The sequence below is a fragment of the Tiliqua scincoides genome, chromosome 1, assembly GCF_035046505.1.
Source record: "Tiliqua scincoides isolate rTilSci1 chromosome 1, rTilSci1.hap2, whole genome shotgun sequence".
Lineage (NCBI taxonomy): Eukaryota > Metazoa > Chordata > Lepidosauria > Squamata > Scincidae > Tiliqua > Tiliqua scincoides.
This window is the reverse complement of record NC_089821.1, coordinates 148,605,556-148,677,644: the sequence shown is the minus strand read 5'-3', so window position 1 is coordinate 148,677,644 and position 72,089 is coordinate 148,605,556. Positions and strand designations below refer to the sequence as shown.

Below are 72,089 nucleotides of genomic sequence, written 5' to 3'. Positions count from 1 at the left end.
AATGGAGCATGCATGGGGGGCGCAGACATGGGGGCCTCCTCAAGGTAACATTTGTTCCCTTATCTTGGGGCTACACTGCAGCTGCAATGGAAAGTTGTATAGAATTGGGCCCTAAGAGGACCTAGGCCTGGATATTCCCAGAGGGGGCACTTCCCAGGAATATATGCTGAGTTCAATTCCACAGTGGAAGAAATGTGGGATATGCACTGGCTCTCTGAGTTACAGACAGCTGCATTGGCTCTTTCGCACAGATCCAGTCCATCTTTTGTGGTGCTTCTGTGCAGGTGGAATAGCACTGAGCCAAGACCTGGCTGTCTCAACCTACATATGTTCCAACTTCTGGACATACCCCTAGAATGGAAGCGGTACGGATGTTGGGGATTTCATGTAAATGAAATGGGCAAAATAAACATAAGGCTACTCGAAGTTATTAATGGTTCTTCTAGACAAGAAAAGAGGCATGGGAATACATAATTTAATTACATGTTCCTGTCCTGGTTGCTATATAATGTTGTACTCAAGGTTATTTGAAGGGCTTCCACGCCAGAATGCTTGAGACAAATACAGTAACTGGGCTGTTTCAATGATGATGAAACTTATTAGTTTACAGAATTCAACAAAATGTGATTGAGTTGAGCATCTAGAAATGACAGTATATTAAAATGGTCTTTTTTATATTAAGCTTCCTATTAACTTGTACATGGAATAACAAACTATAAGATTTAATATCTAAGATTGAGAGAGTCCTCTTACAGATTGCAGGAAAAATGAATTTTTACATCTTTTATCAAGGAAACATGGAGAATTATATCTAGAAATGGCTATGTCCAGACTGTGAGCAGAAGATCACAAAAGATATGACCATTGCAGATTGGCAAGACAGTCCAGATCACAGTACCCTGGACAGCTCCAAGGGAACAAGTTGCTCTGCCTAAGGTCAGAGGTACACATCCCAGGCTAGACTCCAGAGATGGAGCAACAACTGACTGTATGTAATGGAATCCAACTTTCTTTTACTCAATTCATAAAATGAATAAACCATCACAATCAGATGTGTGTGATAATCTGAACTTTTTAATTACACTATTTAATATTAAGGAAAAGGATACACAGAAATTACTCTTTATCAAACTCATCTTTGCCGGGGAGTTTGGCAAGTCCTTCAGGACTGGGCTGGCTTGAGAGTGCAAATATTATCAACTGCCAGATTAAAAAAAATCACTGTTGTATTCACATACACATTGAGATCTTATGTATACATCACATGAAAGAATGAGAGCAAAATTTTGGCCTGTAACAACTGCAGGTGGTGAAGGAAAGTCATCTGTGAATGTTACCCTATGTACAAATGTAACTGCTTATAGTAAACTTCCATCAAGGAGAGGAAGACTAGACCTCAAATAAGAAATCTGTCTAAAAATAAATTTTAATTTTGCAAAACCGTTACAGTGTGAACCTCTCCAATTTCCTTTCTCAGAAACAGAATGCAATCTAAAAAATTACTATGACTCTTGCACAATACAGTAGCCAAAAGTAGTTTAAATTAGGCAAAGCAACAAACTGCCCTCAACTGCAACTGCTTGGATAATACTGAACAAGACGTGAAGCCTGTGAGGCCAACCCTCTTGCAAGCACATTTGATCCTCTTGCTCAAGCCATGTTTCGGTAATACACCTCAGGCAGGATGTGCTGTTAAATGATTCAGGCCAGGAGAGATTTGCAGCACTGGAAAAGTCAAGCTCATGTGTGCGTGAGAAAAAAAACATCACGGAAAAGAATTCACAGTGAAAACAGAATCCACTGTGTGAGTTACACCCTTAACCAAAGAATGGAAACTACAGCAGTAGCAGAGCAAGCAGCCCTGGGAGTGCTATTTGTAATTTGTCCCACTCCTAAATTATGTATCACAATATATATGGAAATTAAAGCCTCAAGTATGACATACAATAAATAATTGAGAAGGCTTCTTTCATCAAGTGTGAGCTGACTTCTAAGATATTGATCCTTCAATTTAGTTTAACATACAGGACTTTCACAGCCTGTCGCTGTGTGGAATTCCTCACCTGGGCAGGCACAGAAGCTGCTATATGCTCCTTAACGGTGTCCAGTTGTGTGGAATTGAGAAGGATGGTTTCCAAAGAGAAATTTTCACTTGAGGCCAGATTCAGACACCACAGGATTAGAACTAGTCAGCTTACCTCTTTGTTAAGTAGTTGGTCCAAGCCAAGGGCGATGTGCAAAAACAATGGTTTCTTCTTGGCAAATGTGAAACTGCTGTTTTATCTGCCTTGGCCAGTCATTCAGGTGAAAACTCCCCCACTGGGACCAGGCATCTGTAATGGTCGTCAAGTAGTATGTGCCTTCAGGCATCACATAAGAGGAAGAACACTAGGTGATGTAAATACTTTATAAGAGAAGGGAAATCAGAATCATGAAGCGACTTGCCTAGATTCAATCCTATTAATAGCAGGGGGGCAGGTGGTGATGGGTGACCCCTTCCATCCTCCAATGTGGAACTGGGCTCAGCAAATTGAGGAACTTTACTTCTCCCCCCCCCCCCCAAAAAAAAAGCCTCAAAACAATCAGAAAAAGAAAGCCTCAGTTTCGCTCTGAAAGGCAAGCAACCTGCTGTTATTGGTTCCTGTGAGAAGGGAAAGCCATCTTTAAGTTATTTCCTTGTCCCAAACTGGATTATTTCAAGGAAACCTATATGTCATCCTATATGTCAATATTCTGCATATTTTCATAGAACAGGTATCTAAAATGTCTGTAGTTCTCACACAGCAAACAAATCAAAGTTCAGTTAAAATCCACTGTAATTTGCCATCTCAAAGAGGAAAGAATTTCACAGAAAGGTATACTGTACAAAATAAGATAAATACACTTCATTCAGAAATTTATGTCAATCCAATAGTTTTCACCCTTTTGGGGGGAAATTCCCCTTCCAATCAACAATGCCCTGTTATACACACAAAGAGCAGAGATGTAACCATGTGGTTTTTTCCACTGCTAACACATTCAGTTACAAATTTAGGATCAAGTTATATTTCATTCTAATTATGTATCTTGTCCTGGTGGGTTGTTTGTTAGTTTTTAGTTTCTGTTTAAATTAGCTATTAGGGAGCATGAAACACAGCAGAACAATATAGCAGGAGAGGGCCTCGCCCCACTGTTGTGTCTCCAGCCCCCCTCCCACTATTTTAAAGAGTAAAAAACCTTCTACTGAAAGTCAGTAGAATATTTTCCCCCCATTTAAAGTAGTGCATGGAAGGAGGCATGATCAGGAGCTAAATAAGAACAGGAGCCAAGTTCTAAAGCAACCAACTACCCCAGCCATGGTTCTGCACTCTTCAACATGTGGCTAGTAGAAAAACAAAAAACAAAAAATCACCAGACCATGTTACACAATTATGGTAATGTGTAACTTGGCCAAGTTTGTTTATCAGTTGAGGCAGAGGTCCAGATGAGTAGTATGATCTCCTGCTGCGTGCTCACACACAATAACCTGCTTTGGAAGATAGCACTTTGAATTCAACATACCCACCTGTTCAATAGGCTGATATATGTTATTTGGCATTTTTTGTACTTATTGGTTTAATTGTTTTGTAATATGTTTGTGCCCTACACCTATATTATCACATAGCAATCCTATGCAAGTCTACTCAGAAGTCAGTCCCAGTTCAATGGGGTTTACTTCCAAGTAAGTATATTTAGGAATTCAGGCTCAATAGAACATTACAAAGAGTATAAATATTACAACTTGAACGCTCTCTAATTTAGGGAGAAAGTTGGGATAGAAATCCTATAAATAAAATAATAAATATATTGCACCAAGGCATCATGGCCATGCTGGCCACACATTAGATCACATATTTAAAACAAAAAATGCTGTAACAAGATATACTACTTGTCCTTAATGACAGGTGTTATAAGGAGTGTGACTGCTGAGTTACTTAACTATGGCATTACTTTCTTCCCTTCTATGTGACTTCACTGTCTTGATGGTACAAAATTTATTAAGGGTGATGCTGCCCTCAAAAAACCATCTCTCCCCATACTTGCACAGTTCAAAGAAACACCTGGCTTTGTGTATAATCACACTGGCCTTGTTCAAGACTGGGTTCTTTACAACCAATGGTAAAATAATTAGAACCTCATTACAATTTGGCTACATAGGGAAACAAACTGGTAGAGTAGCACATTTAGTTCAAACTGTCACACAAATAAAAGACTGATAATAACAATGTTTGACTTAGCCAAGAAATATTAGAGATGAAGCAAGGATCTGAGGTCTAAAAATGTGTAGATTATATTAGGTTAGGAAGCTTCTGCACTTGCTCCCGGTGTGGAAGGGATTGTCACTCTCGGATTGGCCTTTTCAGCCACACTAGACGCTGTGCCAGAACCACCTTTCAGAGCGCGATACCATAGTCTTTCGAGACTGAAGGTTGCCAATACAAGGAAGCTTTGCTAAAACCAACATGAATGGGAAAGTTACACAAACTGAATGGGAAAATCTCATCAATTGAACTTAGAGATGTCAAAAATATCAAGCCATGTATGCTAGGACAATTTTTTTTTTTTTATAAGTAACTGGGGGTTAAATACTTGGAAACATGGGACAAAGATATCTGAAAACTAGAGACTTACTAGGAGGTTCTGAACTGCTAATATGGGTACAGAGATAATAATTTCTTGGACACATTCAGATAAATGTTTGCACTAGGGATGGAAGACTCAGGTTGCAATCCTATCCACCCTTACCTTGAAGTAAGCCCCACTGACTACAAAGGAACTTACTTCTAAGTAGATATGCATAGGATTGGGCTCTTAGGCTGCAATCCTAACCACACTTTCCGAAGAGTAAGCCCCATTGAACAAAATAGGACTTATTTCTGAGTAGACCTGGTTAAGATCGTGCCCATACTCATACTCTTCTGCAAGACACTGGTGATGTCACATACAGAATGTTATATTCAGTTTGAGGTATCCATATTCAATGATGGTGAATTTGTAGTGGAACAAGATCAGAGACGGGCAACTAAATTACAGGAATGGCCAATTTAAACAGTAATTCCAAGAGTCCAGCCTGTGGACTTTAGAAGAGGAGGCTGAGAGGATAAAGTTGCACTCAATACATCAAGAAGAGAAGTTATTTACATTCAAGATGACTGTGTATACAGAAACTACTACAAACTGGACATTAACCAACCCACCTGTGTCTCCTTAGGGGACAGTTTACAAACTGAAAATGGAAATGTACACTGAGTTCACCAATGACATTACATTTTGGCTCACTGAAGCCATTTTGGCTTCAGTTTCTTGCTAAACACCAAAGAGAAGATGAGTGTGAGATGCTACGAACTGAAGTCTGAGAGCTAATTCCAAAGCAATGCTTGCTCTTTACACAATGATTCTTTGAATTGACTCTCTCAGAACATACACATAGTAAGATCAACACTAGAACAGCATATCAGTACAGCTTTTGTGAAGACAAATCTAGGATACTTCTCCCAAAAACCTTCCAACAATTTTTCCACATAAATCCACTCATTTCAAAGTCAACCCTCAATGTCAGATCAGTCCTGAAACAGCCAATTCAGTTGATCTACAATGCTTTTTTCCTTCAGTTTGCATTGGTATCTGAATACCCTGAGGCACGCTTTAATGGCTTTTAAGGAGTGCCTACCAGTCCTTCCCAGAGACTCACAATTCTCACTGTTAGATCTTATTAATAAAATAAAATCTAACCCAACTGCCATTTTAACAAGGGAGAAAGAAAGAGGGCCAGTGTGTATGTGTGTTTCTCTCTCACAGGTATATCAGTATAGGCCAGGGGTGTCCAAAGTTTTTGGCAGGAGGGCCACATCGTCTCTCTGACACTGTGTCAGGCGCCAGGGGGAAAAAAATTAATTTACATTTAAAATTTGAATAAATTTACATAAGTTTACATAAATGAATATATTAAAGATGAACTTATATGAATGAGTGAAGGCTGGCCTTTTCTTTGGTGCTGCTACTGCATCACAGACATGAAACAACAAGCAGTGGAGGGAGCCGTCATCCCACAGCTCATGCGAGAGGTCAAACAGTTGCCCTCACGCTGAGAGCAGTTGCATTGGGCCAGTGTGGGCTTCAACAAATCTCCGGAGGGCCAGAGGCTCATTGGAGGCTCCATGAGGGCTGCATTGAGAGGCCTTGAGGGCCGCAAGTGGCCCCAGGGCCAGAGTTTGGGCACCCCTGGTATACGCAGTTTGTGTCTGGGCTCTTCCAACTACAGGTGAGATCTCATATAACTGAATGTTCCTGCAGGTAAAAAAAATTCCTTCACACAGAAAAGTAGCACATCATGGAAAAGAGTGCTATCCTAGCATTCTCCTTGACATGCTAGGTTTCTCTGTGAAGGGAAGGTTGTTCCATTTGAAGTGACACAGTCCAAACCTGGGGACCCCCCCCCCCCCCATCAATAAGAATTTGGTTTTCAAAGAACAAAAGTTGCAAGAAGGAATAGAGAGAGCATTTACCTTGGTCATCATTCCTGCATTGCGATTGGCTGCAGAAATTGCTGGAAAATGAGATATCAAATTTCCAATGAGGGCAAAAGATGACAACAAACCTTTCATGGCAATGAGCTTTCCACAGCAATGTTTTCTTCAAGGTTTTTCTTAAGCTTCCATTGTCCTCTAGAGAAGAGCCTGTTCCACCTCCATGTAGACTTGCTAAGCAGCTTGCTTGCTCCCTGAAGCCTTCGGTTCTCCCACCTAGGTAGGGCCTGTGCCTTTGAGCACAATTAATACAATCAGGAAATCAAGTCATGAGGGGGAAAAAAACACAAAATGCCTCTCTTCCATCACCTTTTTTGTTAGCGGTTATAGACATGAAAAGTACAGAAGAGATACTTTATCAAAATTATTTTTTAAAACAGTTTATTCTTAAAAAGAAAAACAATACGTCCAGAATTATAACAGTACGCGCAGACTTGAGACTGCCAGTCTGGTGACTGCCATGGGGCCTCAGGATGCAGTGCTAACCACTTTGCTGCCACTGCACCCGGTGGCACTGCCTTTAGGATTGGGCTGTAAGTCCCACTGAACACAGATATAGGATTGTAGTACATATAAGAGAATACATGCAGAAGGACCAAGTTACATGACAGATCGACCACGATAATCAAAGCCATGATTATTTTCCATTCCTGTGAAGATTGAAGACCTGCCCTTAGTTTTCCTTCCCCAGCAAATAATAGGGAGACCTCTTACTAAATGTACTTGCATTATTTTAACAATGGAAATATTTATTACATGGGCATTTAGCCACTAATGATATTAATGATAGCCATTTAGCCATTGATGATATTTTAATCTAACCTGTCAACTATTCCCAAGGCAATTACCAATCAAACCATGACCAACAATTTAAATAAAATATCACAACAATCCACCATCATCCTAATACCCCAGCAAAAACCTGCATCACTATAGCAATCTTCATCAACAAGGTGCTGCATTAAATGTTTAGGAAAAAAATTAACCTGGAGTCTTGATGGCAGGCAGAAAAAGGCTTGGGGGATACAGATGCCATCCAGTCCACACCCCAACCCTGGTGTCCTAGCTATGCTGTTGATCTCACTCTGGGACCAGCAGCAGGTCTAGTGAAAACATTATTCTCTGTAAATCTGTTACTATGGTTGTCTCCTCTCACTCTATTGTGATGTCACAGAGCTCCACTGCTGACTCTCCTGGCAGCACCAAAGGGTTGGAATGGGAATGGAAGGTTTAAGTAGGAAAATGAAAGGTTGAGCTGAAACAATATAAACAAGGGTTATGAATGGGGGTGGGGGGGACTTATCAGAGAGGCCTAGTTTTCACTGAGATGCTCAACTTGTGTACAGGATTGCAGCCTAAGCAGTGGCGTTGCTAGGCAGGTGCAGGGGGTGTGGGCCGCACCGGGTGACGCACACGGGGGGGGTGACGTGCAACAACAACAGTATTTATATACCGCTTTTCAACAAAAAGTTCTCAAAGCGGTTTACAGAGAAAATCAAATATCAAATATCTAATGGCTCCCTGTCCCAAAAGGGCTCACAATCTAAAAAGATGCAACACCAGCAGACACCCACTAGAAAAGACACTGCTGGGGTGAGGTGGGCCAGTTACTCTCCCCCTGCTAAAAAAAAAAAAGAGGAGCACCCACTTGAAAAAGTGCCTCTTAACCAGTTAGCAGGGGTCACTGGGGGGTGACAGGCAAAAACTGCAGTGGTTAGGTGTAACACCATCATGTTTTATACCGTTGGATGTGGAATTTCCAGTGGAATGCAATGCAAAAAACCAGAGTGAAATACCTCCTTTCTATCAAATGTTATGGCCAAAAAACCAGAGAACAAAAAATGCGTGAAGCCCTATGGAAAGTAAAACTGAGCCGTATCTCGTGTTTACTCACGAGTAGGCGAACTTGCTTTAGTAGGCAAACTTGCTAATTTAATTATTTGTTTTACTTTAATTATTTACACTTATTTATTTTAATTTGCCTGATGATGTCACTTCCACCACGACCACTTCTGGTGGGTCTTGGACAGACTGTCTTTCTAAAAAGTGGGTCCCAGTGCTAAAGGTTTGAGTACTGCTGCAATAAGGTGTTAGTAAGTTGACACCCTGGCGGTATGTGTGTCTGTGGCACCACTAGTGACCAAAATCACTAAAATCACAGTTTGGAGGAATAATACTATCATGTTATATATCAATCAATGCATCATTTCATGCAGAATGCAATGAAACAAACCACATTGAAATATCTGTGTTCTATCAAAAGGTACAGCCAAAAAACCAGTGGGGGGCAGAGTGATGGCACATCACCACCCCCACCACCTGGGGTGTTGCTCCGCTCCCCACATGGGGAGTGACGCACTGACATCCCGCAGCGGGTGACGCGAACCCTAGTGACGCCACTGAACCTAAGCCATGCACCTACAGGAAGATTTAAAAGCAGGGTGACTGGGATGAATTATATGGCAGGTGAATCAAATAGTAATTTGTCACTAAACCACCATATCCATTGTGCATCTCAAAGAAATCACCTTTTTGAGGGAAATTAGCTGACACACAAGTGGAAAACATTTTGACAGACAAATTAAATCTAAGACTTCTCCTGCTGCTTTTAAGTCATGATTTTACTCATGTCATCTGTGAGTCACCAGCACTTTTATGCTCTGAATTTTCTGGCATCCTCCGCCTCTCCTAAGAGCAGGAGGTTCACATTTTCCAAAATGGTTGCCTAAAACACGAGGGTTTAAGGCTTTATTCAGATGGTGAATGTCGTTCAAAAGCTGTAAGTATCCAGCATCTCCTACTGTAATGGTTCTATCCATCTATACAGCAATCTCAGTAAGTCGATGCTTATACCCAGGGCCTAGGGGGGGGGGGTAAAGGGGGTAATTTGTACCCAGGCCCAGGGTCAGAGGGGGGTCCCAGGAGCCAAAGGAGGAGGCCCAGAAATTTCCTAGGATCTTAAGTTTTCCAATCTCACCCAGAATCTCTGCCCATGTGGGATGCTGGGGGCATTACTGTGGGCACATGGCAATGACTACTGCCACAAGCCATACACACCAGGCCCAGGAATGCATAAATTCTTTAACAGTGTCACATCTGGGAGGAAACTGACCTGCTACAGTAGTTCTTTGGCTTGGGATCTGCTAACCATGGAGTGTATAGGAGCTTAGTGACACAGCTGTGGGACTGCAGCTACTGCAGAAGTCAGTCTTGGTGTACACAGGACTTTTTTATATTCTAGTGTAAGCCTAAATGCAATGATGCTAATCTCTTGCAATGATTTTCTATATTTGAAATTTTTTCGAGGGACTTAGGAGTGAGTTTGGTTTTCCATATTACTGTATCTAGCTGCCAGTGCCAGGCAGGCAGGTAGACCTGAACTCTGCATTGGGAAGCCTAGTAGACCTGGGCTCCAAAGACTATTCAGTCTGTTGCCATTTTCCTCCTGCCTGTTTTGCCCCCATTCTGCCCACCCCCATTGCCACCCTCCTCCCATTCTGATTCACCCCCTCCCTCTTTGTGAAGGGGCCCAAAAGAAACTTTATACCCCCTGATAAAATTCCTCTTGGAGGACCTGCTTATACCAGTCTTCAGGCTCCTGAAAGCTCAGGAACTCTTCCAGGGAAAAAAGGTGATCAAACCCCTAGTCACTATTAACAACAAATGATTTATATCTGGAGGAGGATGTTATTAGTCTTCCTCACAGGGTGTGCGGTGTGTATGACAAATAAACAATATCTGCAACGTGGAAATAATTCCTCCAGTGTTATGCCTTAAAATTATCGATATTTTCAACAGAAGTTTTAAGTGCACCCTCAAATGTCTCCCCTTGGAATGAACAGATTTTTGGCTTGTTCAGACTAGAATTGTGATATTTAAATTGGGTGTGGGGGTAGCATGCAGGGAGGAGGGAGCAGGACATGAACACGCACATCCTTAATTGCATGTGGGTGGGGTGGGGCCAACTTTGGACATATTATCTGAACCAGCCCTGAGAAATGTTTAATTCAAATGACTTGTAAATTGCACCACATAATATCTACTTCAGTTGGTTCCACTTGTGGGAGATACTGTTCTTTTTCAAAAGGTGAAAGTAGCATCTGGCCACTTGGTTCTGACAACCAGGGAAGAACCAGCAATCAAGTGGCAAGTGGCTGGTGTCCTGGGTGACCACAAATTACAGAATTTGTGATTCTACAAGATGTACAAAGATAACTATCCATTCTTGAGAAGAAGACTGCAGCCAACACTCAGCATTATCCTTATCTGGGAGGGCTGCAATAACTAATATACTGGTGACATGTGTCACTTGTTACACCCATAAGGAGAGACAATGGTGAACCTGGGGAAAGGGGAACCTGGCTATTCACGAAACAGGGAAATGACTGTCTATGACTCGATAGGCTTACTCAGGAATTGTGAACCACTTAAAGAACAGGCTGAGTCAAAAGTAATCCTGACGAATTTGATCCAAGCTTGAAACTATGACCTGAAATTTAAAATGGACAGATGTAACATTCGCCATGTAGAAAAAGGATCTAGGAGATATAAAAGTGGGAATGGGGTGCAAAGAAATTCCACGGGAGGGGGAAGGCTCACAACAAGACTCAAAGATTCTTCAATTGTAAAAAAGTGGTGTATTTAAGAGTAGTAGCTGTTGCAATAGCTATTTATACTTTGTAACTATTACATGGTCTCTCTCTCTCTCTCTCTCTCTCTCTCTCTCACACACACACACACACACACACACACACACACACAAGTATATAGATATCCACACACCTTTTTAAACAAAAGGGTTTTTGTGCCTTAAAACCCATCAGCAACTGAATGGGTTCTAACAACAACCAATGTTTGGAACTTGTAAGGAATCGCATAGAGGTGCTTCAACTGAATTATCATATTGGGCCTGAAACATAAGAAAGGGCATTGACTCTCCCTCTGCCCTCTCCACAACATACTCCTAAACAACAACACAAGAAATGTGTGTTTGGCAGCAGCATTGTTAAAAAGGGTTTGCAGGGCTTGCTCATGAATGCAAACCTTAATTGGAGTAGATGGTGTGATACTGTCACAAAAAGGGTTAATATTCCTGCAACTTGCATAAAAAGATACATAAGGGTTGGGCATCCCTTAGCTGGATTTCCAAAATATGGAGTATCCCAAAATATGGAATTTTTTGACTGCCAACGTGACTTTTTGTTTACATTTTTGCCTAAAGAAATAAAATCACAAACTGCTTCATGCACAAACTTTGTTTCACGCACAAATATTTAAAATATTGTATAAAATTACCTTCAAGTGAAGGGGTATATGAAACATCAATGAATTTTGTGTTTAGATTTGGGCCCCATCCCTAAGATCTCTCATGGTATATGCAAGTATTCAAAAATATTGAAAAATCCAATATCCAAAATGCTTCTGGTCCCAAGCACTTCAGCTAGGGAAACCCAACCTGTACATTGTGTTTATGGCCCAGGAAATAGTAATGCTTCTACTCAGAATGTAAGAGATCATTCAGAGCCCAGTCCTGAGCCTGCACTGCTGGCACTCCACCGATGGTGAGTGTCGCAAATGTGCTGCAAAACACATTTGCGACCCTCAGCGCTGATGCTAGCTCAGAGCCAGCTGGCGCTGGGCTAATGCCAGTGGATCACTGGTGCTCTGCTGCTCAGCCATTGCCTAAACCGTGGGGAGGCAAAGAGGTAGGTGGAGTGCGGGGCGGGGGAAGCAGGGAGGAGGCATTCTGGGGTGGCGGGAAGGCAGGAAGGAGGTGTGCCAGGGGAGGGAGTGGGGTGGAAGGGAGGCAGAACCAGAGGAGCTCTGCTCCACTGCATCCAGCCCCTCTGCGCCACTGGCTTGACACGAATGCTCTTGATTCTGCGCCAGCTCAAGGGGTGCCACAGAATTGAATAGCCCCATTGCTTGCCTTACCCAGGGGAAGGGGACTTTCATCCCCTTCCCCCAAGGAGCCACCAGCAGCTGCCCTGTTGCGTGCAGGATGCTGAGGCAGTTCCAACGCAACGGGCAGCTCAGGATTGGCTGTGAGACCATTATACTACGTTTTGTGGCTCACAAAATTAAAAACATTAACACACAAAAAAGGGTACATAGAAGAGTTATGTGGGTGTCAAACAAATGAGAAAAGGATTAGGTATATTCAACCTGGAGTAGAGAAACTGAAATCAAACAAATGGTCAATTTCACCATTCCAGTTTATCAAGTTAAATTTGACCTCAAATATGAGTGCTTACTTGATCTTGGCAGGTGTCAAACATGATATCTGGAGCTGTCAACAGTCACATTGCAAGTCATCAAGTCATGCTCTCTCTTATTAAATATTGATCCTTAACGCAGTTGCATGTCAAATACCAATATATTGGTGAATACTTCAATATTCAGAAACTACCTGGGGAATACTAAATATCAAGGTTTACAGAACAGAATTTTAAGGGGAGTTTGGGGGGAACACAACTCTAGGGAGGACATGTGAACTACCTGGCAATGACACCTTAGGAGCAAGCAGTGGGCAGTCCAATCCTATACTTCCCAGAGCCTGCTGGAGAAGCAGTGCCAAAGTAGCTACTGCTGTATCCAGCCAGTGCCGGGAAGTTGCTGGGAGTCTCCTTCCCCTTCGTTTCCTTCCCCCGAGGAAAGTCCCGACCCGGCAATGTCCCGGAAAGCCAGACCCGACCTTGTGTCTGTCTGGCTATTTTGCCTATTTTGCAAGAGCCTCTGTGTTGGGCCAAAAGCCAGTGGAGCCCTGCTCCACTGGTCTGACCCCTTGTTCCGCCCTCTTTTGCCTCCCCCAGAGACCGCACCACTGCCTGGTGATTTCACTTACCCCGGCAGCAGCATGTTCTCCCCCGTCAGTGCTGGGCCCGGCACCTGACTAGCGCTGACCCAGCGCCAGTGCTCCTTACTCTCCAGGTGTGGTAACATGCTTTATGGCATGTTTACAGCATCCAGAACCGGTGCTAGGACTCCACACCAGCACTAGGAAATTAGAGGATTAGGCCTTAAGTTCATTAACAAAGGAAGTATGATAGCTTAAGTGGTTTGTGAATTGCATTACATAATACCTACATCTGCTCAATTTCCTGCTATTTCATGTGGACAAACCAGCAGTTTCACAGCTTGGAGGCACTCATTAAACACATTTAGCACACACCAGTATTTGCCAGGTAGTCTTGACTGACAGCAAACTTCCTGACCCCTAACCCTGTACTTCATAAAGCTGCCTTACTAACATATTACTTACACTTTTCTGCTATTACACCACTGTGTAGACTTTGACAAAATAGGAAAACAATATTCTAAATTGCTTTGCCACTAATTAAAAGGACTAATTAAGAGTTGCAGCCAGCAATCTAAAGGACACCCAAAAAGTGTAGTGCAAGAGGACTAATTAACCATGATAAGTAGATGTTGAAACAGTTTTGAATCTCCACCATTTCAGAATCTTTCGGGAAGTACTGAAATACCTATATCAGGTATTTAATGTAATCCAGGTTTAAATCAATAACAAAGGGGGTGGATTTTCTTTTCTTATATTCTTAATTTTACATTATGCTATTTGATTGACATGCTGATCTGCCAATGGTAGTTTTTCGCTTGCGGCAAATAGCAAGTATGGTGGGGGGGGGGGGTTCCAATTCCAGGCCTGGACTGTGCAAATGGCTAAATTTTCCCTCCTCCTATGCAATGGTGCCAATCTGAATGGGGCTCCATATGGCTATTTACATTCAAAAATCAGTTACATAAGACCGGGGTCAACCCTATCATAAAAAAGGTGACAGACTGTGGTTCAGTTTTGCGTCAGTGCAGCAAACCATCCAGCACCCCTTGCTATGGATAGCCTGCAAAAGAACAAAGGCGAAAAGACACCACACTACTTTTTCTCTTCCCTTTCCAACAGAAAAGGATGTAAGGGAGAGAGATTTGAAAGGAAAATGACTGGAGTGATTTTAGTTGAAAAAAGAGAAAGGAGATGGAATTGAGGGGGTACTGTTTGCATACTCCACTCCAAGCAAGAACATTTATATTAGCCGCCACTGTGCAGGAGGACAGCAGTGCAGAGGGGAACAGTGGGCCATGCTACAACGCTGCAGTGTAGCCCATCACACTCCATTCTTCTTCTCCACCCCCTCTTCCTTTTCCAACCAGGAAGTGGGAGGGGCAGAGGCCGACACACCACCAGGAAAGGTGGGGCAGCACTTGACATGCTGCCTCAGGTGTCAGGAGGTCTTGGGCTGGCCCTGAGATCATGGGACTGCCATGGCCTTTTGGTGCATCAGCTTTCAGCACACCATCACCACTAAAGCTGAGTGCCAGTGCTGCTTGGTGTGCGCTGCTGCAGCTGTCACTCAAAATGAGTGAGCGGAGTGGTGCAAGGCAGCCCTGTTTTGTATTTAAGATTTGTCCTGCACATATTACATTTTTGTGCCAATCCATGTGGATATATTATGTTTGGGATCCCAGCACTTGTGACATTTTAAAGTCAACTATGTATAAGTGTAACTTTGCATAGGTGACATCAAACATGACACAAGCATTTGAGCAGACAAGGACTCTATTGGTGCAGTAGCTCTTATGGGTCACTTACATAAAACAAATAGATTCAGGGCTGAATCAAGCAAATCCTGAGCACAAAGCCAGTAATCCCTGTTTTAACTCAATTCAGGCTCCTGACGTCTTTGTTGAGAGAAGGAGAGAGACACAAAGGAAAATATTTGGGGATCATTATTCTTCAGATGTAAATGTTTGCCAGAAATCTCCTCAGACCTGTAGAATATTAGGGCTAGGTAAGAGATGGGGGGGGGGGGGAAAGAAGGTCAGAAGTTAAAAAAAAATAGATGCAGATTTGTGGAATACAGCCCCCCCCATTTTTTGTACTTTTGACTTTATTCCCATATTTATATTGACCTTCTTTCCCTATTTATATTGTTTTTTGAATGTTTAAAGTGCTTAACCTGCATTATTTTGTAATTCTTACAACAACCCTGTAAGTCACTATTATCTCCATATTACAGATGCCAGACTGAGGGCCCAATCCTATCCAACTTTCCAGCATTGATGCAGCTATGTCAATGGGATGTGCACTGCATCCTGCAGTGGGGAGGCAGTCATAGAGACATCCTCAAGAGGCTGCATTGCGGTTGCATTGGTGGATGGAAAATTGGATAGGACTGGGCACTGAGAACGACAGACAGTGGCTTACCTAAGGTCACCTAATGAGTTCATGGGACAGGTGGGATTTGAACCTGAGACTTCCTGCTCTGCAGGCTTCTCAACTCTGCCACACCAACTCTATTCCAATGCTGAGAAACTTATATTCATGTTGTTGTTAATATGTCTGAATTCGCAGACCAATGCTCTGCCTCAAGATGCTGCTGCATTATGGAGATGGGAGTGAATTTACAAAGCCGAGTCCTGAGCAGATGAGAAATGAAACCTAAAAAACCAGCTCTAAACCACGGCTGAGCTCATTGTACATCTGAAAGCTCAAACCATGGTGTGGCTTCTAAATTATGGTTAGTACAAGTCATGATTTCACTTGACATCTGAACCCAGCTATAGTCACACTACAAATGTTATGGCTCAGGCAGTATTTGAGCCCAAGTCTCCATCCAATATCCTGACCATGACACTATGCTGGTCCTCTCATTTGGGTGTAAGTGTGCATCAAGTTTCTGTTTGTATATATTCACACATTTATGCTTCCTATCTTTAGGATACTAACAAGGAAAATATAAACCAGTCATGTACTTGGGGGAAGTGCAAGTTTCCACCCAATCCTAAGGCACTTCCCAGAATCAAATGATACAGGTTTTGCTGGACTGTTCTGCTTCTGAAATGGCACATTTGAATACTGCTCCCATGGAAAAACAACAGAAACAGAGTGTGCCAGGGAGAAGGATTCTCGTTTAGGCTAAAACTGGATATTACCACACAGACTCTTTTTGAGTCAGTGTGGTGGTTTGTATCTCATGGGAGAGAAATGGGTTCAAATCCCTCATCAGCCAAGATGCTGACTGGGTAACTTTGGGCCAACAGATCTCCCTCAGCCTAGCCTACCTCACAAAATTGTCGCAAGGATAAAATGAGAGAAGACCTGAGCTTCTGCGAGAAAGTGCCAATAAAAAATGGAACATAAATTAATAGGCAGTGACAACGTGTAAGAAGCAGTAATGTGTGCCAAGTCATGATGTCAATCACAGCGATGCACATCAAATCTCCAGCAAAGTTTTATTTGTTCTCAAAGAAGGGAGGAACAGAAAGGATCAATATGGGACTGTGGAAAATTATAAATTTGAAATACCAGTGATAAAATAAAGCAACAAGGGATCAATTCAGTGTTTCAACTGAGTGGAGAGATGTCCCAGGCCTCAGTAATCTCTCAAATTAGATCTCAGTCCTCCACAGATAAACATTGCTTTTAGGGGGCAGAGATGGCTTATGACCTCCAAGCACCAAATGCTGCTCCCCTCACCCATTGATGTGCCAGCCCCTTCCACTCCCTAGAACGGAAAAGGAAGAAGAGGCAGCGCAAAAGAGGAAGCATCAAGCAAAGGAGAATGGTGGGCTTGCGTGTTCTAGACTCTCTAGCCCAACACTTCCCTCCACAATTCATCTTCTGCTCCATACCTCTCCTCCTTTTCCAATCCAAGGAAGATGAGAAGGAACTGTGGAAGTGACTGGGAGGATGGAGGAGGGTATCCCTTGCCAATCTGCTTTCTGAGGTGACTGCCCCAGTTGACCATGTTAAGGGGCAATAACAAAACTGGAGGCATCTCTTATTATTCAGAAGAACTGATATATAGTAGATATCAGAAGAACAGCGTATAGAAGAGCTGAGAGATTCCTTGCAACTACTTTAGAGGAAAAATCAGATGTTTGAAAGAAGGCAAGCTGCTAAGATGCATGGGGAGGGGGGGGACTTCAGAAATTCAGATATTAGTAAAAGCAAGCTCAAGTAATCATAGCCTAAAGTCCACTGCCACCAATGCAAATCCTTGATGAGTTCCAAGGTGATATAAAAGATCTATGAACAGCTGGTGCCCAGCTGGAATGCTTTCTGCAATTACATGTTTCCTTCCTCAAATATCTAGCATAGATATATAAAACAGGAATGATGAGTTGTAAGCACAACTACAGACTTGTAAGTTTGCAAGTGCTCATTACAAAGGGAAGTTGGCAAACAGGCGTTCAGGAACAAGAATGCCCAGTGATGCAATGTTCTTCATCCTGAAACGGAGCACAGAAAACCTTTTCATAGTCTTTAAATCTGCAGCTACAATAAAGCCTTCATCCAGCCAATCTGCTTAAGCAGAACGTCATGCTTGCCTTTATTTTATTTTAATTGCAAAAGGCTATCCAGTTTCACTGCTAAAATATGCAGGTCTTAAGACAATGTGCGTAGCTTCATTAGCCTTCTTTTTTTCTTTACGTCAACATCTCTTCAATGGGGAAATGTAAGTGATCTATGATATAGGGCCAACACCTATGACTAACATTTTCCAGTTAATACATAATTTCAAAATCCCGCTTTTTCCTTGGTTCTGAGAGCTGCAGATAACATCCTTAGCAAAAGAGAGCTAAGGTGCCACTACAGTAGGTCCATTCATTCTTCCAGAGAAGAGACCCAACAGTTGTTGCAAGGGATAAATGAAGCAACGACATCTTCTGCCTTCTGGGATAAGATCCTTTACAAATGCACTTGTAATTCTGAAGCTCTGGTATGCAGCTGACTAGAATTGCTATTGTGCCCTGTGACCTTGGAATCACATTACAACAAGCAAATAGTGGCAACAGTGATTAAGGAAGGCCACTATAATCATGATCATTTATTTTTTTAAATAAACCACATATTAAGACTTAATTAAACTGGTTTTTGAGAAACTGGATAGATCATCTATGTTCTCCGATGCACCCTAGCAACCAAATCACCATTTCATACTGTAGAGCAATTGCTCCCAAACGTTTTTGACTGGCAGCTCCCTTGACCCACTGGGCCACTGGCCTTGGCTCCCCATTAGAGCTACAATCCTATAGGTTGTATAGGTCAGTAGGTTTTTTGCAAGGATTCCATGACTTCCTTGGCTGGTTTCTGTGGCTCTCATGAGTCGGGGAGCCATGGGTCATAGTTTGGGAACCACAGCTGTGGAGGCAAGTGCCATGTTCTTTTCAAAATCAGGCATTTTGGTTATGCACAAACATAAACAGAAAAGAGGATTTCTTTTTGACCAGTAGGGGATAACTTGTACTGGAGCCATTTTTGCATTAGTGAATGTGAAGCAAAACCGAAAATATTTTGATTTACACATTACAGATTGCTGTGAGGATGCTTCTCCTTAGAGCCAAAGTTGGATTACAGTTGTACATATATGCATGCATTTTTGTATTGTTTGTTGGTTGATCAGTTTTACCTTGTTGTTTTGTGATGATTATTGATTAAAATGAAGTAAACTTTAGAACATTAAACCTAAGAGGGGCAAAGGAGGACACTTAAGTTAGAACATAGTATTTCAGGCTGTATTGTAGGCTGTTACCTTAAGCTTATGTTTGGAAGTAAGGCTCTTTTAAGTCAGTGGAACGTGATTCAGTGTGAATTATTTTTGAATAAGTCTTGGCATTCTTGGCTCCACTGCTTATAATCGAGTGTAAACACCTAATGTAATCAGTCACAAACTTTAGTGTTCTAGCATGCCCAAGCGCTTGATTTGTTTCCGCCTTCAAGGGAGTAAATCAAAGGAAGAAATGAACAAAGGAAAAGGCTATCAGATGAGGAACTCTTACTACAGGTATTTTTATTATCACTGTGGTGTGCCCTTGTATTTGACACTTCAAAAACAGAACAATCAAATGGCAGAAACTTCAGGAAGAGTTGGGTTAAAGCTTGACGTAACTTGGGACAATTTGAGAGGCAGGATGCGATAATTCCTGTCTTCAACAGCCAGAACAGCAACCAAAATTCTCTAGTACAACATGATGCAGAAAAAGAAAAGAGCTATGTGGACAGTCATGATATCATGGGTCAGAGAAGACAATGCCTGCCCCTTGAACCTGTGGTTTTCAAACTCCCAGGAAGTTTGAGGACCACGGTAACTCCTTGCAGAGGAGGGGAGGGAGGCAGCGGGGGTGGGGGGAAGGCAGCGACGTGATCCCCAGGATTGCATCGCTAAGGGAGGCTGCAGGGACTGGGATGCACTAACCAGTCCCTGCAGCAGCCTGTCAGGGGTACGGGGAGCCCTGTGCGAGCGCCTACAAGGCTCCCAATCCTTCTAAAAGTGAAAGTGGAGCGACTGCGCTCCACTTCCGGTTTCGCAGAAGTGGAGCACGATCACTCCATTTTCACTTTTGGAACGTCAGGGAGCCCTCCAGATGCTCACGCTGGGCCAGGGGTGTCCAAAGTTTTTGGCAGGAGGGCCACATCATCTCTCTGACACTGTGTTGGGGGCCGGGGGGGGAAGAATTAATTTACATTTCAAATTTGAATAAATTTACATAAATTAATATACTAAAGGTGGAACTTATATGAGAAGGTCTTGCAATAGCTCAAGGCCTGTAAAAGGCTTTGCACAAAGCAAGGCCAACCTTTCCTTTGCTGCCACTGGTGCATCACAGACATGAAACAGCAAGCAATGGAGGAAGCCCTTGTCCCACAGCTCATGCGAGAGGTCAAACAGTTGCATTGGGCTACTGCAGGCTCCAACAAATCTCCGGAGGGCTAGAGGCTCATTGGAGACTGGGGTCTCCCTGTGGGCCACATTGGGAGTCCTCAAGGGCTGCAAGTGGCCCCAGGGTTGGGGTTTGTGCACCCCTATGCTGGACTGACGCAAGGCTCCGGTTTGGGCAGGAAGGGGGCAGGGAGGATTTGGGAAGGAGGCATTCCTGGGCAGGGGGAGGGCAGGCGGTGGGTGGTCCAAGGGGTGGGCAGGTGGGGAGTGGAAGGCAGGGCTGGAATCCAGTACTTATGCTGGATCCCAACCCCATTCCCGGGGCTTCAAGCCGCTCCACTCTCTTCGGACTTGTACCACCTCAGGAGGTGGCGCAAGTTTGAGGAGACCCATAGGGGCTAGTGTTCTTTACCTGGAGGTAAGGGGGAAATTTTCCCTTACCTCTGGCTGAGCCGCTTGGGCCCCATCCTGCGCTGGATACAGCGTAAGCCTCTTGGCTTGCCTGCTCCAGCACAGGGTAGGATTGCGCCCTAAGGAGGTTGCAAACGTTCCATAAGGCCTGTTTGCGTCTCCTCAGGAGTCGGCTAGGCCAGCGTGCAGATGTGCGGCGGACTGCGGAGGCTGACACAAGTCTCCGCACCGACGGAGGCACCGAGTCTTGTGTCAGCCCAGCTGGGCCAATGCAAGGCTCTGAGGTAGGTGGGGGCAGAAAGGAGGCAGGAGGGAGGCATTCCTGGTTGGGGGGACGGCAAGCATGGCCCCAGGGGCAGGCAGGAGGAGAGCGGGAGGCGGTGCTGGAATCCGGCAGTTATGCCAGATCCCAACCCCCATTCCTGGGGAGACTGGAGCGACTCGAAACTGCTCTGCTCTCCTTGGACTTGTGCCACCTCAAGAAGTTGTGCAAATCTGAGGAGACCCATAGGGGCAAGGGTACCTTGCCCAGGTGTAAGGGGAAACATTTCCCCTTGCCTCTGGCTGAGTCGCTTTGGGCCCCTATCCTGTGCCGGATACATTGCAAGCCTCCTGGCTTGTCTGTTCCAGTGCAGGGTAGGATTGTGCCCTAAGAAGCTTAACTGCATAAATATTGTCTAAATATTTGTGGAGGAAATAAGTTTGATTCCTTTAAGCAGTGATTTTATTTAATCATTGGGGACACGGATGTGATACTGAATTAAAATTTCTGCCCTAAGTTGCATATACGCAACAGGGCCCAAATGTGTACACCTGTGGGCCGGGCAAAAATGGGTTAATGAATGCTTTAAAGAACAATTGAGGGTGCACTCTATCCCTTTTCACTAACTCAATTTATAGATGTGATTTTTTTGTGTTGTTCCTTTCTCAGACAAATGCAACTGGAAATGCTCAATTTGCACTTGTAAATACAATATATTTTTGAACCGCTTCTATCTCTTATACAGGAAATTTGGAAAGGAAATACAGTTTTACACTGTTTCTGGTCATTTTCCCCCTTAGTTATGTCCTGCACAAAACAAGTACGACAGAACCCAGCTATGAACATTTGCATATGTCCAACAATTACTTGTTCTACTAAAAATTAAATCCATGCCATAAATATTTAAATCCGTCCTTAAATGAATACTGAACCAGTCCAACACGTTCCTTCTACCAATTCCATATGAAGACCAACCTTGCATCTTAAATCATTACCAACAGTCAAATGTATAAGCCATCTTTTCCAGTAGCTTACACACTTGGCTTCTGTTTTCATAAAACTGTTGTTGCTTTCTTATCTACCTTTTCCTTTCCTTCACAAGATCTTAGCATGAGCACCCAGTTCTTGCTTGGTGTTGCACAGAAAGGATTCAAGAGTGACATGCATCTTTCCCCACAGCTTCTAAACTTCTTTTGCAGAAAGAGCACACACATCTTTTGTGGAGGAATGCATGAACTGTGATCACATGATGTGTGCTCCCCCTTACACAGGACATACCAGAGTTCCTTCTTCACACAAGGCCCCTGAAGTGTGGGAAGGTGCATCTATCCTGTATTATTACTTCCGTCCATATGCCAAACAGCTCTTTGATGATGCAACCCAACTGCTACCTTCACTTATTACACTTATTACAATATAGTATTATGACCTGATCCTCATTTCCAAGCAGTGGGAAGTTCCAAGGATAGCACTATAGGGTTTCATTTCCTTGGACAGGAGAGCACCGGAAACTCAGGGTACTTTGTATAATGTACAGAGTATTGTGGAGGCAAACAAGCACTAGATCCCCAGAAAGGAACTTTTTCACTAGCCTGTCCCCTCCATCACAGGACAGCACTCTTGCCTGCAGCCACAAAACTCTCAGTTCTGTCTCTGTCATCTGCAGAGCACCAGAGTTGCATCCCAATAGCCTATTCAGAAGCCAAATACAGAATACGAAGAGGTTTTTCTTTCTTTCTTTTTGTGGGGGTACGGATGTCAAATCTTTGATTCCATCAGGTGTCTCTCCTATGTTGTAAGTTTACAGTTGTTGGCTCTCTTTGGAACTGCATAGATGACCCTGTCAGTGAGGCTTCGCTTGTTGGAAGGAAACCAGTGGATGCCAGTTCTCATATTACATGCAGGTGCATTTAGGGGTTAATATTCTCATAACAATTCTAAAATTTGATGAAGGGTAAGTAGAAACTAATAAGAATTGCCCCACTCCTACAAAGTATCAGAGCTTAGTGGTCAATATAGTAGAAATCAGCAGGGCCATCATGTTGTTAAAATCTGGTTTTGATTTTGTTTAACAAAGGAGTAATTTTCTGAGGCAGAGAAACATTTCTTTAATTGTAGAAAAGCTACAACTTAATGCCCAGAATTGCTTGCTCAGGACCAGTAGCAGTCAGTTGTCTACCATTTCCCACATTCTGTATACCCAATTGGTCCCCAAGAACAGGGAATGTTGCCAACTCTGACAGATGCTGTTCCTAGATTATTTTTTCCTCAGCGTGATGCAACGTTGGAAATTCCTAGAGGCTAAAATCTCCAGCATTGTTTTTGTTATAACTTGATACTGATTCCTGTAGGTGGCTGGTCAATTCAGGAGGGTTGGTGACATACTTCCTGCCCTGCTAGAACTATCTAGAGACAGATTGACCTGTATTGAAAATTAGAATCTGGATTAGATGGATTTTTTGTATGAGCCACCAGAGGTGGTCTTACGTATGTCCTTCAGTATTCATCACAATGTCTTTATTTCGATTCTACCATCTAATTAAGGCAAAACTTTATTGGCAGGCATATTGGTGAAGGTTGATCAGATTGTACTTCATCTGCTACCATGCTAAGGAAAATATCTCATCATTTCATTGATTGTTCTCTTTTTCTGCTAGTTTTTCCGTTGGATGGTGACATTCTGATTATGGTGGGTTGTGAGTTGTTGTTTTTTAAGTATTGTTAGCTATTTTGAATTTTCTTTCGGAAAACAAAAGCAGGGTACATTTTTATAAGAAAATACAGTACATGAAGCCTACAGACCTGAGGAGTGGGGGGGGGGGGAGAATTGTTAGATACCATATGTGAGTGCTAGTAATGTACTGGTACATAAGAACAGCCCCACTGGATCAGGCCATAGACCCATCTAGTCCAGCTTCCTGTATCTCACAGCGGCCCATGCTTGAAATGTGCAACTATGCAAACAGAACCAGGGACATTCAAAAGCAACTTATAATAGCCACATCTACCAACATGCAATTCCTATCCACAAGGAGGAGCATCCATCAAGCAATGAGTTACTGAACCTAAGCTTAACACCTTTACCACCCTCTCAGATGACAAACGACTCAATCCTATGGGCCTTACTGCTGGCAGCATGCATGTACCACCAGCTCTGGGTGACGTGAACATGCCGTAAAGCATATTCGCGGCACCCGGGGAGTAAGGAGCACCAGCACTGGGCCTCAGCCCTAGGAGGACAATGGCATGGAGCGGCCAGCAGTAAGTATTACCACCAGCTGGCGGAGTGCTTTTTCGGCATGGGAGAGGGAGGGAAAAGGCGGAACTGGGCAGGAGGTGGAGATGGAGGTAGCCTTGGCTGCCATATCCTGTACTCCCTCCATGCCTGGAAAACCTGACACGGGCCTCCTTGGTTCGGTGCCTGCTCAATAGTGGGTACAGATCCAAGGGGACCCACTGCCGCAGGCTGTGTTCTACCTGGGATAAAGAAGAAAATGCTCCCTTACCCCAAGGAGACTTAGTGCCCATAGGATACAGCAGTGGCCATTTGGCTGCTGCTGTTCCTCTGGGTGCCTGGGCAGTTAGAATTGGGCTGGCCATCTCCCATCATATGCTGCAACACACTCCGTCGAGGATCTCTGGTCACCTGTTTCCTTCTCATCTCTGTATCGTCAGTTGCTTTTCACTCATACAGAAGCAGACAACCAAAAAAGCTAGTGTAGATAAATACAAATGTCTGTTCACTTCCTGCACCTATACCCCATCTACAACTCTGTATCCCAGCTCACCAAGCTCAAGCCTATAATTTGGTATAAACAGCAAGTTCATCTGCATCTCTCAGTACCTAAAGATCAAGAACTACTTAGAAGATCCAGTAGCCACAGCAAAGGACAGGGTGACAAGAACTATGAATACACAGCAAATCATGGTTTTATGTTATTTTTTTAAGATGATGCCTTTCAGAAGGGGAGATCAAACTGCAAAAGTTCAGAGGCACACTATAGTAAAGTGTTTCTGAAACTGTGGGTAGGGAGTCATGGGCCATGACTAAATGGGCCATAAGTCAATTTCAGATGGGTCCCAACTCATTTCAAAGTGTATTTTATTGTTAAAATATTAGACTTGATGCTACCATGCTATGTGACTGCATTTGGGAAAATGTTACAGATCTGTACTGTTAACAGGCGACTATGTACAGGTGTGTGCCCCTTAGCGATATTCCGGCTAACACCAGGTCACGTGATTGTCGGGGTGCACACCCCCAACCTCCGAATGTGAGGGGAGCTTGGCTCCCCTCACCTCCGGAGGGTTGTCTGAGCCTCCCAGAGGCAGTGCACGTCAGAGCGCTGTCTCTGTGAGGCTCGGACGGAGGGAAATTGCATCTCTTGCACGATTTCCAGCTTCCTCAGTGAAACTGGAAGTCGCGGGAGAGACATGATTTCCCTCAGTCTGAGCCTCGCAGAGGCAGCGCTCTGCCGTGCGCTGCTTCTGGGAGGCTCTGACAACCCTCCGGAGGGGAGGGGAGAAGAGCAGAGCATCCCCTTCCCTGTGGAGGATTCAGATATCATCAAGCACTGCTTGATGATGGGGATTGCTACCTGATCCCCGTTGTTAAGTGTTGCAGGACTGCATACGCTTTTAACAGTGATAGTCAATAGGGCTTACTCCCAGGTCACTGTGGATAGGACTGCAGCCTTTGGGATGTTTGTGGATTTTTTTTTTTAAGTAGACCAGCAACTGCTTGGGAGGGTTAGGAGGGTTCTTCTTTATTTTAAATATATTTAAAACTTATTGTAAACTTTTAATTTTCTGACTTACTTAGGGCTGAATCTTATTCATTTCCAGTGCTAGTGCAGCCATGCCAGTCGGGTGTGCACTGCATCCTGTGGTGGGCAGGCAGTCACAGAGGCCTCCTCAACTTACCTTGGTACTGCAGTGTGGTTGCACCGGTGCTGAAAAGTTGGATAGGATCACTTCTGGTCATGACATCACTTCCAGGGTTATCCATTTCTGCCCAGTCCATAGGTGTACATATTTGACCCCTGTTGCATATATGCAATGTTGGGCAGAAATGGCTTAATGACATCTGTTCTAGTGGGTCCCAATGGTGCCAAAAAGTTTGAAAACCGCTGCAAAAAAAAACTACTTATCAGAAAATAAAGAGTGCACTACACATACTCAGACGCACTTTTCCCTTAGGTTCCTTTTAAAAAAAACCTTTTTCCTTAGGTTCCTTTCCCCTTAGGTTCCTCTGCTCCACTCAGTAAAAAGATATTCTGCAATATGCCCTAAGACACTCTTTTGGAGGTGTGTGAATTTTGAAAACAAAAGGTGACTAATCATTAGAATGAATGATACTTTTCTGGGTAATAATTGTTAAGATTTATCTGTTTTACTTTTGCCTGAATATTTCATTTTCTCATAACTGTGAGATTGCAGATGATTCCTGCATGCCTTATAAATCAACAGTGGAGAAGCCATGATCCTGATAGTCTAAATTTATTAGTACTTCTGCAGAATGGCAGATATGTTTACCATAACTATGTAGAACTGAGTTGAGTGGTTTTTAACTAAAGTAACAAGACTGAAATTGACCTATTGTCAATTCACATGGTTGTTTTTCCCTCCACAGTATAATGTACTTTTCAGAATAATCAGATGGGGCAGATTGGAAATGGTGGAGATGGGCAAGTAATGGGCATATGTGTACTATTGCCTGAATCTACATATGCGTAACATTGCCTGAAGGTTTGAAGGTGCTTTCCCAGATGAAAGAAATCCAGGAGTAAATGGAAAAATTCCTCATTCTTGAGATCTACTGTTTGCCTTAGGCCAGTCACTCTCATTTAGCATAACCTGTTGTGAGGATAAAATGGGATGACTGCATTTATATCTTCCTAAACTCCTTGGGGGAAAGCTGAGGTGCAAATGGGTGAAACAAATTGCCCCCATCTAGAGAAAGTTAGTCATTTGAAGTCCCAATGAAATCAATAGTAAAAAAGTTGTGACTAACTCAAATACTACTACCTTCAGTATATGTTGGTAAGAGCCCAATCCTTTCCAACTTTCCAGCACTGATGCAGCCCTGCCAATGGGGTGTGTGCTGCATCCTGCAGTGGGGGAGATGAGACATGGTAGTCTCCTCAAGGTAAGGGAACGTTTATTCTCTTACCTTGGGACTGCATTGGCGCTTGAAAGTTGGATAGGATTGGGCCTTAATAGTTTCTGGGGTTGGAACCACTACAGCTAGCTCTAATAGTGCGCTAGAGACTTTACAGAACTCCACCCAGTGAAAAGTTTTTATGACATAAACAATACTTGGATTTATTTTTAAAGTCAGACAGGAAGTACAAAAAAAAAATACAGCAATCTCTGGACATGTTAAATAAGAGGTTTTTCCAGGCCTTGTATGCATAACAATGGCTGCATTTTTCTTTAATAAGACTTATCATCCCAATATAGCCATCTACCCTCTGTGCAGATAAAAGCAGCAAGATATTTGATATCGTCTATGCACCCGGCATGGGTATCAGATGTTAAGGCAAGAACGACTTTTTTTCCTGGCATCGTCCAAGGTAAAAGGTGCTGCAGTGGCAGTTAGACACTGAAGTGTCTAATGCCAGTGATGTGTAAACTCGATGGTCATTGTTATTTTAGTCATGATTTACATCACTGGCATGCCCACTGCATGCACTTGAAATTCACTCCAGATAAATGAGGCAGTCAAAAAAGTAACAGAATGCTGACACACTCCAAAAACAGAACACAGTCACAAAATGAATTCCACAGAGCTATGGGACTATGGACACATATAACAAGCCACACAGGACATCCATGGGACCTCTTCAAGGCCAGCCTGGAGCAAAAAGTGATTCGTAAAGCCAGCTACTTTGTGAGGAGGTTTCAATGACTTGAATTCTAGATTGTAGAAAGTTGCTTTCAGGTGACTCAGACAGCTGATCCATGTTGTCAGTATTGTCAGTACCGATTGGCAGTGGCTCTCCACAATTTTAAGCAGAGGTTTTTCCCAGTCCTTACTGGATATATTAGGGATTGAACCTGGGATCCTCTGCATGCAAAGCATGTACTCTGAGCATGTACACTGAGCTGCAGCCCCAACTGAAAGACCCTGGAGACTGATTGAGAGCACACACTGCAGGGTTAGATGGTCCAAGCAGAAATTTGTCTCTCATCTTGGTTCTGCCTGAGATTTTACTCCTTCCCCTGCAGACCCTGAGAAGGATGTTAAAACCTGGCAACCTGGCCTAGTCAGAGAGGAAAAGCTGAATTCTGAAGATACCTCCTGAAGTCCAGAGAGCTAAAGCTGTGGTGACATACAGTCAATCCTATCCACACTCTCCTGGAAGTAAGCCCCATTGACTCTAATGGGACTTACTTTTGAGTAGACATGCATAGGATTGGGCTGTGTGGACCCAATCCTATCTAACGTTCAACGTTCAAGCCCCGTGCAATGCAGCCCCTAGGCAAGGGAACAAATGTTCCCTTACCCTGTGGAGGTCTCCATAACTACCTTCCCATCACAGGATGCACCACAAACCGTATTGGCACAGTTACACAGGGCTGGAAAGTTGGATAGGATTTGGCCCTTATTCTTGAGTTTCAGATGCATTATAACAGGGGTGTCCAAAGTTTTCGGCAAGAAGGCCACATCATCTCTCTGACACTGTGTCGGGGGCCGGGGAAACAAATAATTAATTTACATTTAAAATTTGAATAAAATTACACAAGTTTACATAAATTAACTTACTAGAGGTGGAACTTATATGAATGAATGAATGAAGGTCTTGCTCAAGGCCTATAAAAGGCCTTGCATGAAGCAAGGTTGACCTTTTCTATGCTGCCACTACTTCATCACAGACATGAAACAGCAAGTAGTGGAGGAAGCCCTCATCCCTCAGCTAATTCAAGAGGTCAAACAGTCACCCTCATGCCGAGAGCAGTTGCATCGGGCCAGCTCGGGCTGCAGCAAGTTTCCAGAGGGCCAGAGGCTCATTGGAGACTGGGGTGTCCCTGAGGGCCACATTGGAAGTCCTCGAGGGCCGCAAGTGGCCCCAGGGCCGGAGTTTGGGCACCCCTGCATTATAAGAAGGCTACAATAATCTTAGTACAACAGTAGCAATAACAGAAACAAATATTGTCTCTGTATTTCTCATAGCTTCTACCCCCTATGAGAAAGCATGTATGAGGTGAGGGGTAATTTCCAAGACCAGTCCCACTTATTTCAGTGCATCTTATTTACAAGTAACTTATTCAGAAGGCCATGAAAATCTAAAATTGGGACCATATCATTAGATGGAGTAACCAAATTGTGTCCATTTTGCACAGCATGGTTGTTTGGAAATGGTTACAGAATAGCTGCAAAAGTTCCAAACAGGAGTATCTTATACTCACAAAATTTAAAACCATGATAACTGGAATTATTATTTTGTGTGTATCCATGAGACAAAAGACAGCAGGAAGCACATCATCACACTGAATGGTCCCCAAACACATCTAATCGGAATTTTCATTTCCAAGGATGTGTTTTGATGCATTTCCACCACAGGGGGGCAGCCATTTCCAAATAAATAAATAAATATATAAATGCCTATGCACCAGAAGCCACTCAGAACTATGGGCGATATGCAGAAACAGAAGCAAACTTCAGAACTTTGCCAGTTTTCATTTTGGGTGAGGCAGAAAGAATACTTTCCCAGCAGTAGCTGCTATTTATATATTTTTGGTGGGGGGCACATAGACATCAATGAAATACATTTTTTTCCATCCACACCTGTATAATTATTACCCCACACTAGCAGCTGTTCACAAACTACCAGGGAGATCGTGAGGGTACTTGTCCTACAAGCTGCAAAGGTTTCCCCACTGACTGATTTTCATTCACTGTTGTTGTAACAAAAATAAATCCAAGTAGTACAAAAACTTGACTTGAACTGCAGAAAATAGTTTTGGATGCAGAGGCTTTTATCTCAAACAATTATATTAAGGGTGCTTAGCTATGATCTAAAACATACACTGAGTCTTTTCCCAGAGCAAGTTCAATGGGTTTCAGTGGGAGGAGAATTTTTTTTTTTTAAATCCAGAAGTGAAGCAATGGTCAGTCACATAAATCTGTTCTGAGGCTGAAACCTAGTTAGTTTGAATCTTCCATGGGTCAGTCTTAAGCCTTTTCTATACAGAAACAGACTTCTAATACTGTAACCACTTAAAAACCTACAATCTGTTTTGACTGTGGTGAATATACCATGCTGCCCGGGAGATGGTAATGCGGGGCACGATCCAGATCACACTAAAGTAAAAGGATTTTGCTTTGCACTCTCTTGCAGTAGTTAGCAAGCACTGATGTTAACTGTGGTGAAACTGCACTGCACAAGTGTGACATTTGCACATGGTGCAGGGATACAAGGTGAGGGTATAACAGATGTTAAGAGTATGAACTAAACTGAGAACAAGTCGTTTACAGCAGGGCCTAGGAGAGGGAAGTAAAGGGGGTAATTTATACCCAGGCCCAGGGTCAGAAAGAGGGCCCAGGAGCCAAAGGAGGGGGCCCAGAAAGTTCCTGGGATCTGACATTTTCCTATCTCACTTGAACTCACTGCCTGCGCATGATGCTCAGGCACAACCAGGTACAGTGCATGCAGTATTAACTGCTGCTACAAGCCATGCACACCAGACCCAGTAATGCATCCATGACCCTCCTTAACACAGTGTCAAATCTGGGAGGAAACTGGCCTCCTATAGTAGCTCTCTGGCTTGTAAATCCGATAACCATGAAGGAGTGTGTAGAGGCTCAGGGACCCAGCTGCGGGGTTACAGCTGCTGCAGAAGTTCATTTTGGTCCATTCTAGTGTGAGCCTAAATACAATGGTGCTAATTTTCTGCAATGGATTTTTGTATATTTCAAAGATTTTAGAGAGACTTAGGAGTGTGTTTGGTTTTCCATATTACTTTATGGAATATGGAATATGCAGCCAGTGCTGCATGGTCAGGTAGACCTGGGCTCTGCATCAAGAAGCCTCATAGACCTGGGCTCCAAATACTATTGTGGCTGTCAGCACCCTCCCCCACCCTATTTTGCCCTCCATCCTATCTGTTCCCCTTTGAGAAGGGGCCCAAAAGAAACTCTGTACCCCCCAATAAAATTCCTCTCATAGGCCCTGGTTTACAGAACTACTCTTCAGCCTTGTTACTTATCCACTGGATGATAGGTTTTATCAATTCAAACTGTCTCAGTTCACAAAATGTAAAATGATGATAATCTTAGCCAGATCAAATGAGGGTGATACATTACCTATTAATATGCCATAACTGATTATTAGTATTAAGTAGAGCTATTTCTATCTTCTCTGCATTTCAAGTTCCTTCCAACTCCCTTTATTCTTGTTTATTCTTATTTTATTTTATACATTTTTATACCACCTTTCCTCCAAGGAGCTTAGAATGGTATACATAGTTAATTCCCTCCTTTTGTCCTCACAACAACTCTGTGAAATTGGTGAGGCTGAGAGAGACTGGCCCAAGGTCACCCAGGAAGCTTCATGGCTGAGGAGGGTTTTGAATCTGGATTTTCCAGGTCTATGTCCAACTCCCAAACCACTACCATTATGGCTGTCTTTGTACCATGAAAATCATTCGGACAGACTGCAGGTTTTCCAGAACAAAATGATGGGACACCCACAATGGGTGGATTCAAATCAGTTTTCTCAACTCTGTGTGTACTTTTTTGTGTCACATATGTGAGAATTCATCATGTGCAGCCTGGCTTCTAAAGGAGTTCAACTCATGATTGATGTCCATTAACTGATATTCACTGGACAAAGCTTCAGACAGCCCAGTCAGTGTAGGGTAGGTGCATTTAGAAGAGGGGTGCTTGGGTGCAAGTTGCCACACAGTCATGATGTTTAGCTTTTGGCAAGTGACTCATTCTCAACCCACCTCACAGAGTTGTGAGAGGAGAGAACCTGTGCATTGAGGGAAAACTGGGCATCTAAAGCCATTCTAATGTAAAACTTGGCGCTAACATGGCGTCCTGGGGTGTAAAGAAAATAAAACATTCCTAGTTTGGGAGGGTTTTCTTAAGAAAAAGTCTGCATTTTGTATAAATGAAGATCCCAGTCTTTTGTTGGACATCCTACCCAATATCATTGGGTTTGTGCACTATGGTTTTTTGCATCTTTCAAAATACTCAGATTTTCCTCCTTCAACCTTCACATCCTCAAAGTTAGTAAATCCCACCACAGGAAGCTAATCCGATTTGCAGAGGCAGAACCTGTGAATTACTTTACTTCTCTTCCCTTACAGACAAAAGGCTATACTATATAATAGATCATTGTTCAGGATTCGTCTGAGTTGCCCTTGCCTGTCCAACTTCTCCTGGGCCTTGGTTCGTGTTATTTGAGGGACAGCTCTTTCAGGCCTTCCTGAGAACTGAAGAAATGGGAATCACTTCTGGATCTCCCCCAAACTTCAGCAGAAAAACTCCCAGAAACAATCACCTTATCATCTAGAATAGCAAGGCAGGCCTGGGCATGTCTACTCAGAAGTAAGTCCCAGTGATACTGGGGCTGCAATTCTATAAGACTTCTCTGGGAGTAAGCCCCATTGAGATCAATGGGACTGCTGAGGGGACATGCATAGGATTGGGTTGTCAGGCTGCGATCCCATCCACACTTTCCTGGGAGTCAGCCCCATTGAACTCAGTGGGGTTGACTTCTGAGTAGACACGCATAGGCTTGGGTTGTTATTCCCAGGCAAGTATGAAGTTAACATTGAACCAATGTTATATATGGAGAGGTAGGAGCCCCAAAGCCACTGATTGCTTTCAGTGGGTTTAATGGGTTTAACCACATAAGATTGAATTGCCTAATCCCAGTAGAGCAGCCGGGGAAGATTCAGAAACACCGATCGGAGTCTGGAGTCGTGCTTCAAGTGCCAGGCTTGCCATGAAACTCGCTTGCAAGTTCCCAGGAGTCGCGCTGGACCTCCCCATAGTTGCCACACGGAGGAGAATTTCAGACCTCAGCTTTGGCAACTGAGAGCCCAGTCCTAGGCATGTCTCCTCAGAAGTAAGTCCCATTAAGAGTCAATGGAGCTTACTCCTAGGAAAGTGTGGAGAGAATGGCAGCCTCAGAGCCCCAGCCTCTGCCTGTCTACTCAGAAGCAAGTCCCATTAGAGTCAATGGGGCTTCCTCCCAGGTAAGTGTGGATCGGGTGGCAGCCTGAAAGTTACTCTATTTCAGATGGGGGGGGGGATCAAATGAAATCAAGTGTTCTCCTCTTCTCAGGAGAAGCCAGATGCCCCTTGGAACAGTTTCCACCCTTGGGCTATGTGACCACTGCGAAGAAGCAGAAAGTGTCCCGCTTCTCGCTGGCCAGAGAGCGGCGTGTACTTGAAAATGCACGTCCAGTGTCGTGAGTTGGAGCTCGGGCAGCAGCACAGGAAGCCGCGGCGGCGGCGGCGGCGGCAGCTCCTCCTCTCCCTCCCCGTCTCCCTGCCAGCGCTACTGATCGTCCTGCGGAAAGTTTACAGCGGAGAGAGAGACGAGCGCGCTAAATGCCCCTCGGAAGCTCGGCCGGGGGAGGGGGGGCGAGAGGTAAAAGGGGGCGGCGTTCCCTTTAAAAGCCGCCCGCCCCGTCGTGCCTCCCAGCAGCAGCAGCAGCCACAGAGCCTGGCAGTCTCCCGGTTCCCACACAGGCCGCCTGTGATTGGCGCGCGAGCCTCAAGCCCCCGGGGTCGTGACATCAGCAGCAGCGAGCAACAAAAAGCACAGGGGGAGGCAGCGCAGCCACTGCACCTCCAGCCCATTCGCAGCTCAGGGCGCACCGCGGCGCGCGCAGACGCGGACCGGCCAAGCAGCAGCAGCAGCAGCAGCAGGCGGTGTGTGTTGCAGCAGAAGGACTCGCTGCCTGCCCGGCGCCTCCTCGCAGCCGCCGCCAGGGAAGGGGAAGCGCTCCGCTCGGCGCTGCTGGCGGGAGCTGGCCCGGAGTCCACCCCGCTGGTGCCAAGAGGAGGAAGACCTGCATCTCTCGTCCCGGCGGTCGGGGGGACGCGACAGCCCCTTGCCCGCTTCTTTCCGGCTTCTCCCCAGCCCGGAGCATGTCTCCGAGGCGGACCAGGTCCCGGAGTGGACCGCCGGCCGCGCGCGCTCTCCCTCCCAGCTCTGGATCGGGGCAGCGCCCTTGCAGCCGGGACTGATGCGGGAGCCTGCCCCCCGCGCAGCAGCAGCAGGTCCCGGCCGCCGCTTCGTCCTCCGTGGGGCGCGCACGTTCGACCCCGTCGGGATGTTTTCTGCCCCCCAGAAGAGATCGCGGGCTGCAGCGAAGGAGGACCGAGGGCGGGCAGCTTGGGAGGACCGCGTCTGAGCAGGGCTCTCGCCCACCGCCGTCCCCGGCTGCCTGAAACTTTCTTCGGGAGGCAGAAACTGTCCCAAGGACTCTCCCCTGGCATCTCTCGTCCTGCTCCTCCTCCCCGCTCCGCGGTGAGAGCAAGGGGAAGGGAAGGCTCTCCTCCTCCTCGCACCATCCACTTGGCACCCTCTTGGTCGGGCAGACTGGTTCCATGTGGAGGCTGACTCAATGGACGTGTCCCAGTGCGCTGCTGCTGCTTCTTAGGCGATCCGCTGGATCCTAAAGGTACCCACAGGTGGTGGGGCTCAGGAGGAGGAGGGTGGAATAGAGGGCTCCTGTCCTGTTGGACTCGGCACATGTCAACACCTGTCCAGAAGTTTCATGTGGGGGGGCTCCCCACGCAGACTCACCCTACACGCACCTCTTCCCTCCCACCCTCTGTAAAATCAGTGACATTTCTTGCTTCACATGAGTTTCCCTGAGAGCCTTTCATGATCATAACTGACTGTGTTCAAGAGAACAGAGGGGAATCCACAAGTGTCCTGCCCAGTGTGCTTCCATCCTAATGCCTACATCATGCTGCCCATTAGTAATGTTGCATTTTTCTCCACTCCATGACAAGATCTGAGGCAACCACCACTTTGCTGCGGCAAATCATGGTTTTATGAGCCTGGAGAAGAGGTCCCTTGCAATATCACAGGCAGCAAAGGGTGTAACCAGCCAGATTCTGGGTGGGCTGCACACAATCCATGTGGTGCCCCAGTGACCTCTGTGATACTGCAACAGGACCTGGTTGGGACGCAGTTATCTGATTGCATTCTGTCTGTGTCATTGGCACCCCTGAAGTACTGCCACTTTCAACTGGTGCTGTATATGCAGCTAGACTGGCTCTAGCACTAACTAAAGCTGGCTGTATCTACACTTACAACTGCACACTGATTCCCCTCTCCCTTTACACATTACTTTGTTACTACCAAGATATTACTGTCCTGAGATGGAACATCTATTTTCCTCTTCGTGGATATTTCTGATTTTTTGTGTGTGTTTTTCTTCCTCTGTGTGTGTGTTTCCTCTTTCATGCATTTGAAATCTGAGGCCTTTTTCAGCACGTAACAGTGCTGTAGGATACATTTCTCTCCCCCCTCTGCAAATCCGGTGAACAATGTGTAACCCCTCCTTCGTACCACTGAATAGAACATAAACAATTCTATAGGATCAATTACCTCAGCTGAATAAATATAAAGTGCATAAAAAAGGAAGCAAAGTTTTTAACTCCAACTTACTAGAGAAACAATAACTTATTTTTTTTAGAAAATGCATTCTGGAATATCTGCTGTTTAAAATGAAGCAAGCAGTTACACACACACACACACACACACACAGGGTCTCTCAAGGCTCTTGTGTGCAAGAAATTCCAGCAAAAGACTTAGCAGTTTTTTACATGTGGCCCAAGTGATGCCTCTGCTTATATTGGATTCAGAAACTATTAAAATGGGGAGGGCGTGGAAAAGGGCAGGAGTGACAGGAAGGAGATGAAATGAGGCTTCCGTTAATCTAGCACAAGTGTATACCTAGAGTGTGAGGGCAGGAAGTTGAGAGTAAGGCTTGTACACATTTCACTATCTGAAGAAGCTGTTTCAGGTCACAGTCCAGCCCACAGCGCCACTTGATTTTAATAGTTTTCTGCAAGCCTAATTCTGTGTTGGATTGTAGCATTGTAATTGTCTGTTCTAATCCGGCAGTAACTCAGAAGATTGTGTGATTGTTTTCAGTGGTATTATTAATGAGCACTTGGTCACTGCAAAACTAAATCCATTGCCCCACAGGCCAAAAGTGCTGAAACTTCCTCAAGCTTCTACTTATGCTTACATATGCTGGGGGAGGGGTTGCTGGCTTACTGGCCTCAATTTGGAGAAGGTGTCTGCCTGCCTTCCTAGTTATACTTCTTAAAGAGTCATCTTTGAATTATACCTTCATTATAATTATGAAGGAATTATGTTTCCTTCATTGCTTTTCCTGCCCGCTGTTTTTTTCCCCTACCTTTCCACATATAACTCTTCTTTCCTCTACTGTTCTACCAAGACAACACAGTCATATCTCTCCTTACAGCAGGCCAGTAAGCAGCTTTCAAGGCACTTCCATGCCACCACATCTTCCCACCCCCCTACCCCAATTCCCCAATCCCTTGCCCTGCTGCCTTCCCCCCCATACCTTTTTTACCTTGGTACCAGCATGCTTGGGGATTCTTCCTCTAATGATGCTTTTTTCTTTTCTGGAGCAAACAGGTGCACCTGAATGACCAAAAATCACAAAGTGAGTTTGTGAATGGTGTTTGGCGTGCCCTGACCCTTTCCCACTTGTGGTATCTTGCTGCAGAAGCCACTGCAGCTTTATTGTTTGTTTATATATAGAAACAGATCCATGAAATGTCTTTGTTTAGGAGCTTTCAGCTTTCAACTAGAAATTATCTCCCCTTTGCCTTGTGCTTTCCCTTGTCCTTGCTTCTGGCAAATTGAATTACCTCAGCTGCTTTCATGATTTATTCTATTTCATTTTTATCTCGACTTTTTTCCCTACCATGGAATTCAAAATGGCTTACATGAGATTCCCAGACAATAATCCATCCAGTTGCTGACCAGGTTTAGACCTGTTAATGTTCAGCAAGATGGCTGAATCATATACCCTCAAAGTATGCCCTGGCATGGTAACTACCCACTCTGGGAATCACAGCCATTTGAGACAAAAAGTAGCCTCACTCAGTTCAAGTAAAAAACAAAAGTTTCTATTGGAATTACTATTCCTTTTACAATAAAATTGACCTTTAGGGTTTTGGGGAAAGGGACAGGGAAAGTCTATGGAGCTCTCTGTGAACCTTGAACCTACAGAAACTTGTTCATGGGGTTTTTGTCTTATTGCATATATTTTTCCTGTGATTCTGGTGCTAACTCACCCTTCTAACTTTGCCTTGTGCGTGCAGGTTGATGAACATGGTGGCCAGGACCTGCTCTCTACTAGCGCTGCTGCTTTTTCACGTGTTGCTGGGTGGCTCAGCCAGCCTTATCTCAGAGATGGGCAACCAGCGAAGGTTCAATGGTGAAATGGGCCGGGGTGCCCCACTGCAGCTCTCTGAAGGGATCCTGCGAGAATTTGAGCTTCGCCTGCTCAATATGTTTGGACTTAAGCGGCGGCCCACACCAAGCAAGAATGCCATTATCCCTCCCTATATGTTGGAGCTCTACCACGTGCACACTAGTCAGAAGTCAACCAGCATGGACTATCGCCTGGAAAGAGCCACCAGTAGGGCCAATACTGTCAGGAGCTTTCACCATGAAGGTAAGGAGGGGATGGTTATGCTCTTCCTTTCGCCACCCAACCCAATTAAACAAAAAACTGAACAGACTTGAAAATTTGCAAGGTGCAAATTGGAATTCAGAGTTTATCAAGATGTTTGGCAGTTGGTTATTTGCAAACTTGTAATTCACTCATTTGGAATTCATGATGCATTGCTTGCTACTTAAATATTTGCAAATTCCTTGCTCTGCAACTTGCCTCGCTCCCAGTTGGTTGACTGATACAATACATATGCAGCATTGCAGTGGAGATTGTGCCTGCCCTGACAAACACGATCAAAGCTGTAACACTTCAACTTCAAACGTGTAGTTCAAATGGGGCATTCAGTTTGAGAAGTACAATTTAAATTAAGCCATCTAGCATTTGAGCTCAGGGAGTATAAGATTACTAAAATGTTAATATAAAGTGCAGTTGCTCCTTGTCTTTTCTGCCCATGCTTCAACTATGCATAATCTTTACTCAACACTTTAAAATGAATTGGGACTCAAAAACTAATGCTACTAACTTACCATATTTACTTCATAATGGGCAGTCTAGCCTCCCCCCCACACCCATATGTAGACTTTTCTTGTGAAATACCATTTTGATTGGATGAGGTGCAGGAGGAAACATTCAAATACGCAGTGCTGCAAAATATGAGGTGGTGTAGTCATATATGAACATTGTATTATGTCAGTTTCCATACATGTTAATTGGCTCGCGGATCCTAAAATGAAACTCTTGGTGCTGCAGGGATTTCAAACTGCAAAATTTCATGATTGCACTCAAGTGTCCCTATTGGAAATCTTGTAAAATGTAGTACAGGATTTAATGCCTGTAAAATTCTATGCTTCCTTTATCCAAGCAACTAGTCATCCTGATGATGAGGGATGACTTGAAAATGTGATTGCAGCATGTGCAATCTTGATGCTATGAAAACTCTAAAATATTGATTTTATTTTCAAAACTTAACTTCCTGAAATCTGAGCATGGCACTGCCAATGTGGTGATGGAAGGAACATTTTCTAAAGGGTCATGACTCTATTTTGTGTGTATGCTTATATAGTATTTTGAGTGGTAAGTTCACCTAGAGATGTGTACGTGATCACTTTTGCTTGAGGGGAAGAGCGTACAGCTTGTATAAAACAACCTGTAGCAAAAATGGGGAGGAGTACAAGGAATGTCAAGTTTTTTTCTCTCTAAATAGCTAGTAACTTTGGTTGCTGCTAAAATTGTTTCATTAACCATTTAGAGCAGGGGTGTCGAACTCATTTCATACAGAGGGCCGAATAGCATTCATGATGCCTGCTGAGGGCCAAAGGTGATGTCATTAGGCAGGAAGTGATGTCATTAAACAGTTCATGACCAAAAATAAACATTTTATCTCACTTAGGAACTTGTTAGCTGCAAATGACAGAAGAGAAAATATACATATCTTGATCATATTCAAGATATGGGAGAGCTCAATTTTCAAGTGGGTTGCCCTTTCAACAGTAACACCTAAGCATGGCTCAGCAGCTGAGAACCTGAGGGCCGGGCCACATCCAGTCCCCGGGCCTTATGTCTGACACCCCTGTTTTAGAGAATGGTAGGAGAGTATTTCTAATTCTCAAGGCCCTGAATGAAATACTCTATAACATACACAAGGTAAATAATCTATACCTTGTGTATGGTTTTTTAAATGACTTTGATTGACGCACACACACATACATACAGAGAGAGAGAGATTCTGTCCAAATTATGAGTTCCCACCACTAACTTTCATTTTTGAAGGCTAAATACCAAGAAAAGCCTCTCTAATTTACAGTTGGATATAGGGTCGCTTGGAAGGTTTTCTAATCCCTATGTAATCCCCGTGAGAGATCGATTTAACAATCAACTGTATTGTCTCCACCATGACTTTGCCTTCTGTTTAAATCTAGATTTAGTATAGACCTAAGGTAAGCCCTTCAGAAAGCAAGACTGATAAATTTTGGAGCAGCTGTCCATTGGATTTCATGGGCACTTGGGGCTTGAGGTCACTCAGATTAAAAGCAACTGGCAAATATGTACTTAATAGGGACAGGAATTGTAAATTAACATAGCACTCTGTTCAGATACACTCTGTTACTACTTATCCTTTATTTTAGAACAAGACCATTTTACTAAGTTAAAGGCATGTTGCCTGAAATTTTTAATGAAGCACTCCTATCAGAGTGCCTCAAACATGAACAAACTTGTTCTGAGGACTTCAAGCAAAGTGCTTGAAGCTTGCATTTGTAAATGCTGGTTTTCCTACCTATATTAGTTTCACATACATCCCAAAACTTACACAACAGTGGTCCTTACATTTGTGATCCTAAGCACAATTTTGCAGTAGTAAACCACTGAAACTGCTGTGTTTTCTAAGCAGTTTGTGTAGGATCTGGGTTGGACTGCCTTGTGAAAGGAAAGGGTTAACTGCTTATGATTTATGGGCTCCTTACTCAGTTTATATCCCATATACATACAGCTCCTCTAATACAACACAGATAAGCCTGCAGCTTTGTTCTTCTGCAAAAAGTTCTCTACTACCATAAAACTTCCAGCTGGTTCATTTTCATTAATGGCATGTTGAGAGTGCACTGTATTGTAAAAGTCAGGAACAGCAGACTGTGCAGGCTATAGCACAAAGATAGGACGCAAAGGAAAAACAAATATGTATTTGAGGTTTAATTAAGTTTGTGTACAAGTGACATGGTCTAAGTAGTGATTATGCTAACTAATAGCATGTCTTAATGAGGCAAGAGATTAATGTGTAATTTAGCCTTGTAGTGTGGTTTAGGCTGCTTTGTGTGTAAATACAAATCTAATGAATGGGAGAAAACACAGTGCATAGTTCACTTGTGTCAAAATACATACATGACTGGGTGAAAGGAAGGGGGCTTAGAAGTATTTTAGGCAGTATGATTGCTGCAACCAAAGAAATCCTATGCCTATGCCAACAAAATAACTTCTTAGCATACTATTATGATGCACTTCATTATTCATAAAATGCCTAGAATTCTTAAAAATTAAACATTTACGTGAATAATACTGTTACCATCTTGTCTTTCATTTTGTCAATACAGATTTATTTCACAAGATTTCTCCATGCTCAATGGGAGCTATGCCTGTGTAGACTCTTAGCCATACTGCCATAATAAGACTGCACACTGAAGCTGTGCACTAAAGGTGTGATGGGTTGGCTTTTGACCCCCTCCAAGTCACATCAAATATTTGTCTCACATTATCATTTTGTAATCCACCATTCCTCCAAATAGCTCAGGGTGACCTGCATGAGGCTATTCCATGTAATCCTGGTGAGATAGGTCAGGCTGAGATGTAGTGAATTGCATCCAGTGAACTTAAGCCATTTCTGCCCAAAGTTGCATATACGCAACAGGGATCAAATGTGTACACCTGTGGGCTGGGCAGAAATAGATTAATGGGGCAGGGTGGAATTTGAATTCCAGTCTCCCTTGTCCAACATCTTATCTGCTACTCTTTACTGGTTCTTCAGTATCGGCTTTAAATGTGGGAGCTACTTAATCTATGGCAGTGTTTCTCATGCCATGGGTCAGGACCCAGTAGGTGGGTTGTGAGCCAATTTCAGGTGGGTCCCCATTCAATTCAATATGTATTTTATTTTTATTGTATTAGACTTGATGCTGCCATAGTATGTGACTGCATTTGGGGAAATGTGATGGATCTGTACTTTTAACAGGCTACTATGGATATACTTTGAACAATGATAATTAATGGGCTTACTCCTAGGTAAATGTGGCTAGGCTTTGGGATGATTGGGGAATTTTTTTAAACAGATCAGCAACTGCTTGGGAGGGTTAGAAGGGTTCTTTTTTATTTTAAATAAATTTTTAAACATTTATTGTAAACTTTTAATTTACTTACTTGATTGATTTTTTTGTTGTATGGGGGTGTTAAATTTTCCTGCTTGGTGATGTCACTTCTGGCCATGACATCACTTCCGGCGGGCCCCAACAGGTTGTCATTCTAAAAAAATGGGTCCTGGTCCTAAGAGTTTGAGAATCACTGATCTATGGTGTGGGAGAAGTTGGGTCATCCCGACTTGCTGGCAGTTGGGGTAAGAAATTGTAACCTCTTTGTATTTCTTCGGTTTCTGACATTTAAATTACCTGAGCTGAATACTTTTAACTCTGCACTTAACGGAGTGTTTTATCATCTAATTACATAAGGTAACCCTCGCCTCAGTCATATATATCTCAAATAAGTCTTGTCAACTGCTATTTATTTTGAATAAGCAAGCCAGTATTTTAGGATGAGGTTCCATTGTTGTGCCAGGGTTACCATGGTAACCCTGAACATCACCTAGTCACAGCGATGAGAATGGTGTGCTTAGGTTAGCTACAGTTCCCCCATTAAATAGAATAGTAGTCATGTTCTTCAAATGCATCGATTGTATGATGCCAACCTGGGCAGAGGGAGTTTGAGCAGAAATTGATGTGCACTGAGGGGACACCCTCTTCCCACTAGAGTGAAACAGGAAAGCTTTAAAAGCGTTTGACAAAATTTCTTTCATATTAAAAAATTAATTTCTTTCAAATTAAAAAATAAGACCATAAATTACAAAGATAAATATTTAAGGGCCCAATACTATCCAATTTTCCAGTGCTGGTGTAGCTGTACCAATGGGGTGTGCATTGCATTCTGTGGTGGGAAGGCAGTTACAGAGGCCTCCTCAAAAGTATGGGAACATTTGTTCCCTTACCTGGGGGCTGCATTGCAGCTACACCAGTGCTGGAAAGTTGGATAGGATTGAGCCCTAAGTCACTGCCATCTTTCCAACTTTATCACATTACCACACTCTGGGGCGGGGTGCTTTGTTGAAGGCCACTAACCGTGGCCCTAGAGAGATATGCAGTGTTAAATCACAGACCACGTAGATAGGCCAGGACCCAAAAACCAGCCAAATGTGAGGTAAACACAGCCTGGTTAATGCTTGTCTTTCTACTGAACCCTCTTTAGCCATTGGGTGAGCAACTCTGGTGTCACAACAGCTGGGGGAGGCAGGGTAGGAATGGGAAAGCAGAACATGTTGGGGCTTGGACTGAAAAAAAATAGGGCAAAGGTCCAAATAATGGCAAGAAATTATTCTTTTTTAGAATATTTATTTAGCATATTTATATACCACTTTTCCACACAAATGTTCACAAACAGGTTTACATAGCAAAGGAAATGGGGGGGAATAGTTCCCTCTTCCTGAAGGACACAATTTTAAAGATATGAGAGAAGGAGGAAGACAGTGGAAAAGGTGCTAAATTGGGATGAATGAGGACAGTTATCATTCCTCTGCTAAATATAACAGAGCCACCACTTTAAGAAGGTGCCTCTTTGCTCTGTAAACATAGGTCAGGGGTGTCAAAGATAAGGCCCAAGGGCCAGATGCGGCCCACAGAAGCTTTTTATCTGGCCCTCAGGCTCTCAGCAGCTGAGCAGTGCTGAGATGTTACTGCTGTAAGGGCAGCCCACATGAAAATTGGCTCTCCCATATCTTGAATGACATCACTTTCTGCCTAATGACATCACTTCCGGCCCTCAGCAGGCATCATGAATGCCATTCGGCCCTTGGTATGAAACAAGTTTGACATCCCTGATATAGGTAGTTGCTCTGAATGTCACAGATGTTGGGACAAAGGAACACCTGAAAGAAGAATACAGAGGGAAAAACCACTAGCATTTCCTTCAAAAAGGAGAAGCAGGGGCTAGTGAAGTGGGGTTCAAAGGGAAGAAATAGTGGCTAGAAAAAATGGAAAATGATTGAATTGCCATTCGACCTTCATAATCCTGCTTACTTCTAGGTACTTAAATGCAGATTTCTATTTACATTGTCCTGGAATGAACAAAGTAAAAACATATACTGTATAGATAAAAGTTGTAGGTCCTTCAGACATGGGAGAAGTTGGATTCTCTTTCCAAAACTATTGTATAAATTTTGTAATCCCAAACATATTCACTTGGAAGCTAATTCAATTAAATTCAGCAAGACTTCCAAGTAAATATGTCGGGGGTGCCCAAACCCCGGCCCTGGGGCCTCTTGCGGCCCTCGAGGACTCCCGGTGCAGCCCTCAGGGAGTCCTAGTTGGTCCTCCTGCCAAAAACTTTGGACACCCCTGAAATATGTGAATGGATCAGTGTGGTACTGCAAAAAAAAAAAAAAAAAAAAAAAAGGCAGAATGTCTGTACTTACCTGCAGTTGTGACAATTTGTACATGATTAAAAATATGTGGTGTCTTGTATAACCAGCTAAATGGTCTGGGTCTCTCTCTCACTGTCAATCTAATGTAGTGGTTTTATGAGTGGTGTATCTCATACAGAACTCTTGGAATGAGGCAAGGAAAAATGTGATTTCTCTAATGCTTTTCCTGAATCTTTCGTATGTGTATATTATTTCTAAGTCCAAGGGATATAACTGAACTTGTTGGCAGTACTTGGGCAGATGCTATGAATGTTTTATGGAGCTGTTGATGCTATATAAATGTTAAATTGTAAAAGTAAATTTATTCAAAATGTCACTTGAAATAAATAACCCACACTTCAAATATCTGAAAATGAGGCTGAGAATGTGGGCTATACTATACTGTTCAAGAATTAGGGCTCTCCTTGAACCCAAACTTGTCACTCTCAATTTTTTACTATTTAATTTTTTCCTTCCATCCCCTTCCTTTGTCTCCATGCTCTTCCTCAAGCTTTCTGCTTTTCCTTCTTTCCCACCATTCATCTCAAACAGAATAATAATAAAGAAGCCAAAATAGAGCTGTGCTCCAGTACAGTCCACCTTCAATTGGCTTCCAGACCCCTAGACCATTGATTATCGCTTTCTGATGAGGATGGCATCTCTGCTTCAACATGACACCTGGTTTAAATTATTGAGTTAAAGCATATGGTGCAGTTTGAACACACAAATGTTATATTAGTGGTAGAAATAGTACATTTCTGGAGAAAAGCAGACTAGGCACAACCTGCAAAGCATCCTTAACCACTATTTGGCCATCAGAGCCTGCATTCCCATGGATGTCACTTTTGCAATTAACTAATCATAATGTGGGCACTACTGATGGGCAGCACTCTGTGACATCCCTCACTTTCCAAATGCAGCTATGATTCTGCATTCCCAGGACATTCCATTTCCATATATCTGTAGGTAGAATTGGGCTCTCAGTCATGATGGGTGCCCCCCATAGGTTTTGGTGAACAACTTGGACTACCCCAGTACTTTTTGTTGACAGGTCCTCTTGAGTCAAATGACAGAGTATACTGTGCAAATTGATCTATATATTTTAGAACTTGGTTTTGGGCAGTAAGGCTTGTTGATCATGAAACGTACGGTATAGTGCTGTGGTACAGATTTTTGAGACTGGCATGAAGCTGTGTGTGTGTGTGTTTAAGAAATGCAATTCACTTGGTTGATCCTCAGTCACTTTTTAATTACTCTCACTGGGCCCTGCTAACCCTAGTGTTAAGTTTTTCTCAAATGCCCTTGAATTCCAATGTGATGCCTCATGTTCTTTCCTCATTATTATGACCACCTGGAATTCATGATATACTCCTATTGAATCCAAACGCATGACAGTGAATGAAGCTTTATAAGATGTCTCGGTGCTTGCTTAAATAAACAGAAAGACAAGAGCAACATAAAAATAATCTTCAAATCCCTAATGTTAACATGTGTTTGCTTACACTAGTGTTATTTGAAAGTTTCCAGTAGTACGGTAGTTCAAGTCTTTCATTGCTTACGTCAGTTACTGATTGTCCTTTTGCTTTTTTCCCAAATCAGAAACTCTGGAAGAGCTTCCAAAAAGAACTGGGAAAACATCCCGGCGTTTCTTCTTTAACTTAACTTCTATCCCTACTGGGGAGTTTATCACTTCAGCTGAGCTTCAGGTTTTTCGGGAGCAGATCCATGATGCCTTTGAAAAGAATAGCAGCTCTTACCATCGCATTAATATTTATGACATTATAAAACCAGAGAGAGAGGCCTCCAAGGACCCTGCCACAAGACTCTTGGACACACGCTTGGTGCATCATAATGCCAGCAAATGGGAAACTTTTGATGTAACCCCAGCTATAATGAGGTGGATTGCACACGGACAACCCAATCACGGGTTTGTGGTAGAAGTGGTTCACTTGGACAACGAGAACAGTGTCTCCAAGAGGCACGTCAGGATCAGCAGATCTTTACATCAGGATGATACTAGCTGGTCTCAGATCAGGCCGTTACTAGTGACATTTGGGCATGATGGAAAGGGACACCCTCTCCATCAGCGAGAGAAGCGTCAGGCAAAACATAAACAACGCAAACGCCATAAATCCAATTGTAAAAGGCACCCTTTGTATGTGGACTTCAATGATGTGGGGTGGAATGACTGGATAGTGGCCCCACCAGGTTATAGTGCCTATTACTGCCAGGGAGACTGCCCTTTTCCATTGGCAGATCATCTGAACTCCACCAACCATGCCATTGTTCAGACTCTGGTCAATTCAGTGAACCCCAAAATCCCCAAAGCTTGCTGTGTGCCGACAGAACTGAGTGCGATCTCCATGCTCTACCTTGATGAGAATGAAAAGGTGGTACTAAAGAACTATCAAGACATGGTTGTGGAGGGCTGCGGGTGCCGCTGATGGAGCAGCAGCAGAATAAAATGGACAAATGCAAAAGAAAAAAAAACTTGACACTTTAATATTTCCCAATGAAGACTTTATTTATGTTATGAAATGGAAAATTAAACACTACTATTTTGAAAATCTATTTATGTCTACAGAAAGTGAGGAAAAATATTTTAATCAGAGAATTATTCCTTTTAAAGATTTTAAACATATTTTAGTTGTACATTTTATATGGGTTTAACCCTCCCTCCCCCCTCAGCACATGAAGTATAAAGGTCAGATTCTTATTTTGTATTTATTTACTATTATAACCACTTTTTAGAAGAATAGCTAATTTGTATTTATATGTATAATCAAAAAAAGAAGAAAAATATAGGGTTTGTACATAATTTAAAACAAATGGTAGCTGTTTCAGTTGTGTGTATTTAAGTAAGTTGAAATGTGTACATGGAAGGGTTACTATGGCAAAGGTGCATAATGCATTTTGCTTTCTGCAGGTCTACTGTTAAGGTCACAAGTGCAAGCCCAATGAAAAGTGGCTAATCCACCCTGCTGACTCAAGATTATATTGTACAATTCTCAGGAATGCTGCAGGGTGGGCTGCCCAGTCCATGAGAACCTGGCATCCTCTTGATGTGGAGCGTTTGGATAAGAACCAGACGTTGCTGAGCAAGTAGAAATATAACTGCTGTTCCTCGTGAAGGTGTGATGTGACCACCAACTGGGCTGATAGAAATGTCTCTCTTCCCCTTCCCCCTTTTTTCTCACACCGACAGAAAAGCAAAATGTTTATGCTGTTTCTCCCCCTCCCCCTGTTTAAGTAGTTCACCCATTGGAATCCTTGTCCTGGCCAAATATTAAATAAAATACCAGATTTCTTCAGTTTTTTAAAAGCTTATTTTTATTCACCTTTCCAAGCTGTTACTAAGCAACACTTTTTTTAACACCAGCAGTTTACTAGCTGTGGTACCAAATGCATAAATAACACAATCTTTACTCAGACCCTTACAAGCTGCATTAACTCAGCAAAGGGGAGGTGACTTCTGGGAAGTGAACCAACCTAATCTGGCCTTCCTATTAACACTGCACAGATGCAAGAGAGTAAAAGGAGTTACTACAACACCATATCTAATACCTATACGTAAGATTTCTAGGCGCAACAATTCACACATGACAATGCTCATTTCCCCTATTCATAAATGAACCAGTGTTAGCTTCAAGGGGGCAGGACTTTAGTCAAGAGCAAGCCCTGCCAGGTTACCCAGAAGGTCCATCTAGTCCAGCATCCTCTTTCCAAGTTGGTTAGTCAGATGGTTCTGGCAAGTCCACAAGCTGGACATAAAGGCTACTCATCCTCCAAGCAACTAGCATTCAGGGATATTCTGCCTCTGAACCTGGAAGTTCTATTCTGCTAATGTGTTCCATAGCTGTGTAAAGAGTCAACTTGAATGGGTCATGAAGCACAGCTCTTACTTACACATGACTATTTTGTGGATGATGTCTATTCACATATGCTATTACAGTGGTTCTCAAACGTTTTAGCACTAGGACCCACATTTGAGAATGACACTCAACAGCTCCACCAAAAATGATGTCATTAACCTGGAAGTAATAAGTCAGGGCCAGAACTGACACTGTCAAGAAAGAAAATTTTCAACACCCCCATGTGACAAAATCACTTAAGTAAATTAAAAGTTTCTTTAAAATAAAGACCCCTCCTAATCCTCCCAAGCAAACCCCATTGACTACTATCATTATTAAAAGCATATACTACTATGCCTGTTAAACGTACAGATTTGTAACATTTCCCCAAATGCAGTCATGTACCATGATGGCATCAAATTTTTTTTTAATGCATTGAATGAATGATGACCCACCTAAATTTGTCTTGTAACACACCTAGTGGGTCTTGACCCACAGTCTGAGAAACACTGTGCTATTACAATGTTTGTGTAGATGCTGGAAAAGCATCACAGTACACATGCAGTAGAGAGTTCAAGTGCCTTCCTTTCTAGGATAGACTAAGCTTGGCACTACACTTATGGACCACCAATCTCCTGCAATCTGTGCATGCTAGTTGAGACCCGTCTATGACTACACTACTTAATGTCCACTGGCTGACACAGATGTGAAGGTCACTTCATGCGACACAAACCCAGTTTTTGCCAGGTCTGAGCTTGCTCAAATTACCATAACAATTCACATACAGACTCACAAGTAGCTTCTTATAAGCAAATTTCTCTATGCCCACATATGTAAAAAGTACTGCATAAACCAACACAATTAGGGACAAGCAGAATGGCCCATCTCCTTACAAGCTTGGAGGTCCTTGCAAATGTTAAAATAAAAAAGTTGGAAGAAAATGGGCTACTTACAGAAATAGCAGCGATGTGAACAGAAGTCTAAAGCAGAAGCAGATCTTGTCTGCTTGCAATAATGTCATTCATAACAATCCTGCAATTATGCGCTAAGGAATAATTTCACTTAAGTGGTTTGAGAGCTGATAATTAGGTGTCCGCTGGACCATATGTTTATTTTAAATTAAATCAACACCCCTGGAGACATTTCAGCTTGGCTTCTCCAAAGTCAAACCATTGTGCAGCACATCCCTATTCATGTTCACCCAGGAATCCTACTGTTGTAGCAGGGATTGCAACACAGTCTATAAGGATTGCAGTGTTCATTTTATCTGCTAATACAGACTAGTATGTATACTGCAAACTTGGTATGTGTACTAGTATGTATACCACAAACTTGGCACAGTCCTGCAAGTTCTACTGGCATTGTGTGCAAGATTCCCACTTACTTACTTCCCTGACAGTTTTTCAACAGCACCAAAGTAAGCCACAAATCCTTGCTTGAAATCTTTTTGTCAAATATTGTTAGAAAAGTTGTAAATATTAATTTATGATTATTTTAGTTTACCCAAAAGAAGGAAACAAAGTGGGGGTATTATGATCTGCTGACCTGAAATTTTGAATGCTTTTCCTCATAACTGAACAGATGCTTATTTTGGTCATGAAAAATCCTATGTATTGGTCTGGCAAACCTTTATTCTGTCTAGGAGGGCTCAAGTAAAACAAACAACAAGTTTCATTGCTAAAATGCATCTCCCCAAATCAACTGTTGGACAATTATTAGACAAATCAATTGTCCAATAACTGGAAATCAATCAAACTTGCAGCACTTAAAGATGTGCAAATTCCATAAGGGATAAGACAGTGAGTTTCAAAGTTTTGTTTTAAAAATACTACTCTTTCCAAATTACTTGTCCCTGTGCTCTACCAAAAATGTAACACTGCCAAAGCAAACGCATTAACGAGCTTTAAACACGCTACACAACGCAATCCGTTTATCTGTAGCCAGATTGACATTGGGTGTGCACATGACTCAGGCTCCATTAAGATACAGTGCATAGATTGGCTGGAACTGCACTAAGCTGAGGGACTGACCAAGACACCTCCAAGGCCCTCCCCCCGCCCCCGCCACTTCTAACATTTTGTGATTCTGTGGCAACAATACCAATTAACAATTGCAGCAATTGGCTACTGTGCTTATTCCTCATTTCATGGCAGCTTAACAATTTAGGGCTGCAAATAAGTGTTTCTTAGTTCCGAACAATACAAATCCAGAAGAGCCTTTCTCCTTTAATTTCCTTTGCTAAATCTGTTTGATGAAGACTACATCTTACATACGCAAGAGACAGCAGTATCTCTTTATATCTAAATATTAATCTACATCTTTGCTTGATACTAGAGGTTCTTGTCAATTTATAGAAACTAAATTATTGTGTGATCAAAGGCCCTCTCCATGCATGGCTGATACGGTTTTCAAGCAATTTATGCAGACTTCCTGCCACTTACTAAGTGGTTGGGTCACGCATACTACCAATAGGTATATTTTTCATGCTTCTTGAAACAGTCTTATGGTGTCTTATAAACCAGGCTGCAATCCTAACTAACTTTCCAACACTGACATAAGGGCAATGCAACTCCAAGGTAAGGGAATGAACATTGCCTTACCTTGAAGAGGCTTCTGTGACTACCCCCTAACTGGAGGATGCAGTGCATGCCCCACTGGCACAGCTATACCAGTGCTGGAAAGTTGGTTAGGATTGTGCCCTGAATTACAAATTATGGTGACTTGCAGAAGTTAAATCATGCTGGATTCTACATTTGATGTCAACATTCAAACAAGTGTCAGTGCATGGCCCCTTCAGCTGGAAGTCAATACAGAACACTGATGGTGATGCTGGCGAACAGAGTCTATGCATATGCTTGGCTGGCTCTATTTCCACAATGAGCTGATGCTGCACCTTATTTAAAAGTAAAGGCTTTTCCTACTTGGCATTTATGAGGTGTGTGTACAACCACTGATGTTTACTTTCAGCCATCCTGCTCTGCCACCCAATTTCATTGCATGCCTTTACATTATAAAGTCATTATTTCGGGAGCCTAGATATGAGATCTGCTTGCTTATTACCTTTGTTGCAAAGGAAGCTGATCCGGTTACTTATTCTCAAAACACTAAAGAACAACAACACTACAGATCAGTGATAAATTCTGAATTGTTAAGGGGCAGCTAATTGCTCCTATTTAACATTTATCCTTCAGTTTCTTGTCCTTGTGCTGCTGTTAAACTTTGTTCCACAATTTTCATTATGAAAAAGTTTTGTATCACATCACTGCGTTTCAAGAACTCTTTTATACTTCAACATAGTGTAGGTCTGGCCTAATGGTTTGTTTTCTAGTGCTTAAGAGTGTAAACCTTTCCTCAGTCAATGTGTGGAAAGTCTAATCTCATTACCATTTCCTGCACTATATATGCCTCATTCACTGCCTTTTCTATGGACCAATGAAGCACCTTTACTTCAGCTATGCAAAAGCACTAATTTACAGGATCAATTATTATTAGGAATACAGTACTTATATACTGCTTTTCAACAAGAGTAATTGATGATTTACATAGTAAACTTAATCAGTGAATCCCAAAATCAATGACCCTAAGAAGCATCTATCTGCTCTATATCATTTTCCTGTGTTTGGAATGGTCTCCAAGCTGCTAATCTAATTGAGGCTTGCTTGCTTTCCAGTAGTGTTTTTCTGCAGTATTTCTGCAATAAAAGTACACATATTTTATTTATATACTACAATTATATATTATTATTATTGTTATTATTAACAGTATTTATATACCGCTTTTCAACGGAAAGTTCACAAAGCGGTTTACAGAGAAAATCAAATGAACAACTAATGGCTCCCTGTCCCAAAAGGGCTCACAATCTAAAAGGATGCAAAAGAACACCAGCAGACAGCCAGGAGAAAAGACAATGCTGGAGTGAGGAGGGCCAGTTCCTCTCCCCCTGCTAAATAAAAGAAGAGCATCCACTTAAAAAGTGCCTCTTACCCAGTTAGCAGGGGTTGGCAGGGTTATAATCCGACATTGCTGATTCTAAGTGCTGCTTCAAGGTGATACGTACCAAACAGCATTGTCATGATTTTTGTGAAGCAACAGACAGTTGTAATAACAGCCCCAACCACAGCCAACCTAAGACCTCCCCCCCCCCCGGTGCTGGGGGCAGTGAGTATGGACATGTGGACCCATACATGTGGACCCATGGACCTGTGGGTGAACAAGTAGGAGCACCCCCATTCACCCTTCTCTTTATTTATCGGAGCACAGCTAGCAGCCTTCCCTCTGATGTGCTGCTTCTGTGTGATATGAAAGGAAGTGGTGTTTGTATCAAACATAAGCAATGCACAGCATAGAGGCTACATGCCATGCTCTTGGTAAATAAACCAAAGTGGGGGGGGGATGGCAATAGGTTCCAAATCACCTAGGTGATTCTTCATAAGCACCAAGTAGATGGGGAAGAGGTGATCTGGAGAATGGTACCTCCCCCCATCTTTTTCCAGCAACACTGGAGGGAGTAGAGGGGGAAATGAGGTGCTTCCCTCCTTACCACATTCCATCCTCACAAGCAGTTTCACATTTAAAGGGAATACATTAAGGGATGTGAGTGAGTACACCATGTGAGTACAGGGGGAGAGGAGGGGGTAACAAAGCACTCTGTTCTCATACAGCCTTTAAAGGGATGCATTTATTTTAACCCATTTTTGCCCAACCCACAGGTCCCTGTTGCATATATGCAACATTGGGCAGAAATGGCTTTTAAACTGTAATCCCCATGTGAGAACTGAGCGTAGGGAGGGAAAGGGATGATCTGATCCCAGTTTGCATTTAGCCAGCAAGGCCAATCAGTGCAGCTTGTCTCTGCAGTGCACTGGAGGAAAGTCGTTGCAAACATAAATCAAAGCCACCCCAAATCTGCTCATCACCTGTCCTGATACAAGCTGCATCATCTCACTTCCTGGCTGGGCCAGCTATGGCACCACCAAGTGTATATGGCACACCCAAAATACTTCATATATGTTATCTCAGTTAAGGTTTATATAGATTCTCTTGGTAACTTATCACCTAAAACACATCAGTATTATTATCTTCATACTGCAGGTGAGGAGCTAATATTTCACTCGAGATGTCAATTCACCTTGTTTCCCCCATTGGTAATATCTGCAAACAGGGATATTAAGGAAGGTGGTAACAAAGGAAAGACTGCAGAAAGCTGTTTTCAGGCCTCACATTCAGAGCTGCAAGAGCACTCAGATTCAGAAAGTTCAGTTTCCCACAACAGCTGAAACATGGCAGATTTTCAGTTTAATGAAGCTGTTAATCCCATTAGAGATTAAATTAAAAAAAGACTTTCTGGGAGATCACCAGAATGCCTTGAATGCTGTACTGCAGCAATTCCAAACATCTTGGCAGGGGCAGAAGACAAGGTTGACATGTGTGTCTTTAAAATACACAATAACCAGTCCTTTCGCATATTTCATTAAAACAGAAAGCATTTGGCTCTTGCAGCAGTACCTAAAAAAACAAAAGAGCACTTTGATTCTGAAAGCCACATGAAGATAAGAGTTTTAAAATATAACACTAAACCTTAACTGGTGCAAACTGGCCTAAGTCACACTAATGTAGGGCCCAACCTTGTCCGGCTAAACCCAACCCCTACACAGCCAGAGGGAAAGACTAGATGCTGCTATAGGTGTAACAAAGTGACTAAGAGCCTGAGCTATGACTCATAAAGTCCTTGGTTCAAACCTCACCTTTGCCACTAATTTACTAGGTAACCTGAGGCAAGCCACGCCCTCTCAGCCCCCCAGCTGCAATATGGGAATAATAAAATTCACTTATCTTGCAGTGTTCTTGGAAGGATGAAAAAATAATACTTGTGAAGTGCTCTGAACACTGGAGAGCTCTACTAAATAATATTATGAACCATGCGCAGAACAGAATCCCTTTGTTTCAATTTCAGCTTTTGCATATTTCCCTTGAATTCATGACGCTACGACACATGTGAGTGTTTTGACCCCCTCTCCGCACACCACACAATCTGTGGAACAAAACAAACTGAGGAATCTTTACAAGTACAGTTATGTTTCCTGCATATCTAGCAGGCTCAGTGTCACCACTGGGGAAAGAGGACAGGGCAAGTTTGCAGTGGTGCTAAAGCAGTTGCATTTTATTTTATTTGTTAAACGCTTAACACATAAACCGTTTATGACAATTACAAAGCTAATTACAATCATCATTAGGACTACAATGGTAATTACATCTTTATAATTGCATGTAAACAACAATCTCTGCGAAATTACATATGCTAAAGTGACCTTTACAGGACATCTGAATGTCTATTGTCCCGTACTTTTGTCATTCTGTAAGGTGGCAGCTCTCAAAACAACTGGATGTGATTGCTTAGACCAGTGTTTCTCAACCTTTGTCCTCTGCCGCACCACTTCACATGGTTCACCTTTTCAAAGTACCAATGGAAATAACTGAGAATGACATCATTACCAGTTGCTTCTGGGTTGGGAGGCCAGATGCAAGAAAAAACAGCTCAGGATGGACGGGAGGGCTTTTTCAAGTGCAGAAAAGCATGCTTTGGAGCCTCCTACCACGGTTTGTTCTGTCACATTCCTAGTCTCACTGCTGGGTGGCAGGTGTTCAGGGATCCAGTGAGTACCCCCAGACACCACCTCAATTACCACTGGTATCACTGGTTGAGAAACACTGGCTTAGGCTGAATCGAAACAGGTGGACTGGTGAGACAAATGCTGAAACTCTTTTAAAAAAACACACTGAGCAAGTGGATCTGTGTTCTTCTTTAGTGAGCTGTAAAGCAGCAGTTAGCAGCATCTCTCTCTCTCTCTCTCTCTCTCTCTATATATATATAAATCAAGAGTGACCCAAAAAAACTGATGGAAGGAGGGTGGAGAACTGGATCAGCATCTCTATGTAAAAACATGCACTATTTTTTCCAAGTTTGCTTTTGTTTCTTTGTTTGGAAGTGTGAGGGTTCAGAGGAAAGTCACATGTGTTTATATAGCCTGAGGCAAGCAATTCTCCCTGAGCATGCCATTTCCAATGGGTTAAAAAGGGAGTAATAGCTGCCTATATCTCAGTGGTGTTGTGAAGGCAAACTCCTTAAAGACTTTCTTTTGAAGGCTTGGGCATTGAGATTCTCTTTAACTTTAGTGCATGGGGGGCAGGGAGGGGAGGAGGAAGGAATAAATGACTTGGAAGAACTAGCAATGAGAGCAGGTGTTATAGTTGAAGCTGGATTTGCATTTGGAAGGCCTTGGATTAAGTCCTACACACCTGTCAGCAAGTCATGTGTGGACTTGGTCAAGTTGTTACCCCCCCCCCCCCCACATCCTTTAATAGTGGCTCACTATCCAAGTCATTGAATACTTTTCTCTATCCTGTTCAATGCATGCTTGTGGACAATATGGAGATCCTAATCTGTATTAGTGACTGCATATGCAACTAGTGGCTGTTTGTTGTGCCAAAGGACAATTAAGCAGGAATAACAATGTAGTTTTGTATATGGGCTCTTTTATGCACATTCACCCAACCACACCTGCTGAAACAAATCTATTTAACATAAAGTTTCTTTCTTTCTTTCTTTGTCCCCTGATGAACCATTACGCATGGTCCACCTGCAGGAAGTACCACCTGAAGCTACTGGTGATGATGTCATCGCCACTTCTGGATTGGGAGACCAGACCTGCTGCAACATACACTGTTAAGAGGCTCAGGGCAGATAGGAAGGCATTTCTGAGTGCTCAAAAAGCACAGACTGGAGCTCTGCCTGCAAAGCCTCCTGCCACTGCTTGACACATTGTGTTGCTGGTCTCACTGCCAGGTGGCAGGGGTCCTGTGAGTACCACTGGACACCCCCTCACTGGTGGTACAAGTACCACTGGTTGAGAAATGCTGTCCTAGGCCATTTGCTTTGCTAGCAAGGATTGCCCACTGTGGGAAAGGGGAGTCTATCCATACCCTTGGGTTAAGGCATATTACAAAACTAATGGTATATGGACCAGAGGTAGTGTTCCCAACCCTTCAGAAGTGGCCTAAACAGTTCTAGGAATCAGCATTAATCTCCAGATGACTACTGAAAACAATTGTGGAGATTTTAAGAGCATGTCCTTAATAACAACATGTTATGTTGGGGGGTGGGATCTCCAGGAAAGGCTTCTGTCAGAATTGGCAACCCTACCTGGAGGCATTCGTGATGTCTGGCATGTCCAAGATGCTTAATGTATCCACTTTTTGTTAATACAGTTTCAAACATTTTGTGCGCTCTCTCTCTCTCTCTCTCTCTCTCTCTCTCTCTCTCATAGCACTGTGAGCCATCATGTCTTGCTTTGTCAAAATGACCATGTGGTAGCCAAGATGAACACAGTTACAAAGTACACTCTTGCTTCTGGGCCAATCAAGAGAGGCTGGCAGCAAATAAAGTTGGAATCTGATCAGCCAGACCTGTATATCGAGCAGCTCTTGAAAGACAGGAGGAAAGAATACACCAGAAAATGCTCCAGAAACATCAGCCAAGGAAGTCTTTCAGAGACTGCCTACTCATCATAGTCACCACACCCATGCTTACAGTAGAATCATATTTTTCTCAGCATCATGATGGAGGAGGACTGGCTCAGCATGTTGGTGATACTATCTGTTAAGGAGTTCACTCAGAGTATTACAGACATCAGAAGAAGAAGACCATCAATGTTTCTGCAGTGCATTAGAAATGGTAAAAGAAGATCATGAACCAGCAGATCACCTTAATTAAGGTAGGAATTATCTATTAATCTCTATTAGTACTAATAATCTATGGCTCATCTATATTAAAGTCCAGTGTGAAGCCTGGGGTTTGTTTTGTCAGTTATACCACAGCAAATGCACGGGGAAGAATTACTGTAGTAGACAGATGTTCTTACTGATCCCTGTTGTCAACCATTTGAGTATCTGTTCAGCAGAGTCCAGATTTGTAAGCATTCTAAAAATAATGGCTTTGGGTGATAATGGAACAAAGGATGAAAAAAGCAGAAGGTACTTCAGCGGGTTAGCAGGTGGAGCTTTGAGCACCACCACTTTGTAGGGGGAGACCACTTCTGGTTTCAAAACTGTGTTTGGCACTTTTGTGCTTATTGATAAATACACAGAATCCTGTAGTAGCAGGAAGAACTTAAAGCCTTCCTTTGTAATATCAGAGGACTTTTCAGAGTCACTTTGCTTCTGGGAAAGGCAACCAGGGCTGGCTTTGAACCATTCCAATATAACTTAGTGTAGGAATGAGGCCAAAGACATGGGAGTCCTAACACATTCTTACACACATGTAATCCTTATTTCTAGAGGTGTCAATGCAGACAACATTATAGGAATTCAGTACATCAGTTTACCCAGCACTGTTGAATCAGCTTGTGCCAAGAAAGTGTTTTCAATCAAATATTGCACAGACATGCCCGTCTACAGACAAAATTATAGCTTTGCCAAGATAGTGAATGAGGATGGGGATCTAGTGAAAGGAATTAAAAACAAATACAGAGGGCCTGCTGGAATAATTAACTCAGTGGCTTATATATTCTCTCACTAACTGAAACTCATGTAATACAAGGCATCACCCATTTTTCCCCATAGCGGTCTACAAAACACCCTCCATTACGGGGGTCCAGAACCTCCAGATGGGGGTTCTTATGGTCTAACAGTCCAATCCTGAGCTGCCCGGCACGCAAGGCTGCCAGGGCACCAAAATGGCTACTGAGGCATCCAACATGCAACTGGGCAACCTGCTGCAGCTCCTCAAAATAAGGGGACTTTTGTCCCCTTCCCGCAGGTAAGGGAAGTAGCTTCACAATGGGGCTACTCAATTCTGCGGCAGCTGTGCAGCCAGCGCAGAATCAAGGAGTCCTGTGTTGGGCTGCACGGCCCAACACAGTGCTCAGGATCTGGTGGAGCTGAGCTCCGCCAGTCCCTCCCCTTCCACCTTGTTCCATTCCCTGCCATGCCTTCTTCCCACCCACTCCCTGCCCTCCACCCACCCTGGAACAGGTTAGCTCTGGCACTGGGCCCATGGTAATGGCTGCAGACATGCCTTATGGCACGTTTGCGACAGTGCCTGCTTGCAGTAAGCCGGTGCGCAGGGCTCTGGATCAGGTGCAAAATCAGCAGGCAAAAAACCCCAGCCCACAAGCTGGATCCAGCGCCCGTTAAATCCTTCCCCCAGGTGAATGGGGCTTACTGTTCTACACGGAGCCTCCTCTTTGTGCCTCCAATCACCCCCTAACTTCACACCAGTCAGCCACTTCCCTATTCTATTGCCCCAGTAGGCTTTGAGCTTAAATTTTCAGGCTGTCACAACTGGCTGGCACAATGTTTGGGGGCAACTGAAGGCACAGCGAGGAGGCTCCCTGGCAGAAGAGTAAGCTCCATTCTTACAGGGGAAGGGTTTTTCCAGGGGATTTTCCTGTAGTTTAATGTCACTGACACCCATGACACTAGAATTCAGTCTCTTACAGTAGCATCAGGCCCCAAAATAAAGTTTTTTTTTTTGTTTTGTTTTGTTAAACGCTCACCTTATCAGAAGCTACATCAGATTCTGGTATTCGCAGGTGTATAACGCTAAGGTGAAAACAATCTTCTTGTTAATTGCAGTTCAAACTAATTAGGGGGCACTATAAAGGCAGAAGAATGAATGCAACTGTGCGTTAATGGTTTCGGCAAGGTAAAGATTCAGGTGCATTGCCTTAGGCTGCAATTTTCCTTAAATTAACATATTTAGAGAAAAAGAAAAGAGGTGGGACTGCTGCTTCAGGTAGCTTACCCTCCTACATTCTTGAGGCACTAGAAACTTGCATTTGTAAATTGTTAGGAACCTTTTTATAGCCTGGGCATGACAAAGCACTTTTCACTTATTGTTTTATATTAACTCACAGTTAATATGCACCAAAAGCACAGTTCAAATAATGATTGATTGTTTTTTTGTACCACCCCTCAATAACAATGATCAGGACAGTTAATGTGTTAGGCTGGATACTCCTAAAAGGGTTTCAAGAATGATGGGAAAAGGCTGAAGGGAAGAGAAAGGTATGGTATGACCCTTAATGAAATTGACAGGCCCCAACACCTTTTCAGGTTTAGCCCAATTGTAGCCTTCTCAAAAACATTACTTAATGAGCTGGCAGTGATGGCCTATCACAAAAACTAAGAGGGTCAGATATCTTCTGCCACTCTTAAAATTTGAGCACAGCGACTTATCATGTGAACAGGTTCCAAAATGACCTGTTGCAAAAGCTTTGCCCAAAATAATCTTTCAACAATATCTGTATGGCTATTGGAAATGGATATTATATTGATGGCATTTGTTTCATTTCTTACAATCCAGTCTATTGACTGCTGCGTGTTCTTAGTCATGATGCCCCTAAGACACAGAAAGCAGATGATAGAGCATAGGTTCTCAAACTTTTTAGAGGCCCTAGAGCAGGGTGGTCCAAATTTGGACAGTGATGTGATGATGTCACTGCCAATTACATCCGTGTTCTGAACCTGCCAAAGTCATTGGCACTAACTCTGATTTGGTTTCTGATGTCACCATATAGTCAATCTGATTGGCCGTGTGCCATAGCAAGAAAGCCTATTCAGAGTAAGGGGAATGCTTCATGCTATCATTCTGATTTGACTAGTGGCATGACTTTGTCATCAAATTGACTGGTTTCGTCATACTGGGATAATCATCACATTGCCCCAAAGATCTCTGATTGAGTAGGATTGCCTGAAGGAGTCCCCTCTCCTTTTTTTTTTAAAAAGGCACTACAGCAGCAGATCAGGAAAACAAGCAGCTGTGAACAGGAAGTGTACAGTAAACAAAAGGGTAAGCAAGGAAGATTTTATTAAACCACTTCCCCCATTTTATGGGTGAAATCCAGCGCAGTCCTAAAATTTTTACTCCTCCTCTCTCCCATGTATATGAAAATGTGCTTAAACAATGCTTTCCTACAGTACTGTCTAGTTGCCCTACACATTGCAGTGTCCACAACATTTACAGCTGGGCAAAGATTTCTTTTCAGAATGGGTTTGCTTCATGAAACAAGCTCACTCTGCTCTTTCATTTATAGCCTGCCTGGAAGCTTCCAAGCATACTTCTATAAACTTGATAAACTCAGGCTCTTTTGTGCCAAATTATAATCTCTATGATCTTTGAGATCAGACATTTGTTATCTTTTGCCTCAGGTTTACTTTAAGGTAAACACGAACCCAAGCACTAATGTGTACCGTCTTTGCAAAAACACGATCGCGACATGACCTTTAGTTTCCAATGTCTACCAAAGGCCAGCAATGCTTAGGGTATATAAATGTTTATCAGCTCTAGAGAATGATGTCTAATCAGGAAAAGAAGGGTTTTCCTAAAGCACTTTTACAACCAGAAAAAATATATTTTAGGGAAAACTGCCATTTTTATAGGATAAAGAATTGATTTTGCTGACTTTTGTTCTCAGGAAGATTTATTAGCTCAGGATATATAGAGGCCTTTTATTGTTTTGACTATATATACATAGACACGTTGTTCAATATTTAGCAAACCTCTTTAAAACCCCTCAGGGTTTTAAGCACAGTCTCACCAGCAGATGGCAACAGACAGCTCATATAAATGGGGTCAGATTATCTCTAAAAAGACTATTTAAGAAAGCACCCTGACCAAAAGGAGTCTGAAACTTTAAAAGTTATTTAATTCTCAAGGGTGCCAGTCACAGGTACTACACAACAGCTCCCGAAAAAATAACAACGCTTGGAGTATGTAACATCTATCAACATCCCAGAGGCCTAAAAAGAAGCTATTGCCACTTAGGAATTTCAACTATGGCTGCAATCCTAACCACATTTTCCTGAGAGTAAGCCCCATTGAACAAAATAGGACTTACTTCTATGTAGACCTGGTTAGGATTGTGCCCTATGTCTTGAACATTAAGGTTTGATTGGGGTGGATACTAGTTACTAGTGCATTATGGGTTGGATCATGAGTGAATGCGGATTTTTCGTCTGCACCCTTCTAACCTAAATTCTGAACTCTGCATATTTCTTGTAAATATTTTATTATTATTAAAATATTTATATACTGCTTTTCAGCAAGAGTAGTTCACAAAGTGGTTTACACAGTAAAATAAATCAAAGGTTCCCAAAGGACTCACAATCTAAAACAAAAACGGCAGAAGAGACACCAGCAAGTCACTGGAAAAGACACCGTTAAGGGATAGTTGCTCTTCCCCTGCTAAATATAATGATGCCTTGGACATTTGTTTCGAGGGCATTTGATGGGAAAGATGTAATATAAATTTCTCAAATCAATAAAATAAATAAAATATACAGTTAAATATAAATATAAAATATAAAGGTTAAATATAACCTTTTTTAAAAAGGTTCCTCTTTGTTTTATACTTTTTTTTCTTTTTGGCCCTGGGTGGAAAACTTAACTGATTCAAAAAGCTGTACAATCTAATCTCTGTGTGAACACAACAAACATGATCCGTTTTCAGTGCTAGTGAACGTGGATTCCTTTCGAACGACACCCACAAATTTGGCACATTTGCTGAAGCCAGGCTTTTAAGAAGTAAACTGCATTTTCAGCCATATGCCTTATATATTAACAGTCCAATCCTATCCAGTACAGGAGCGGCAGCTCCAAACGGCTACCATTGGATCCTGTGCTGGATCCGAGCAGGCTGGAGGTCTTCTCAGAGGAAGGGAAAATTGTCCCCTTACCCCCGAGTAAAGCCCCAGCCTGCTCAATGGAGCATCTTGAGTCAGTGTCAGCTGTTTCTGCTGGCATAAACTCAAAAGCCTCCTGTCAGGCTTCCAAGCCCAATAAGGGGGATAGGATTCAGCAGAGAAGGCCTCTGCCAGTTCCACCCCTCTGGTCCTGTCCCTCCCCCTGCCCAGAAATACCTCCTCCCCATACCCTCCCCACTCCCTCATGCCACTGCTCAGTGGTAGTTGCTGGGGGTCAATCTCCCCCAGGCCTCCCTGCCAGCGTGCGCATTTGGTACACCCACTACCGGCACTGGGGCTGCAGCACTGACGGTAGGGCAGCCTAGGATTGGGCTGCCCAAATGCTTAACTTTACATCTATACACAAGCATAATCTACCTCCCCCAGACCCCCAAAGAGTATCATATCTTGGCTTAGGGCGTTGCCCAGTTGGAGACAAGAGTAGCCTATCCCTGCCAGCTCCAAAGGATTGAGGCAGCTGGTCAGCACCGACCCACACAGGTCAAACCTCATGTTGGCCTTTGCTTAACCCAGCCAAGGGGCTTGCCAACCAGCCTCCCAACTCAGACAAGCATTGGTCCTGTCTCACTCCCTGACCTTGCATACCTCAAAATGTGTGCTAGGCTCATTCCTGACTATCCTGCCAGCACACCACCTACCATGCTGGGGAGGGTAGCCTAGTGCTTCAAGTCCACTGCCCCAAAAGGTTCCAAAGACCCTGTTCCAAAGCTGCAGGTCAAATAGGAAAAAAAGCCCCAGTTGAGGACAAATGAAAGCTGCCCCCTCTGAAAAGGGTGAATGCCACCTGGCAACACAAGCAGCCAGTAGGTTGCTGAAATTTTCCCACCTCTGCCTTGCAGTGCTGGGGGGGCATGTAAATGGCATCAGGGCCCAAGAAGCCCCAACACAATTCTGTGTGAACCTTTAAAAAAAAGAATAAAAGACAGGACAGTTATTCTAAATGAGCTCCACTTTCTCTATCAGCTTATGTTGCAGGAGCAAACTACACACTACAAACATGTGACCACTTTCCATTAGCAAAGAATTGGCTTATGGCAAAGAGATGCGTGGTTATTTTCTCACAAGCCATTTTTCTGCTCCAAATAGGCTTTCAAGTTGGCTTTCTCCCATGGGGTTCTAAATGCAAGAAAACATATGCTTGGAACCTGATTGCAGAAACAGTTCAGAGGGCAATCTGGAGTGGATACAGAGTGGGTGGGTGAAGAGGCGTAACACACACACACCCTGTTCCCCACCTGCTGATTCTCCAGTTATAACAGATTCCTTCCAGAGCTGCTTTTTTTTTCAGAAAAAAGAAGCTATTGGGACTGCTTTGCACATACTTGAGTGTAACATTCATTTCCCCTTTATTACAGACAATAGAAAGAGATGGAGATTTACCAAAACACATATGACAAATCCTGGATTAGACATTTCAGCTGTTACAGGCACCACCACTACCTCTCCCCCCTCCCCCTGCACAAATACAATAAAGCAAAACACAAGATACCTGGAAGTTAAATCACACACAGCCAACAAGAAACATACAGAATAAAATTCATGACCTTTCATCATGAAAGTAGTTCAGTTGAGCAGGTGTATTCATAACTACTAATCTAAAAAGTAGAATCGGTTCTTACTGCAATATTACATATGGCATCTAAAGGCACAAATACTTCCTTTGATGTTGAAGAACTCTGGCCAAGAAGTTAACTGCTTAAAGCCAGTAATACAGAAGCTGAGATTTCCATTATTCAACAAGCCTGGGGAATACACCAACCTGTCTTTAGTTGCACCCCCTGCAGAACAGGAATACCCTGCATCATGCATGCTCGTTATTATTATAATTTTGTATGTCTCTCCCCCCATATAGAAAATTGTTCCTTGCTGTCCACAAAGCTGTTGATTAATCAGGAGCTCTCTTTTAAAGTGAGACAGACTGATCTTATTTAGAGGGACAATTAAGGCAAGAAGCAACTTCCTTGTTGAACACATCTGAACCAAGCCTCTAAGCCTTTCAGTTGTCGCTTCTGTTACTAACATTATTGGACCAAGATCAATGGAGTAGACTGTAACCAGTTATAAACCATTGTCATTGCACAGGAATTAATTCTAATTTATACCTGCTGAGCCATGACCCTCTGCCATTTCATCAATTAATCAATGCATGCAGCACATAAACATGCCAAGTGAAATACTATATAAAAAAATTAACTTAGGGCACAAGCCTAACCAGGTCTACTCAGAAGTAAGTCCTCTTTTGTTCAATAGGGCTTACTCTCAGGAAAGAGTGGCTAAGATTGCAGCCTTAATATAATTATTATCTTTATATACCAGCTTTTTTGTTAAATCACTTCTGCAATTCAGGGCAATAGCAAAGGTACAAATGATACAGACACAGGCATAGGGGGCCATGGTTGTGATAGTACGTAGAACATGGGTGTTTTCTTCTTCCTCACAGAAGGTTCTTCTTCCTCACACCAGGGGACATCCACTAAAATTGAGTGTTGGGCGGGTTAGGACAGACAAAAGAAAATATTTCTTTACTCAGCGCGTGGTCAGTCTGTGGAACTCCTTGCCACAGGATGTGGTGCTGGCGTCTAGCCTAGACGCCTTTAAAAGGGGATTGGACGAGTTTCTGGAGGAAAAATCCATTATGGGGTACAAGCCATGATGAGTATGCGCAACCTCCTGATTTTAGGAATGGGTTAAGTCAGAATGCCAGATGTAGGGGAGGGCACCAGGATGAGGTCTCTTGTTATCTGGTGTGCTCCCTGGGGCATTTGGTGGGCCGCTGTGAGATACAGGAAGCTGGACTAGATGGGCCTATGGCCTGATCCAGTGGGGCTGTTCTTATGTTCTTAAGGTTTCAAACATACTACATTGCTGCAGAAAGCACACACTAGTGCTCACTGGGGGCAAATACTCAACCATACTTGGCTGCATTGGTTAGTCCTTACACATGCCTGTTGATGGTTATGTAATTGCCTTATCCCAAACATGTATTGCAAGTGTGTTACTGATTAGACAAAAGGTGGGTTAGTCAGGGCTGTTCAGTCCTGTAAACATGTTATTTGATCCTGTAAGGTGTTGTGATGTGTTAAATGGATATGTCACTATCCCAATATCATAGATCGTAGTGCACATAGTCTCACTGTAATGACCTCTCCTTTGGACACTATGCACAGCTTCGACAGACCTCCCCCTGCCGAATTTGATCAATAATTACAGCTGACTTTAGATGGAATAACTGAATGATGGGGTAACACAGGAGAAAAGAACCTGTCCCAGCCCGCAGCTGAGATTTCAGAAACATCATTGATAAAGGGTGATCCTATCTATCTATCTATCTATCTATCTATCTATCTATCTATCTATCTATCTATCTATAATGCAAAATACAGCACAAATGAACACCTCAACATGGGTGAACATGGTTGTGTATGTACATCCATACTTTTGCGTTTGCATTACTTCTGCTGCAGAGAAGATGGTAGAACCATTCTTACTTACAATCTCATAGCATCCAGATTATTTTTTGTGGTTGCTTTTATTGGTTTGCAAATGTCTCTTTCATTCTCTAATCAAAATGTATTATTTGAGTTTTAACTGTTTTCTTTTTTCTTTGTTTAAAGTTCCTTCACCCTGGAATAGGTTACTTTTCTCCCCCCCCCCCTCCTCTCTTTGTAAACTTCACTATTTTTGTTCTTTCCTAATGGGGGCAATTGTCCAACAATACAAAACTAAAGGAAAGGGAAGTAGGATAGAAAAAAGAGTATCAATTAAGTTCTAATAGGTGGAGGATCTGCTCCAGGGCATCAGCAATTCACATTTGTGGGATATAGCTATGGTTTGCATAAAGCCTCTTTTCAGAAAGTCAACAATGCCAAAAAGTTAAATCTCACCCATCCATTGCTTCTAGGGATGCCTTTGGGTAAGATGTACCAAGCTGCCTTACTATGGTTATGTCAGGCTTAGTTAAAACAAGAACAAGCAGCAACTCATTAATGGCACTCATGGTTAATAAAACAGTTTTGGGGGGGCATGTTAGCCAAATAGCTTATGCTAAATCAGGCCAATGGCGAGACTCCATATTCATTTAGCAAAAGTGCCCCCCCCCCCAAAAAAAAAACTCTCTCATTAACTGTGTGTGCAACTAATAGGAACAAAAGAGGACTACATATATCTAGGTAGTCTTGTTGAATATGTACAAACTTGGACATTGGAGGTGATGCATTTGACCCCGATTTGTATATCCACTTTGCATATCCAAAGAGAAACAAAATATCTTTCAGAATGGTTGGGAGGAGTAACCCTTCCCCAGGATGTCCAAAAGTTTATAAGCTATCATCTTAATTTTCAAAAGGAATTACAAGCTTTATGAGTATAGGAAGCTGCCTCCTACCGGTTTCCATCTAGCCCACTATTGTCTCCTCCAACTGGCAGTGGTTGGCTGTCCAGGATTTCAAGCAGGGCTCTTTTCTAGCCTTACCAGGAAATAGCAGGGGATTGAACTGGGGCCTTTCTGCATGGATATGATTCATATAGTAATACAATGCACCGATGTATTATGGATGTAATTTTTTAACATCTCGTTTACATTTTTTAATATTAAAAATTAAACTGTTTCTTTCCCACTTCCCATAAGACACTAAGAGCACAATCCTAACCCGTGCCGGAGCAGGCAAACCAGGAGGCTTGCGCTGCATCCAATGTGGAATTGCAGCGAGCAGCGGCTCAGCCACCGGCAAGGGGAAGCTCTTCTCCTTACCCATGGGTCTCCTCGAACCTGCACCATGCTCCGGGGATGGGGGTTGGGATCTGGCATAACCCCCAGGTCCCAGCCCCGCCCCGGCTCCCCGCGTGCCCGCCCCCGGTCCCACCCTTCCCCCACCCAGTAATGCCCCCTCCCCACGCCCCCCACGCCTACCTTTGCTGCTTATGTCAGTGCACTTGTGCCGACACAAGCAGCAGCGTGGGAGCCGCAGTGGAGGCTTCTGCCTCCGTCCATGCGTCGGCGCATCTGAATGCGCTGACGCAACTCCCGCCTAAGGAGGTGCAAATGTGCTTTACGGCACGTTTGCGACCCTCCAGGGCCACATATACCAGCATAACTGCTGGTTAGGATTGCACCCTAACCTATTCAACCTGTCTTCGGCTCACCTAATTTAGTAAGAAGTAAGTCTTGCCTAAGTCAGTAGTGCTTTCTCCCATGCAAGCATGCAAAGACTGCAGACACAGGCTTAAAAGATTATTACATTTTTGTAAGGCCAAAAAATGCTTGCCTTACACATGGCAAGAACTGGAAGGAGCAGAAAGATCATGGCATCCTGACCATGTCAATATTTCATATTGAGGATGGGACAGTCCATAAAGGCTCTCTCCTTGATTAGAAGGCCAGGGGAGTCAGTCTGACAATTCACGCTTTGTTTGTGGCAAACTCTGTTCCATGCCCTAGTTAAAAAAGATCCAGAGATACTGGCAAGATCTTTATTATGACAATTCAGCAAGTTTCAAATTAAGCAACTTAGGGCGCAATCCTAACCAACTTTCCAGCACTGGTCTAGCTGTGCCAGTGGGGCATGTGCTGCATCCCGTAGTTGTGGGGCAGTCATGGAGGCCCCCCCCCCCAAGGTAAGGCAATGTTTGTTCCCTTACCTCAGAGTTGCATTGCCCTTACCTTCGTGCTGGAAAGTTGGCCTAACTTTTGTTTTGAATTGTGACCGGGCAGGGTCACAAATCTGCTGTAAAGCACGTTTGTGCCTCCTTGGGAGTTAGCTGAGCTGGTGCAGGGACATGTGCTGGCCCGCGGAGGCTGCATCCATCCTCCACCCCAACTTGGGGAGGGAGAGTTGCATTGGCCAAGCTCAGCTGATGCTGGGGTCTGAGGCGGGCAGAGAGGAGGCGGGTGGAGGTAGGAGGGAGGTGTTCCGGCTCACTATGTTTATGTCAGGCTTAGTTAAAATAAGAACAAGCAGAAACTCATTAATGTCACCCATGGATAAAAAACAGCTTGGGGGGGCAGACGCCAGTCCAGGGGGGAAGGGCAGAGAGCGAGAGGCAGGGCTGAGAACCGTCTGTTATGCTGGATCCCAACTCCATTTCCCAAGCAGCGCAGAGTGGCTTGAAGCTGTTCCGCTCTCCTCAAACTTATGCCACCGCCTGAGGTGGTGCAACTCTGAAGAGACCCATTGGGTCCACCACGGGGTCACCACGGGGCTTACCTGGGGGGAGTTTCCAATTGCCTTTGGCTGAGCCACTTATGGCTCCAATCTTGTGCTGGACACAGTGCAGGCCTCGTGGCCTGCCTGTTCCAGGACAAGATAGGATTGCGCTCTACAGGCACAATCCTAACCCTGTGCTGGTACAGCCAGGCCGCATGGCCTGCACTATATCCAACACAGAATTGGAGGCTGCTGGAGGTCACCTCAAGGTAAGTGGATATTTTTCTTCTTGCCCCATGTACTCCTTACCCCGCCATCCCTATGGGGCCATTATGGGGCCATCCCTATGGGGCCTACTCAGATCTGTACCAGCTATTTAGTTGATGCAAATCTGAGCAGTCTGTGTAGGGCTCCAAGGCCCAGGAGTGGGGGTTAGGATTCGGTGTGCCCAGCTGTCACTGATCCAACACCCTCCCAAGCCCAATTCTCAACCTGTTCCACCCTCCCCATCCAGTAATGCCCCCTCCCCACTCCTAGAATGCTCTCCCGCCACCCTCTCCCAGCCCCTGTGATGCTCAGCGCTACACTCATCTGCACCAGCCTGGTTGGGGATTGGAGTTGATGCTGGAAGGCTAGCACACATCATTATGCCGATGCAGCCTGCTCCCGAGTTGGCACAAATGCTCTTTATGGCATGCTCGCAATGCTCAGGAGCCAGCACAGGGGGCCTGTTCCAGTGCAGCAGCAAGTTTGGATTGGGCTGCCCAAGAACAACAGATATGACTTCACTATAACATACACTACATTGTAAAAATGATATAACTCTTGAACTGTTTATGTAATATTTGACCAACTCTCATAGCCAGAATTATTTAAGAGTTTGCCCTACAGTGACCCATGACTTCAAACTAGTTTCTTCAAAAATAAACAGAATTTAATAGCTAAACTAAGAGATGGGGCAGGGGGAATAAGAGATGTGTTGGGCACTGAAGGAAAAAGAGCCTAAGGGAGAGCTGTTTAGGGCCATTCTGATTTTTGAACTGACTGCGCAGCAAATAGGCAGTCTGCAAAAATAAAAACGGGGTGGGGGTTCTGGCAAAGCATCTATAAAATCAGCTCAAGGGTTGGTACAAATGAAGTCATTTGTTGGGTTTACATTTTTATGTGCACAGGACATAATCCATACCGCCGCCTCCTCCTGTCACTCAAAAGTGAAAGGATCTTCTTATGCATAATCCTGTTTCTGAAAACATTTACACAGAATAAGGCATCAAACCTCATCTGTAGAACTACATCCAGCACTGGGTACCACACTATGAGAAAGGTGTAGTAAAATTGGGTTCAGGCCAATGAATATAGTCAGGAGTCTGGAAAACAAGCCCTATGAGGACAGGGAACTGGGTATGCTTATTTAATTAATTTATTTATTTTTCACATTTTCGCATACCACTCTTCCTCCAAGGAGCTCAGGGTAATTTATATAGTCCCTCTCTCCCTTCCTTTTTTGTTCTCACAACAACCCTGTGAGGTAGGTGAGGCTGAGAAAAAGTGACTGGCCCAAGGTCACCCTGGAAGCTTCACGGCTGAGCAGGGATTTGAATCTGAATCTTCCCGGTCGCCCTGGAACTCCCAAACCACTACAGAGAAAACAGAGCAGGAGAAATGATAGTATTCATCAAAATATGTGAAGGGGTGTCAGACAGAAGAGGGCAGAGACTTGTTCTCTGCTGCCTTAGAGGGCAGGTCTAGATTGAATAGGTCCATTTATTTATTGATTTGATTTAAGTTTAAGTGACAGGAAGACAGGGTTCAGCTGAAATTAGAACAAACATCCTGATGGTAAGAGCAGTTTGACAATGGAACCAATGACCTAGGATGTGGTGCACTCTCCCTCACTGCAGGTCTACAAGTAGAGCCTGGACAGCCACATGTTAGGGATGCACTAGCTCAAGATTTCCTGCAATAAACAGGGGGTTGGACCAGATGGCCTACCACTTCCAAATCTCTGATTCTATGTTCAATTAAAGCTTTAATTACAGAACCTCACCCATTCTCCCCCCCCCCCCCCAAGGACACATTGCTAGAGAAGATACGCAGATGCACAGGTGGGGCCTCTTGTCTACGGATCCAACACTCACAGATTTGCCTTACCGCAGATGCTGGATCCACTGATCACCCTCCTGCAGATCTCCCAGATAGGACCAGAACTTTGTTCCGGCCATGTCTGGGAGAGTTTCTGAGCCTCAGAGATGCCACATGCCACCACGCGTGGTTTCTCCACAGCTTGAATGTGACCTGGAGCCTTTTTAACGCAACTTCCAGTTTTCACAGAAAACCAGAAATTCTAAAGGCTCCAGGCAGCATTCTGAGCCTCAGAGAGGCTGCATGTAGTGGCATGCAACCTCTCTGAGGCTCAGAAGGGCTTTGAATGCGACCAGAGCAAGGCTCTAGTTGCATTTGGAGCCCAGGTGGGAAGAAAATCGTGGATTTGATTATCTACAATCTTCGGTATCTGCAGGGGGTTCAGGAATGGATCCCCCATAGAAACAAAGGTCCCACCTGTATCCCATTTCTTTGGGTCAAACTGGATGAAAAAGAAAAATTACTTTTCCTTCCTGGTCATCGATACCCACTTCACCTCAGAATCTTCTTCCATTACCAACCCCCTCCCCCCACTGTTGTTGTGTTACATATATTTCATACCACATCTGTAAACTAGAAAAAGGAAATGAATTTAAAATTGTGCATATGTATGTAGCCCCTCATCTTATGCAAGAGTGAGTGTGTAAAGCTAAATTCGCATATACTAAAAATTGCCTTGAAAAACGCTTAAATTCGGAAAATAGGTACTGCCCTTTTTAAAATTACAAGAGACTGGTGGGAACTTAGACCACTAAGGGAATGGCTTCATTCTCCAATCTCACGTTCACTCTAGGACTGGCATTTAGTAAGTGGAATGGCGGGCAAATCACCTGCACTATTAAAAAAGTTCTTTCTCTTTTGTTTTTGGTTTGCTGAGTGCATGTAGTTGAATTTAGGTGTAATGTGCACCTAAGACGAGGGGTGATTGTGTGTGTGTGTGTGTGTGTGTGTGTGTGTGTGGGACCAAGAGAGCCTTGCCCTGGCTCCCAATCAGATTTTCTACCACAAACTGGCCCATGTTGGTGATGTGTGAATTTACAGGTTTTAGAAGCTAGCCAATGACCAGATGCCACAGCATCCAGTTTAATGATCAGTGGAACATGTGGCAGCCCACATGCTTCCTCATTTACAGAGTCTCTTCTTTCCAGATTTATTTTAACCATTGCTTGATGCAATGTCCAAACTGGAGAAACTATGGGTAGCATGAACTATATAGTTCCCGTTCAAACCATATTTTGCAGGCCTGCTTCAAATAAATTCCTGGCTAATGTGAAATACTGTATCCCAATTTGGATGTCACAGCAAACCATGTTTACTACAAACCAGGAAGCATATTTAGGATCATTGGCTTAGAGGAGACAGCTCAAAGGTGACCTAGGACTCAGTTCATGAGAGAGAATGATAAAAACAAGCCTAATTGACTATAAAAATCTAACACGAGGATTTAGTTTCAGTGTTTTGACTATAATAACAAGGCCCAACTAAGCAAAATTGAATAGTGTGAATAACTTACTCTGTCAGAAATAAAGTACAAAACGTGAGGTTTCTTTTTTCGGAATACCTGACCATGACCAGTGAAAGTCAGATGCCTTTGATCATAGCAGAGCTACTTTCATTAATACAAACCCAGCTTGCTGTTGCACTGTTTTGGAAATGAAAAGCATCTTAATTTGGTCCCACCAAGGCAGTGATTTTCAACCTTTTTCGTCTCACGGCACAGTGACACTAAAATTGTCAAGGCACACCATCAGTTTTTTTTACAATTGACAAGGCACACCATGCTGTTGGTGGGAAGCTCACATCCCCATAGGCCCTACTAACAAATGATCCTCCCCCAAACTCTTGCGACACACCTGCAGACCATTCACGGCACACCAGTGTGCCACAGCACAGTGGTTGAAAATGGCTGCACTAAGGCCACAATCCTATCCACATTTTCCTGGGAGCAATTCCCATTGAGTATAATGAACTACTTCTGAGCAGACATGTTTAGGATTGGGCTAAAAAACTCTTCACTAAAAGGTGGAAATGCTGAAATATTTTTCCTCTCACTGAATGTCTCATCACAGATGTTTCTCTGTTTCTGGACCTTTTTCTGTCAGCTACTTGAAACAGAATTTTGACCACTTTTAGGAAGACAAGGGAGGAGGATGTTTCAAACAAATGCTTCTTTAAAGTTAGAATAAGCACACTTCTAGTTCATTGTTTCTCAAACTGTGGGTTGGAACTCGCTAAGTGGGTCGCAAACCAATTTTAGGTGGGCCCCCATTCATTTCAATAGTTTATTTTTAATGTATCAGAGTTGATGGACCCATGGTATGTGACTGCATTTGGGGAAATGTGACAGTTTTAACAGGCTATATATATATGCTATGAACAATGACAG

General features: G+C 43.4%; 1 protein-coding gene across 1 annotated transcript; it reads left to right on the top strand.

Moving 5' to 3' along the window:
* The first annotated feature begins 34,261 nt into the window (after positions 1-34,261).
* Positions 34,262-47,097, top strand: BMP2 (bone morphogenetic protein 2). Its single transcript, XM_066639121.1, has 3 exons — positions 34,262-34,547; positions 37,240-37,595; positions 45,406-47,097. Exons 2-3 carry the CDS (start codon positions 37,244-37,246, stop codon positions 46,248-46,250), a joined length of 1,197 nt encoding a protein of 398 aa, XP_066495218.1. The 5' UTR covers positions 34,262-34,547; positions 37,240-37,243; the 3' UTR covers positions 46,251-47,097.
* The last annotated feature ends 24,992 nt before the right edge of the window (positions 47,098-72,089 follow it).

Bases quoted from the DNA above. Each gene is read 5' to 3' on its own strand.
- BMP2 (XM_066639121.1), top strand. From the start codon at position 37,244: ATGAACATGGTGGCCAGGACCTGCTCTCTACTAGCGCTGCTGCTTTTT. The intron at 37,596-45,405 runs GTAAGGAGGGGA...TTCCCAAATCAG, and splicing joins CAGGAGCTTTCACCATGAAG to AAACTCTGGAAGAGCTTCCA.